This window comes from Calliphora vicina, chromosome 4 (genome assembly GCF_958450345.1).
Source record: "Calliphora vicina chromosome 4, idCalVici1.1, whole genome shotgun sequence".
NCBI lineage: Eukaryota > Metazoa > Arthropoda > Insecta > Diptera > Calliphoridae > Calliphora > Calliphora vicina.
Window position 1 is genome coordinate 27,764,181 of NC_088783.1, and position 72,089 is coordinate 27,836,269.

Here is a 72,089-nt window from a genome sequence, read left to right on the forward strand (position 1 = left end):
CAAGTTCCAACTTTGGATGCGTATAACTTTTTATAGGAAAGACATGACTGTCAACAAGTTTTTTTCATTTTATTTAGAATTTTATCGCCAATATAGCTGATATTTTAAAAATAAATTTCGACCCTCCGTAGGCCAGCCATATCTACAAAACCAATACAGATAACCTACACTTGTAGGCGTATTTTTTGTAGATTTTCTCATGGACTATTTATTTTTAATTTCAGCTCATTCGGATCATAAATGAATTTTTGGCGATTTTTTTTTATAAATTTTAGACCTTTTGGGGCCTACACACTGGCTCCCATTGGCGTAAGGAAGCTGAACAAACGAAAATCAAATCGAAAAGACCTCATCTCAAACCATGTGAAATTTCGTAACAATACCTCCAATATTTCCCAAGATACCGAATTATATCCAAAAAAAAGTTTCTAAACCACTGTGTGATGGAACACATTCACAATAAACTTTGGTTAATAATCAGTGGGCTTCAGCGGCACTTTTTTTCAAATTAAAGAATTAAGGCAAAACTTCACGCTTATGACGATCCGTTGGTACAAAATTCGACCGTGAATACCGCATTTTTAAGTACACCCAATAAGCTTCTTAATAATGAGTACTTAGCAATTATTTTTTCCCATCTGCACTGTGGTTCCAAATCAAAATCTAGGTGGATAAAATTATTTGGCGCTCATTTTATGTAGAATTGGTATCTCCGATTCAAAAAAAAATGTTTAAAAGATCAATATAAATTTTTTTTCAAGTTACAGTAGGTACATATAAGTTACAGTAGTACATATAAAACTCATTAATAAAAAATTAAAAAAAATACTTTTTCATGTGTTTCTGAAACTAAATTTTTAAAAAGATCTGTATTTAGTATATTTCAAGTTACAGTAGGGTCTAGATACATAAAATTCAATAATAAATAAAGAAATATTTCTAAAAATTCCATTCCGTAAAAATTTAAAAAAGTATTCCCCAGAAGTTTATTTAAATGATGTATATAGGCATTGGACGGGCTTCGGCGGTCTTTTTTTTTGGCAAGCAATATAATATTCTTAGAAAAAAAATATCAGTATATTTGAGAACCAAGTTAAAGGACTATAACAGGAAAACGTAGAGGCCCATAAATATAAGATATACACTTAATAAAAGCTTATATCAATGTTTATCTATGTTTTGAAGTATGAATTTCTATATGGTAAAACAATTGAGATATATATAATTTAGTAAAGCAGTAAAATATTAAAAAAAATTAACGAAAATATGATTCAAAATTTGTTGAACTTCTGGCGCCTCTGTCGAGAAAACGAAATGTCCAATTGAAAACCCCATTTGTATTGGAGGAGAACAGATTGTCAGCTTCCGAAAAAACTTAGTTTTTCCAAATTCTGAAGATACCGATTTTCATAATTTTGTCCACCTAGATTTTGATTTGGAACCACAGTGTTCTGGTCTGATTTCAGCAGCTCGTAATAGACCATATTGCTTGCACAAAATACAGAATTGTCGATTCGGCTAGTTGGCCGGGCTTCACATACGATCACTTACGCTTCAGTTTATTCGGTGCAAAAATGTTTTTCCAATTCCTGTTCAAGCAGCTACAATTCGTATTGTACCCAATTTCCCTGCTTTTGGATGAATCCTGCTGCTCGCAAACGTCTTGAAATAGCTGATTGAGTAGCTCCTAATGTTTTTGCAAGCTCTTGTTGAGTTCAACAACAAACAATCTTCAGGGATTAATGCCTCCAATTCTTGGTCTTCATACTTTTTTTTGGGTGATCTTTGATTTCAAAATAAAGAAGTAAAGCAAAACTTCCAGCATACAAAATTCAACATTTTCGAAGTAAAACCAATTTGTTGCTTCTACTAATGTTCAATAACTAATTGAGAATAAATGACAGATATGTTACCTTCAAAATGACATATCAGTTATTAAATACAAAAACCGCGTTCAAAAGATACGCCCTCGATTGTAAATCCCGCAATTTTAAGTCTGCAACGATGTTTAAAATTGTATTGTTTATAATTTTTTTCGAAGTTACATTTTAGTTAATAACTTTTTTTCTAGTGAACGGATTTTGTTGATTTACAATACCGTAATGTTTAGGACTGAATTAAACGTTCCAGGTTGATCTCATTGATATATAATATATATTTGAGACACGAGAGTGTTTTACACACACATAAAGTTAGACTAGCGATATAAGTATACTAAGACCCATTATTACAACTTGCCCATATAGTTAAAGTTACCTTTAAGGGTACCTTTTTCTATTGCTTAAAGTTACCTTTAACTATAACGGAAAGCTGTAATAATGGCCCTAAGATTTTCAATAATGCTTGTAAATACTTTACAGAGTCTTAGATGGATCTTTACAAGTATTACATGAAATTAAAGACTTTAAAGTTAAAATTTTTGTAATTTTTCATTCAATTGGTCTCTAAGGAATCTTTGAGTTTAAAGCGATTATATATTTTGTCGCATAATTTGTTTAATGTTTTAAAGATTTTTCTTAAAAACAAATATTTGATACATCGAATTCACGTACAAACAACACAAACATGAGTGACATTAATTGCTCCATTCATGCCATTAAAATCTGTTGAGGTCGTAAACAATTGATTCGCCAAATGATAATAAAATTCAAAGTTGCAACAACAAAAACCCGCAGAACTTTAGACAATATTTTTTATAAATTTTTATAATGTCTGTGAACTTGTAAGAGCGTGTTTTTTTGCTTTTGCAAACAAAACATTAACGTAAAATTGACATAGACTATCAGAACAATTATGTTCTAAATGGAGATTTATTAAGTGCTTTCAACATTTTTTCTCCAGTAGTTGTTAAGAATTTTAAAATTGTAATTAAGTTAAATGTATTTTAATTGTTACAAATCATAAAACTGAAACAGACATTAAAAATTGCGAACGAACTGATTTTAAAGTCCAATGTTTGTTTTCGAAATCAGAAGTGAGTGAGAAACCTTAAGGTTAATAATTCTGTAGATAAATATACATTTATGGAGTTTTTTTTTTTTAAGACACAGGAGCGTGTGAAGTGAATACTTTATGAGCTTTAGAAGTTTAAAAGCATAATAATTTTTTTTTTGAACATTATTATTAACTAGGCGTGTTTTTTAATTGAAAATTTTTAATGAAAATCTATTAAAAGAACAACAAGTTTGTTTCACATTTTCAAAATTTGTAATGGTTAAGACTTGTCTAAAACAATTTTTGTTTCATAAATGTTAAATGTTAAATAAATAAAAAAATAAAATAATTGAGGTTATTTAAACATTTTAAATATAAATTGATTTATGAAATGTTTAAGTAACTATTTTTTCTATATATAACAAAATTACATGTCATTTCACTTATTATTTCCAGTGTACCACAACAATGTTGCAAATTTTCAATAAAAACTTCTTATAATTCAATGTTAAATTACATTAAATTATAATGATTTAAACAATTTATCTATCAATTCGTTTACAAACAAGTTTTTTCTATTTTTTTATTGTTGGTGTTGTATTTAAATGATCTTAGAACAAATTTTCTGAAATCAAAAGACATAAGCAACGTACTTGGCTTTTAACCTGTTGGCAAAAGGTGCATGAACGCACATGCACGCATCCAAAGTGTTGTCCATAAATTAGAATAAATGGCTATTTGTTCAATAACATTTAAAGCCTAAAGGCCATTTAGTCATTAAAAGATGCTTTAAAATGTAATACTTAACTAAATAATCTTTAATGTTAATTATGAATGTTAATGTCGATGTTGCTGCTTAAAATGTTGTCTTATTGATTAATAGGATTTAAATTATATATAAAATTTAGTTTGATTTTCAAAACAATGGTGAGGCTAAGTAAAAAGTTTAGTGAAACATTTATTTAACCCTCCGTTACTCGCAACTGATCTGGTTGATACAGGCAAAAAAATGTTATTGTAAATTTTTTTAATAACCCAAAATTTTAAGCAATTTTTTTATAAAATAATATTTTCATTGCAATTTTTTTTGTATTATTCTTTTAAATACATTGCATTTAATATTGTTTTTAAGTTTTCGAAATAAAAATTGAAGACATTGTTTTTAAAAGCTCCTTTTTTATTGCTATCAATTTGATACATTGCGACTAGTCGAGTGAAAATGATTGCGACTAGCGGAGGGTTAAAACCTATGATGACGTTGTCGTGGTGCTTTACACTTTCACATTTTCTTTTCAATCCTACAAATTTTTCACTTTCAATTCCATTTCTTTTCGATTACTATGTTGGGGTTGACCTTTATTTTATGCATTTTGGATTTTCGATGATTCCAAAGTCAAAAATTTTTCTCTGTCATTTAAAAATTAAAGGCTGAACAATTGGAGCAAATTTTATTTAAAGTTTCGAGTTATGGGCCTTTTATTTTTATTTATATAGATTTTTAAAAAAGGCCTTTTTGGAAAACTTTTGTTATTTTAAATTTTTAATATTTTTTTTTTTTTTAAATTAAAATTTTTTTTTTTTAAATTCTAAAATTTTTTTTTTATTAAATTTTAAAAATTTTTTTGTTATTTCAATTTTTTTTGGTGAAAAAAAAATTCGGGTTAAAAAATTCCGATTTTGACCCATTGTAGGTCCAACATACTATGGTCTTATATACGTCGTTGCAAATGTCTTTGAAATATCTATCATTAGATATCCATATTGTCTATATTAATGTCTTAGTAATCCAGATATAGGTCAAAAATCGAGGTTGTCTTGGTTTTTTCCTCATATCTCAGCCATTTGTGGACCGATTTTGCTGATTTAGCAAAAAAAAAAATAGCAAAATTCTCGAAAGCATGTCTGACAGAATTATTGAAGATTTGGATCCCGAAGATATCTGGGGTCTTCAGAAAATTGATTTCAACAGACAGACGGACAGACAGATGGACATGGCTTAATCGACACCGCTATCTATAAGGATCCAGAAAATATATGCTTTATAGGGTCGGAAATGAAAAATGTAGAAATTACAAACGGAATGACAAACTTATATATACCCTTCTCACGAAGGTGAAGGGTATAATATATAGTTAAGAGCAAAGTATGCTTTAAAATATGTAAGAAAATATTGTCATATGGACAATTCCACGAGAATGACTAACACGACTGAAAACCCAAAAACCCTGGAAACTTTTTTTATATAGTATGAAATGAATTTGATTCTGATTGTTATTTTTTGAAACCGAATGTATATTTTCTATTAATTTTTTTAGTTTTTGTATACATATATTTACAGAATATATATTGTTTTATTATAAGAGAAAAATCTGTCACGTACGGTATTTTACGTACGATATTAAATTTTATTTATTATAAAATCACCCAAAGATTGTTTTTATTTGAATATGACGGATTGTAAAAGAAAAATATTTCGTTTGGTGTAAGAAATTAAAAGAAAACTTCTCACGACTCGAAAATTTTCGCATATTTCTATGTGCCTCAAAATGAGTTCCGTTTTATATCACATACGATATACCCTTAATTCGCTCGATATTTTGGACAGCAATGTTTCGAATGAACTTTTTATTATTTTTAAATATATTACACTCTGAATGGAACATAAGGACCAAATTATTTTTCAGATACTTTTATTTTTGCAAAATCTATTCCACTCTATAAGCGTATAAATGTCACGTACGATGATATGGAATTGCCCATATGTTTATAAGATACACAGCAAAACAAATAATATTGGATATTTTTGGTTGCCCTCAACAATTATCCTATCTGGACCATAAGACAGTATTTATGAATATTATTTAAATTAAAGTGTGTTTTTAATAAATTACTTGTGTTAAAATATTAACCCACATATGTAAAAAATCTGACAAAAAATAATTAATAAATAAAACCAATTTTGCCAACAACTCATCAGTCTCAAACAGCAATTAGTTACTAGACAATAAATATTCAGCTGAATCTTTAAAATTCCCCAAAATGCTTAAAACATGCACATAAATTCGATTTCATACATAAATTCCTCTAATAATGAATGACCCATCTTTAAGAAAACAAAACCACAAAATGACCTTATGAATGAGTTGAGATAAATAAATATCAATTACAAAATATTCATATTATTCAAAACAGTTTGATTCGATCAATAAAAAAACATAAACTTATAAAAATTTATTAGAATGGATAAAATTTCCAAATGTTTTTTTTTATATTCAAAGTAAATATGTATGGAGTTTTTGGCAAAGTTTTGTAACAAAACCTAACATCACATCCCAACATTTTTTTTATTAATAAAATTTGAATGTCTTTTGAAATGGACTTTTGAACTATTCAGTTGGCATCTTTTTTGAGAGTGAATCTCTAATAAATTTAACTAATCGGTCACTCAACCTGTACTGAGATACTAAATTTGGTTTTATGATTTATTTACGCCTTCGCCTCATAAAATGTTTTGTTGTGGAATGGTAAATGGTTTGCAATAATTTGTTGGCCATTTTCAGTTGTTGTTTGTAAATGTTACTTATTTATGATCTTAATGATAATGATGTGGAATGAAGAAGGGTGTGTAGGTTTGGAAGTTTTGTTTTCTGTCGTTTAATTTAATAGTAAATTTAAAACTTTATTGCTAGTTTTTTTTTTGTACGGTTGTTTAGACCAGACCCATTAACAACTTTCAATTTATATAGCAAGATCAATAAAATTTTGTGTTATCTATGAAATGTTTTTGTAATTATCATGTTGTTATTGATTTTGTTGTTTTTTTTGGGTCTTAGGTTATTTTCCATGAGCATTTTTGAGTTTATCAGGATTAACAGTGGGACTGATTGGCAACAAATTGCTAATAAATATAGAATTATGAAGTATTCCGGCGATTTGGAAGATACATAAAAACTAAATGCTGTTATAAGCCAGTCCATGCAAGACAGACCATTGTCGTGATTAAAATTTAATTATATATCTTGGTCTCACGTAGAAATGACATAAATCGATTTTTTTCAAAATTGAGTTTTTCAAAATTGAGATTTTATATATATAGTGGAATAGATTTTGCAAAAATAGGAGTATCTGAAAAATAACACGGTGCTACGATGGAAAAAAACTTGGAAAACGGCCTAGCGTTGGTTATAGGTATTGCTGAGTACACTACAAATTGTCTCTAAAAATTTCAGAAACACCCTCAAATTCAGAAGTTATTCTGAAAAACCCGTTTTCAGTGATGTTCGTCGACTTATCGACTTTGTCAGTTTTTGTCCGACTTTAAATTTTTTACCGGGTTTGGAAAGAAAACTGATTACGCTTTAAAATGACGTACATTTTTTGATACATTTTTAAGTTATAAGTATTGTTTTTGTTAAGAATATCTAAAATAAAAACAAAATCTATCAACATTTTTGATTTTATTCGCTTTTCATTGCTTATTTTGATATGAAAGTTTATAAAAAATTATACCAACATATATAGGAAATTTAGTTCTTAACAAAACATGGTTTTAATTATTCAAATCGGATGAAAATTCTAAAAGTTATTCAACTTTTAATTAACACCATTTTTAGTATTTTCTCCCCCAGCGTATATAAATAAAAATAAACAAAAAACTGTAGAAAAAAAAATATTTTTAAAATGTTTAATTTACAAGGTAAATTTTTTCGATCTTTTTTCAAAAAAGTTTAATAACTTTTGCAAATATAAACCGATTTTAACAAGTAATATCTCATTTTTTCCCATATAAAGTTGTCTTTAAAACACTATGCAAAAAAGAATAGGTTTTCATAGAAAAAAATTAAATTAACTATTGTTGAATATTAAAATTACGAAAAAAATAAAAAATAAAGCTAAACTTTTTATAAAACTTACGAAACATTTTTTATATACATTTTATGCATACATTTTATGAAAGCTTTATTCTTTGTCTATCCATAATTGTTTAAAATTTTGAAATCGGTCTAAAAATGTGTGAGTTAGAGGTACTAAAGTACTACGACCTACCCTAAAACAGTTTTTTCAAAATAACTCAAAATTTTGAGGGTGTTTCAAAATCTTTGAAAACGGTTTTAGTATGTCCTCACCTAGGCCTAGAACCCCCATTAGGTCGCTTTTCAAGTTCTGACAAAAAGTGTCATTTTGTAGCAGAGTGTAATTTGGTATTTATGTTCCATTTTAAAAAAATAATAAGGTCTTTCGAAACATTGTTGTCCAAAATGTAGAAATATGCGAAAATTTTCGAATCGTGAGAGGCACAATCTTTGGATGATTTTATAATAAATAAAATATAATATCGAACGTGACATACCGTACGTGACAGATTTTTCGCTTATAATAAAACAATATATTTTCTGTAAATATATGTATACAAAAACTAAAAAATTAATAGAAAATATACATTCGGTTTCAATAAACAATTTTATAATAGCAAATAGATATTCAGAGTCAAATTTATTTCATACTATATTCTAATTCTAAACTTAGTCTGAACCGCAATTTTAGCCTAAAACATGCCAATTAAATTAAAAAATTAAATATAGTCAGTTTAAACTATTATTTTTGCCAATAAAATGTTGTAATAAGCTCTTAATACTTACACATTATAATATTTTCGTGTTTTCTCCTCTTGAAAAAAAGTTTCAATGGTGTTTGGGTTTTCGGTCGTGGTAGTCATTCTCGTGGAATTGCCCATATATATGTATATATAAATGTTTTTGTCTTCTACTGTAAATTTCAAATTATTAGAGTTAGGTCCTTTCTACTTGAGACCAACGACATGTACATTAGACCTGCTCTTAAGAAATTGATTTGCTTTGGATGGTCTTATTTTATTCTTTAATTAACTAACTGATGAAAAATTTGAAACCAGTCGGAGAACCCGTATCGGAAATCGATTGAATGTTGTGAAACCGGGTAAACAGAGGTACTTGTTTTAATTTCTTAAAAAATTCCTGAGAAAACTATCTTTCCAACAAGGTATTCAACAGTAAAATCAAGTGGATGAGTGGTGTTATTGACAGTGTTGTAGGCCTTTGCCAGGTTAAATTTCACTAGTATGCTCCGTTCACAGGGTCTCTGCTGGTTTAAGCCCTAGAAGATCCGAGTGACTATGACGCATAATGTTGTGGTTCTGACAAAGTGCTGGTAGTTGATGTATAATCTAGGGGAAGAGAAGAGTTTCGAGTATTTTTTCCATGATGGCCCAACCTGCTATTACCACCGGGTAGTGCTCTTAACACTGGATAGAATCAATGAGTCTATCACTGCAAGAACCACACAATTGGCAACTCCTGCCTTTGGGTTTTGACCACAGCAAAGCGTGTTCACAAAAGTGACCTCATCAGTGATCCAGACAGGACAGAGTAAGACAGGATCGAGTCAGAGACAGGCTCACTGTATTCCCGCTACACTAGATAACGGCTCTAGTCATCAGCGAATTAAAAATATATTCTTTCAGAAACACAAGCTCGTAGAAAATTGTTTCTATAAGGAATAATATGAAGAACTTTTTGAGAAAATAAGTTAAAAAAATGTCCTATTTTAGACGTTCCGAATTTGGATGCTTGTAATTTTATATAGGGACGAGATAAATGTATGAATCTTTTTTCTATTTCATTTGAAATTTAAAAAAAATAATCCAGCTACCGAATTATTTCCAAAATAAAAAGTTTCCTCAATGGTGATTAAAAACCGTTATCAGGTATTCGACTCCCTACCTGCACGCCTTTATGTTTAAACAACAGCATGACCCTTTCGTCGAGTCATACTGTCGTAGAAGGTTTGGCTGCGTATATGACAACCGTTCGTGAGCTATGAGTTTAAGAAAGTTTAATTATACCCTACACCACCATAGTGAGGAGGGTATAATGCATTTGTGCAGATGTTTGTAACGCCCAAAAATAGTAGTCTAACACCCACCCTAGAATCACCTTCACAGTCGACTAAACGATGTCCGTCCGTCTGGCTGGCTGTCCATCTAAACCTTGTGCGCAGAGTACAGGTCGCAATTTTGAAGATATTTTTATCAAATTTGGTACATTTCGGTCCAACGACTAAGCCTATTGAAACTGGCTGAAATCGGTCCATTATTTCACCTAGCCCCCATACAAATGTTCTTCCGAAATTGGACTTTATCGGTCATAAATGTTTAATTTATATATGTATCTCCACAAATTCCGCTCCAAATAAGTTTTATATATACAATATTCATGTCACCAAATTTTCTTACGATCGGTCCATAATTAGTCATAGCTCCCATATAGACCCGCTTCCGAAAATCACTTTTTAACGTGCATAAATCGCTTAAAGATTTTGGTATATACACAAAATTCAACATAGTTAACTTTCATATAGACATAAATCACACGACCCAATTTCATGGTTATCGGTCCATAATTGGTCATAGCCCCCATATAAGGCCCACTTCCGAAAATCACTCAAGTATATAAATTATTGAAATTTTAAAAGAAAAATGTTTTTGCTCTTTTACTTAGTGTAGGGTATTATATGGTCGGGCTTGACCGACCATACTTTCTTACTTGTTTTTAGTTGTTTATAAATAAAAATTTTAAATAAATTTTTGTCAAGCTGCATGTGGAAATAAAAAGAAAATCTTAATTATAGACATACTTTTTTTAACTTTCTTATTGTACTAGAGTACACATACATATATTTTGTATTTTAATGCCACTGTGCGACATTTACTTTATTCGATCTGAATTAAGCACATCAATTAATTCATGTAATGTTGTGTCGTTGGCTGTGTATTTTTGTTGTTATAATTTAGTTTGATCCATAAACATTTATCATCAACGTCTTCATTATCATCATTGTCGTCATCATGATCGTCATCATTATCGTTATGTTTGTTACAATTTCATTGCCGCGCTCTGTCGAATTAACTCATTTGCTTAACGAACGACCTTGAGACTGTTACCGGTTTATTAATAAAGTAAAACAAACATAAACTCACTCACTCACAGGTACACGTCTGTCTAAAGACTTTTATTTTCGAATGTTTGTAGTTTTGCTTCATTTTTTCTGTTGTCTTCGCATCTTTTTCTTTCGAATTCGATTTAGTTTCTTAAGCTTGTTGTGGTATTGTAAATAAAAAGGGGTTTTTTGGTTCACACTAATACTAAAAAAAACACCTGCATATGTAGGTACATATCTGTGTATCTGAGAGTGTGTATTGAAGTTTTCAGTTCATTATTAATGCCATGTTAATCAATTTGGTATCCATAACCTAAATTTTGTTTTTGTCTTTTGGCCATTTAATACTTTTTTATAATTTTCTTGGTCTTTATATTCATAATAATAATAATAATGATCATCATGCTGATGATGTTGTAAGAGTTTTATTGTATATTTTTATATGGGTGTTATTTTGCTAAAATAAAAAAAAACTTTATATGGATTATAAAAATATAGTTTATGAATATAAGCAGCCATAAATGCTTAACATATTTGTAATCGTCTTTATAATAATTAAAGAAATAATGCAATAATTGGAAAGTATTAAAGATTTTAATTTTAGCTCGTTTTATTATTTGTAACATTATCTTTATTACTGAAAAAAAATTAAGAAACTATTTTCAAAATTATTGTAAAGTTTTTAAATTTTTCGATAATCTAAATCCTTTTGATTTCATACAATGATTTTTTTCCACTTGCAGGCAAACTATTTTTAATGTAAAGCAATTGTTGTTTTGCTCTGTTTTAAATAACTATATTCCTAAGGCCTTTTAATGCTTTGTTGATATGAATTTGAAATATTAATTTGAGTATTATGCAAATCGTTGTGTTTCAATTTAAAATTTGATTTTTTTTGTTACTTAAATGGAAAAATTTGTTATAATGGGTGTTTTACAGAATATAAAACAAAAATTAAATATTTTGTTAATCTAAATTGAACTGTAAATAAATGTCGGAGAACTTTGAAATAAAACAATAAAATAAATTCCTAAATGTAGTGCATAAATAAGCATAAATTAGGCCTAACTATTTAGTAGATAAATTACACAGGTCAACAGCAAAAAAGGCCAGACTAACCATTATATAGATTTGATGCACCTAAGTACAAAAATGGTAAAATTTTTCAATTCTATGAATAGATTTTTACAATAAAATCTTAAGTAAAATTATAAATTTTGTTAGATATTTCTCCACATAATCTATATATATAAAAGAGTAACGTTACTGACTGACTGACTGACTGACTGATTCATCATCGCACAGCCCAAACGGCTGAAGCTAGAATCTTGTGGGTTCCTCGCTCCCCAAAACGATCCGATAAGAAGGGATTTTTGGAAATTCGAACGTTTAGGGGGTAAAAACGGGTAAATTCGGTAACCTTATAAAGATACAAAAAAACTTAAAACCGAATGTTACTCCATTTAAAAAATAAGCTGACAGGTGTTTCGTGCTTTTTCGAAATTCGAACCTTTTAGGGGAAAAAACGGGTAAAAACTGTATTTTGGTACTTTTTTGGCACCCTATGTATCTTTTAAACCAATAAACATAGAAACAAATTTTAAATCGTATTCTTTACCTATCAAAAAATAAAAAATAGGAATTTGGTACTTTTTGGAAATTAGAACCCTTAAGGGATAAAAATTGTGTTTATTTTTGGTACTTTTTCATAAAATATGTTTTTCTATAATTTGACATAGACATACGAATATTTCATTATGAGCTCCTACCACGATACAGAAATTTATTTGAGTAAAATTTTACCACCGCAATGGGGATAAAAAATGTACCAAAAAGGGGATAAAATTGGGAAAATACATTTTATTTGAAATTAATAAGCCAATTTTGATAATTTTTTTACATTGGTTCCTGGATTTATACAAAAATTAACTAACAGGGTGTTATTTGGAACTCGAGTGCCAATGATTTTAATAGTTTGAGACATGTCTGTAGCATAAACAATTTTGCCAAAATGGAATATTTTTAAATTTCAAACTTGAGGGGTGTTCAAGGAGGAAAAGGGAAATTGGTTCTTAACTCCTAATGATACTTTTTTAACATTTTAAATTATTTCACTTATCGACATTAAAGTTAGCTGATATGTATCTGAGTGAAGTTAGTATTAGGACTATTAAGGTACCAAAATGTGAGAACTGAACTATAGGTACCTTTTCTTTATTCGAATGGTACTTTTTGTAATTTCTCCAATAATGAACATAGAAACATGAAATAAAGGTTATATGGACCCGAGTGAGTGGGAATCCACAAGCGCCAGATTTTTGGTACTTTTTATATATTGTAGCGGTAGTTTTTGAATTTTCTGTAATGATGGACATAAAAATATGAAATTAATCGTATATGTTCTAAAGTGAGTGAGAATTCTAGGGATAGACTTTTTGGTACTTTTTATATATTCGAATGGTACTTTTTGTAATTTCTTCACCAATTAACCTAAAACCATGAAATTAAGCTTATATTGGATTGATTGGGAAACCCCACGTGGGGGCTTTTTGGTACTTTTTATATATTCTAATGGTATTTTGAATGTTCTGTAATAATGGGCATAGATATATGAAATTTGGCGTCTATGGTCCCAAGTGAGAGAAAATTCAAGGTCATACTTTTTCTTTGTTGTTATAGGTACTTTTTTGAATTTACTATAATAATGGACCTAGAGAATGGACCTGATCACCATAAAATTAGGTCGTGTGATTTATGTCTATATGAAAGGTAACTATATTGAATTTTGTGAGTATACCGACATTTTTAAGCGATTTATGCACGTTAAAGTGATTTTCGGAAGCGGGTCTATATGGGAGCTATGACTAATTATGGACCGATCGTAACAAAATTTGGTGACATGAATTTTTTATATATAAAACTCATTTGGAGCGCAATTTGTGGAGATACATTTATAAATTAAACATTTATGACCGATAAAGTCCAATTTCGGAAGGACATTTGTATGGGGGCTAGGTGAAATAATGGACCGATTTCAGCCAGTTTCAATAGGCTTGGTCCTTGGGCCAAAAAAATAATATGTACTAAATTTAATCGAAATATCTTCAAAATTGCGACCTGTACTCTGCGCACAAGTTTTACATGGATAGCCAGCTAGCCAACCAGACGGACGGACTGACATCGTTTAATCGACTCAGAAAGTGATTCTAAGTCGATCGGTATACTTTAAGGTGGGTGTTAGACTAATATTTTTGGGCGTTACAAACTTTTGCACAAACGCATAATACCCTACCCACTATGGTGGTGTAGGGTATAAACATGTTATATATCAATGGATAGGGGATTTTGTTTATTTTTAAAAAAACATATATAGCTTTTGACAATTAAAAATTTCATGGAATACTTTTTTGAAAAATATGACAAAAAATACTTTTTTATTGAGTTTTTGCAAAGATACAAATTTTTCAAATTGAAATTAAATTTTTAGTTATGTATGAATAGTTGTTAATAAAATTTTACAGTTTATTTATTTATTTAAATCGCCAATGAAATTACAATTTCTTACAGGCTAGCATAATTCTTAAATCTTAATTAAAATGTATTTACTATAGTATAATTTAAAAAATACAAAGTTTAAATGTTCAATAAATGAATACTCCGTTTGATGACGTTAGGATCAGTCGAATAGTCAATAAGATGATAGAAGTTATTGAATTGAGCACTAACTCTACGCATTGGATCAAAGTTTGCATAATTTGAACGGAAATATTGGATCTTAAGTGGGATATAATTCCTTGTTGGTCGATTTGGAACTATGAATTCGATTTTACGAAGTAGGAATTCCGAATTAGTTGTTCCATTCAGTAAATTAACCATGAATGAGATATTCATATATATTCTTCTACTTTTTAGAGTAGGGAGTTTTATGAGTTCTAATCGACTTTCATATGATGGTAAGTTAATGTTTGAATTCCATGGGAGTTTGCGAAGGCAAAATAAAAACAAATTTAGAAATAAGTAATCAGGAATCCCGTAATTCCCAACAAAGGCTATAATATCCATACCTGGGGCGGGGTTATCGGAATCCTTTACAAAGTAATTGAGAATATATTTGGCCATCTATAATTGGTTACTTTGTTTTGATATCGACTATGCGATTTCAGATTTTTTGACCTAAAGTGAAATTTTACATACAAAAATAGACGTTTTTGGATGGACCTGGTCCCTTCGGTATCAACAATTTTCAAATTAGTTTAAATTTTAAATATTTGATGTAAAGTTAGCTTTTCAAAGAATATTAATTCCTAATAAATCTTCTTAGAAACTTTTTAGATGACATAAAAATAATAAAAGTACTTTTTTTCCCACAAACTAGCGAAAAATCGCATTTCAATTCTTTTTATGTTTGACATAAACATTGTTGTTAGAAGTTACAGATTTATTTCAATTTTGGAATTGACCAAATGAAGTCCCCTTTACCAAATATAACAGGAGACACAAAAAAGAAAAATTGTGTACTGAGTATTACAATGTATTGTCTCTACTTTTAAGTATTTACCGATTTTTTCATGTGTATTTTATTAAGATCATGATAAGGTATGATCTACTGATTCAAAAATATATTATGGCACACCTTATTTAATATATTCATTTGATTTTAATGGCAATTATATGAATTTTATTTATTTATGACTGAAGGCCTACTAACAAACATTTAAAGTAATTTAATAAATAGTGCGTGTACATAAAATTTCAAAAATAAAAACTTCAAATTAAAATTAGCACACATTAAAAAGTCGGTAAATATAAACTTATCATGTTTCTCAATTCCTTAACATAGAAAAAATCAAACATGTGTCCCTATTTTTAATACTTACCAGCGATTTAATAGGTTCATTCATTTATAAAATTCAAAATGTATCTATGTGGATCAATTGACTTATTCATTTAGAATGAAACAGTACCACTGATTTAAATTTTGTTGGTCCTTTTATTACTTTTTGTTTAAGTTCATTGTGTTAAAAAAATGATAAGAAACAAAGAATAAAAACTACCATAAAGTTCCCCTCTTCGTGGGTTCATTCTACATTTCATAAGTACTTATTATCATATTTCTATATTTATTAACAGGGCAATCAAAAATGTGTTAGATACCTTTTTCTGTCCATTTTTCATGTAAATGTTTTTCATAATCCTCGCATCGTTCAAATCACGTCGATAGCATTACAAAAATTGTATCGGATATATGAAGGAATTAATAAAAAAGCAATATATAAGGATAGACGAAACAATCTATGGTATTTTAAGTCACAATAAAGAAACCGCACGCGTGAATGGAACAAATCATTCAAATATTACAAGACATTTCTATTGAAATTTTAAATAAATACTTGGTTATACTTTTTGTAAAAGATGCAGCTCCATACAAGATAGAATTATGAGTTTATTTAAACTAAATTCAAAAGTTACAAACTTATATTCTTACCTTAACCCTTTGTCGACCGACGGTACTTATAAGTACCATAACAATAATAAGCTTACAAAATGAAAACAAAACATATCTTGACCCTTTTTGCCCAAAAGTACTTTGAAGTACACTATAATCTTTGGAATAATATAATTATTTTGCCTATTGGCAAACTCGCTTACCCAGAATAACGGTGAATAATTTCATGTTCTCATTGTGGTGTTTATTTATGTTGTAATGACAAAAAATACTGTTTCGTAAAATACCATAAAATAGACATATAATAGAAAAATTTAATCAATATATAAATAAAATGTAAACAAAAATCTGTGAGTTTTTTATCTTTTGGCTGCTGCTGACCCCATGGTACCAGGTCCCTTTCGGATCATTGCAGGTCCCTTTCTGTACCTTGCAGGTCCTCCACAAAGTTAAAATTTTGTAAATAACTTCCTGGAGTCCGTATTTTCAATATTTCATAAAAAAATAAAACTTTTTCAACGATTTAAGGTCTTGGTCCACAAGGGGTTTTTTCCGGCTATTAACTGAATGAGCAATACTGCTCTTGTTAATAGGCATCTGTCAGTTGACTCCTGTCAAAATATGATGTCTGCACCATCAATTTCAATCGTAAACAAGTAAGAGAGATGAAAAAAAAATTCGGGTTAAACATTTTTTTTGACCCATTTTATGTCCAACTTACTATGGTCTTATATACATCGTTGCAAAGGTCTTTGAAATATCTATCATTAGATATCCATATTGTCTATATTAATGACTAAGTAATCCAGATACTAGGTTGTCCTAGTTTTTTCCTTATATCTCAGCCATTTGTGGACCGATTTTCTCGATTTTAAATAGCGACCGAGTCGGAAGAACTTCGGAGATATTGATGTATGAATCGTATATGTAAGTTATTTGGGGGCTTCGGAAAGTTGATTTCAACACACAGACGGACATGGCTATATCGATCCAGAATATATATACTTTATGGGGTCGCAAATGAAAAATGTGGAAATTACAAACGGAATGACAAACTTATATATACCCTTGCCACTCATGGTGAAGGGTATAAAAAGTGGTTTACTTAATTTTCTTGCGGCCGTGCAAGTACAGTTGAGGTCTAAACACCCGAAACAACCGAAAAAAAATCACGATATGGTGTTGGCCAATAATTCTGTCAGGCATGCTTTCGAGAAGTTTGCTATTTAAAATCAGCAAAATCCGTCCATAAATAACGGAGATATGAGCAAAAATCTGATTTATTGCATGCTTTGACAAAAAAGCAACAAAACGTATGTTTGGATGTGTGTTGGTTTCATTGCTTTGCGTATTTTGTGTTTTCTTTTTTTGGTGTTTTGTTTCGTTTGGTATACATATATAAGGAGCCGCAGTAGAAAAGGTACTTTTTCGCACATTTCAAATTTTTGGGAAAATGATTTTTATTTATTTCGCCCCCTTAAAAAACTGTATGAACCTGGAAATGGTAACAAGTTTCTTACTTTCAATATATACATATAATTGCCATAAGTCACCACAATAAATGTTAAGGATGTTTGATATAAAACCATTTTAATATCGTAAAAAGAACCTTTTGTTAAAACATAAAGAAAAAAGAGTACGTTTTGTTATAAAAAAAATTAAAAAGTATGTTTTTTACATATTTAAATAATATATTTTTTTTTGTTTTATAATAGTGCACTATAGGTTAAACGGCTACCAAAACTGTGCTAAAGTCCAATTTTTCAAATGTAAATATTGCACTTTTTTTAATGCCATTTTATAACCAATACTCCAAATTATCTAAGTCAGCTTTTTGTTTTTGGTAAATATTAAATTCCATTTGACAACACGCAGTCAAAGACATTGCATTGTAATTACTTAATAAATTTTGTTGAAAAGTCTGTATTGCTTTCAAATTTTCAATTTCATGTTTAAATAATTTCGCGAGTTATAAACAAGAAAGTGAAAATGGAGAACAATAAACTAAGTAAGTAATGTTTTTTGTTAAAAAATGTGATAACATTGTTTAACTTGCTTGAAATAAATCCACTTTTTTTTACATAACCTTAAAAGTTATTGTTTTCGAAGCATATAACGAAAACAATAAGTTTGTTATAGCCTACACCACCATAGTGGGGAGAGTATAATGCGTTTGTGCAGATGTTTCTAATGTCCAAGAATATTAGTCTAAGAACCACCTTAATATGGTACATATAATTTTTTCAGCCCAAGCCTAGGACGAAGCCTATTTAAATTGGCTGAAATCGGTCCATTATATAACCTAGCCCCCGTACAAATGCCATCCCGCAATTGCACTTTATCGGTCATAAATGTTTAATTTATATAGGTATCTAAACAAATTTTGCTCCAAATCAATTTTATATATACGGAATTCATGTCCGCTAATTTTATGATGATCGGTCCTATATAATACCCGCTTCCGGAAATAACTTTAACGTGCATAAATCTCTTAAAAATTTTGGTATACACATAAAATTCAACAGAAAATTAAACTCTCATAATGAAAATAATCACACGACCTAATTTCATGACGATCGGTCCCATATAACCGACTTCCGAAAATCACTCACTAATATAAATTATTGAAATTTTAAAAGCAAATGAGACTCTTGTCAAAGTTTCTTTGCAATCTATTTTACATCATATTGCTGAAAAATTTTTGAGATGCAAAAAGACGCTGTAATGGAAGCGGAGAAGACATATTTTTAAAGCTCCGAATTAATATTAATATTAAGCTGTACCTCAGATCCATTAATTTCCACATCATTGGAATAATTTCACTTTAGTTACCAAGACAATGAAATTAAAGAAAGCGAAGAGGACCTTTTTGATTTAAATTTAAAAAATTAATTAGGTTTAAGCAATTACTAAAAGTTTTAGTATAATTAAAATAAATTGGTGTATTAAGTTTGCATTAATGATTGTAAATGGGTTAATTTTTGTTCGTTAGTGGGTTAAATTCCATTTTTTTTATAGAATTATTCTTACTTTCTAAATTCTTTAAGGTTTTGGTTTGAATACCATGATTTTGTAGTCGTTATTAATTTAGCACAGAAAAAGTAGTCATTTAACCTATAGTGTAGTGTTGTACGTTTTGTTAAGCAAACATTTTTTTAAAAACCATTTACTTATTAATAAAATTAAACAAAATTTTGCTGAGTTGATTGTTTCTAGAAGATTTCAACCCAAATATTATAAAACTACCAAAAAACCAATTTTATTTTGGATCCATATCTTGATTTTTAAATAGTTAACATTGACAATATGGCTATCTAAAGATAGATATTTGAAATACATTTCCCAAGACCTTTGCCAATTGTCTAAATAATTTTACAATGGTATTCTTTGAATTATTACAGAGTTGAGCCAAACTAAATTTACTTTCAAATGACACCAATAATCAGCAAAGCCCCAAAACTACAAGGACTTGAATATTTTGTTGGAATTTGACATGAATGCAAATATAATTATATTTTAAACTTGAAAAATATTGGAATGATTTAAATATTTTTCAAACAAAAAGCATATGGCTTGAATTTATGTTTCCTTTTTACTGGAGAATACTATTGATATAAAGTGTAAGTGTAAAACAACTATAATTTAAAGCTTTAATTCCAGTAAAAAATGCTTATTAGGATAAATCAATCCTAATTTAAAAAATTTTAACCAAAATATCCAATTTTTTTTTTCAACAAAGTTTGGGTCTAAACTCTTTTGTTTTTTTTCATACTTTAAGCTGTTTCGCTATAAACATAAATTTATTTAAATATTTATAAACATTAATCCTTGATCTTTAAATAGTTAAAACATATTTTTAAATATATGCTGAAATATTTTGAGAAAAAAAAAAATACAAATTAATTAACATTTCTTATGTCTAAAGTGCAATCCATAATTAATTGGTAGTGGTTTTTATTTTTACAAAACACAATTCAAAACTGGTTTAAAATGAAATTACAAAATACAAAGTCGATTTTTAAAAAAAAAAAACAATGAATGAGAACACAATTATTTAATATAAATTACACTTAAACGGCTATAAGAATATTTTTTTTTAAAAACATTCATTTCATTTTGTGGGTAATTAAGTAATTTCCAGTGAAATAAAAATAGATTAAGAGATTTTTAAATATGGTGTTTTTAATTTAATTAAAAATGTGAAAAGGCTAAAAAACTATGACTAAGAGGTTATAAAGGTCTGAAATTTATGCAAATTAATTTTGTTTTTTTTTGTTGAGATTTTTGTTGTTAACACAACAAAATCAGGTCTTTTAAATTTTTACAAAGAGTTTATACATAAATATTTGCACATTCACATTGCAATTTTTGTTAAGCTTTTGTTTGTTATTTTTATTTTTTTTGGTTTTAAGTTTATGGGTTTTTGTTGAAATTATTGAGTGTTTTTAATGGTTAAGAAAAACCACTCACAGCTTAAGTTGAGTGTAATTTTTAGCTGTCTTGGTATTGTGTGTTGTTAATGTTTAAGAGAGTGGTGTTAATACCAACACTATTGTACTGTGGTTAGTTTTTTAGTTTAACAATCGATCTTTCAATGACAATAGTTTGTTGGTGTGAGAGCTTTTCGTGCGCTTTATTATTATAGTCTAGCTCTTTACTCAAGAACTGAGTTGGATCTAAAGCTGTGTTGTGTGTCTTTTGCACCAATGAGCAAAATATAATTTAACACTCTTGCGAGCAATGGTGGTGTAAAAGCGCAAGCGCATATGACCAGTATACATATTGTTGTTGTAGTTGTTGTTGTTGTCATTGATGTCTATCAAATAAGGGGAGCTTCTGGAAGTTTAACAAACTCTTGGCTGTATAAAGTCCCCCTCCCCTAACGGTTGAGCTTTGTGCAAGATCATGATGGTTTGCTGGCTAGTGTAATGGTAGAGGTGTGTGATTTGTAATGGTAGTGGTAGTGCGCCTGGCAGTGGGTTGTTGTAAGCGCAATTTTTGGCCACTGCTAAATCACAGACAAAACTTATGTCTGCAGTCATTTGCTTAAAGTTACTGAACGTAGTAATAACGTAAATTTTTTGCTACCACCGCTCATCATAGTTGCTCCTGCCAAATTTTAGCGTGTCGTGTTTGTAAATTTGGTAAATTACATTTTCAACCAAAAAATATTAAAGTCTTTTGTTTTTAATCTTTAAAAAACTTTAACTTCTATAAACAAATTTTTAATTATTAACCAAAAAAAAAACTTTTCTTGTTTCTTTGCAGTTTTCCTTAAGTAAGAAAAAAAGAAGTTTTACCTCAAGTGAAATTGAAGGCAATTGCAAAATACATATTTTTTATTGTTTGTGTTCGTGTGTAAAATAAACTTTTACAAACCGACAATTTAAGAGCCAACCAAAGAGCCATCTATCTATCCATTATTTGTGTATTAAACACAAACCACATTTGTTCCGAGAAAATCAAACAAACCAGAAAATCGTAACAAATACCAGAAGAAAATTTTTAAATAAAACTAAACAAAAATATATATAACAAAAATCAACAGCCATCAACATGCAATCACTCAAGTGCAGTTTAAGTTTAGTTGTAGCATTGGGCTTATGTCACATGTGCATGGCCATGCCAGGACGTTATATACGTGCCGCCGATGATGAATCTTTACTCACACTACAATTCGATGACAACGAAAGAGATTTGAATCCCATCAATGAGGTATGTTTTTTTTTCAATGTTTCTTAAAATTTGAAAATTTCTTTTGTGTTTTATGTCTAGTTGGGGCTTAATTTTATATTAATTTTGTGTTTCATTTCCATTTGTTGTTGTTGTTTTAACTTCATGTTTGCCAATTTTTTGCCAGTGACTTTTTATGTTTGTAATTTTTTCCCCCATTTTTTTCTTTCTGCAAATTTCATTTCATTTTTGCCTTTAAGTTTATGTTTTTAATGCCGAGAAAATGTTGTAAAAAACATCAGAAAAAAAGTGAATGTTTTGTGGCCAACAATTTAGATTAATGGATTAATTTTTATTTGTTTGTTTTTGCATTCACTTTGTTAATTTAAATATAAAAATTAATTAGCAGCCATGTATGTCTTTTGGTCTGCAATTTGTGGGTACATTTTATGTAAAGTTAACTGCTTAATGTGACTAATTTTAAATTACTTAGCTTAATTAAAATAAATTATTTGTGAAAACTTGGGAATAAAAAGAATTTATTGAAAATTCCCAAAATTTCATATTTGAAACATCTTTCATTAGCTGTATCATTCTACATATCGTCAAATTATTAGAGATGTATAAAATAGAGACATTAAATATGAAGAAATTTTATGTGATATGTGACTAAACTTGATAATTGTATATGGAAATAGAATAGTTTAAATGTTAGAACCATAGAAAAGGGACTTCGATGTCAAATACCTAAATGGTAAGAATTTGTGAAACCAAATTTGTGTTTTATATATGGGGAACTTCATGTCAAGTTAACCAACTTTTGAAATCGATGTCTTTGAATGGGATATCTATCAAAAAAAAGTCAAAAAAGTTTTTGATTTCGGAAAAAAAAGTCAATTTTTTTTTATTTTTTAATATTTTTTTCCGAAAGATTGAAGAAATAGCTATCTAAACTATTTGCGACACATTTTGCTAAGAACATTAGAGAACTCTAACTCAGAGTTCTGGACCGATCTTGTTGATTGTGTCTGAATTACTATTCAATAGGTCTAACCTGGTGCAAATTTCATCCTGATCGGTAGACATCGATTTCAAAAGTTGCTTCACTTGGCATTTAATGCCCCATATAATAATCTAAATGTAAAATATTGGAATTTTTTTTTAAATTTAACTAAAATGGGAATTGAAAAATGTAAAGATAAATGGTTTGTCTTTATCTGAAAAGCGGTGATTGCAAGAACAACCATTGTTGGGAAATAATTCTGTAATTAATACTTAACAGAATTTAATTTGTAACAATCCTTTAGCATTTTCTTTTCTGGCAAAAAATGTCGCCTTTTCTCCCGTTTTTATGGCCTTTTCTGAAAAATAACATTGTTTTGTAAAGGTGCAAAGAGTAGAAAAGGACCATTATTTGTCATAGGAAAGCTTTGGATAGGAAAACAACTTTTTCATTACGAAATAAAAATGGCAAACAACTTAAAATTTGAAGAATTTCTTTGGTTACTTCTTTAAAATGAAAAATGTTTGCACAAAAACAAAAAAATGCTAATTTCTCCCCTTTTTGCGATATTTTCTGAAAAAATGCAAAACTGTCAGTTCATTATTTTCTCGTTTTTTTGTGAATATAACAAAAAGGGCAAAATACAAAGGGCAGAAAAATGGCAAATCTTTTAAAGAAATTTGGGGGATTCAAACGGTCTGCTATTAGGTCGTATTGTCATAATGTCGTAAAATATTTTTTTAGTTTAAATAAATTCTTGTTGTGCTGCAAACAAAAAAAGTGTTATTTTATGACAAACCAATAAACATAGTTCTAAAAGTCTTATTAGTTTATAACTTATTTGTTTGAAACCCAACAAAAATTTATTTAAACTAAAAAAATATTTTATGACATTATGACAATACGACCTAATAGGAGACCGTTTGAATCCCTCTATTGCTTTCCTTTATTAGAAAAACATTATATATGAAATCAATTTATTAATTGTGATAAAAATAATGCCAAAATATTCAACATTGTTTGGATTTTTTGTGTGAAATTTTTTTTTAATGAATATTTCTGCCAAGGAGTTGCAATTTTCTCTCATGTCTGAAAAAAAAATTATCAGTTCATTGTTTTGTTTTTTATTGGGAAAGGGAAACCAAAAGGTCAACATTTTAGCAGAAATTATTTTCCTTTTTAAAAATTATGGCAAAAAACTAATTTTTTTAGTGCATTTTTAGAAAAATTAAAAAAAATATCTACCTGTTTTCATTCTAAAAATTCAATAAGTGTTAAATTTTTTGTCCCCATTTTGAAGGCGTTGTCTTTTTAAAGTAGTGAAAAGTTTTAAAACTAGAGGTTAATGGATTACACATTTATAGATATAAAGTACAAAGAGCCCTTCGATTGTATTATATTGTTTAAGAAAAAATATAATATAATCAAATACATTCTCTGTTTATTTTTAAAAAAATAACCCTAAAAATGCAATAAATTTAACTTTTTGCCTTCATTTTTACTACATAGTAAAAAAAAGTTGCCTTTTTCTGCAATTTATTGGCAAAAAGTTAAAATAATGTAATTTAGTGTATATTTAATCAATTTGATCCTCAAACTGCAGTACATTTGTGATTTGTTGCTATATTTTTAACAAGTAGTAAACAAAATTTTCTTTTAATGCAACTGTTTTGCAAAAAGTGAAAAAAATTGCAATAAATGCTTTGCGGAGATTTAATTTTGTGCATTTTTTTTTACCATTTTGTGAGGCTATTGGCAACATTTTAAACATTTTGCCATGAGACAGGTCAAAGTTTTTCAAATGAAAATGCCAATAGATTCGCAAAATTTCTATGGCAAGTTCTCTGTTCAAATAGACATTATTTATGCAAATTGTAAAACATGAAATGCATACCTGTTCAAGTAAGAATACTGATTTCATATAGAAATTAATTTGTCGTATTTCTAACGCCAAAATGTTTTGAATTCATATTTGTATGTGTTAAAAATCTAAATACAACCCAAGGATGTTTGAAAAGCACAACATTACAGTGTTTGTTGCGACATACTACTTTCTAAAGTTCATTCAAAATACTACACACTATAGGTTACTTAGAGACAGTATACATAAGCAAAAAGAAAATAAACTGTATTAGAATTATATCAACACAATTTGTATAAATCCAGTTTGCACGAATTACCCACAAAAAAGTGATGTACGAAATAAACGTATAAACTGACTACACTCTAAATTACTTAGGGACACTTAAGTGAAAATTAACTTACTCAAAATATATAAAAAAAAAATTACTCGAATAATCGAGAAAATATTGTTTTATTCGAATAATCGAATAAATTTATTTTCAAGCTATAATTTGTAAAAAAATTTTATATAATAAAAATATTGAAAAAAAAAATCGCTAAGAAACAAAATCATTAATTCGTAATAATAAACAAAGATGTTCATCATTTGAAAATTTTGTTTTCAATATATTATCTGCAATATAATTATACAGCCCAATTATGAATAAAGATTAACCGGGAGTGTTTTCCCTTTTGACATTTTTCCTATTCAAATTCAATGGGAAAAAACTCCCTGGGAACAAACTCCTGGGGTATTTTTTATTCATAATTGGGCTGATAATGAATACTAAATGATAAATAACAATTAGTATCAATTACTAAAATATAAAAAGCCAGAATAACAAATTTTTCCACATATTTTTAAAAAAACCGGTTTTTTGTAATTAGGTTTGCCATTCGAATAATCGAGAAAAAATTGTTTTAACGAATAATCGAATAAATTTATTTTCAAGCTAAAATTTGATAAAATTGTTTATATAAATAAAAATATTGAAAAAAATCATTAATTCGTAATGATAAACAAAAATGTCCATCATTGGAAAATTTAGTTAGGAACGAATTTCAACATCAATTTTCAATATATTATCTGCAATATAATTATAATGGATTTGCGCTTAATGATGATCAATAACAAATAGCATCAATTACTAAAACATAAAAAGCCAGAATAATGCAGTGAAAGAGCATTTATTGAAGTTCATTTAACAAATCAATTTTTCTACATATTTTTTAAAAACCGTTATTTTGTAATTAGGTTTGCCATTCAAAAAAAATTATTCGATTAATCGAGTAAATATTATTTTATTCGAATAATCGAAATAATTTATTTTCAAGCTAAAATTTAAAAAAAAAATTTTATATAAATAAAAAAATCGCAAAGAAACAAAATTATTAATTCGTAATAATAAACAAACATCATTGGAATAAATTTGTCCACATAATTTTTAAAAACCGGTTTTCCAATCGAAAAAGTTATTCGATTAATCGAGTAAATATTGTTTTATTCGAATAATCGAATAAATTTATTTTCATGCTAAAATTTGACAAATTGTTTATATAAATAAAAATATTGAAAAAAAATCGCAAAAAAACAAAATCATTAACTCGTAATGATAAACAAAGATTTTCATCATTGGAAAATTTTGTTAGGAACGAATTTCTACATTAATTTTCAATATATTTTGGATTTTGTCCCAATATTATCAAACATAACTAAAATATGAACATTTTATCACTACACAGAGAAAACAGATTGGTAATGGCAACCGAATTTGTGGCCAATCGAATGATTTGGTTGCAAACACAGAATTTTTCGGTTTTAGCAACTGAAAATCAATTGATAAAGAAGAATTTCAGTTGAAGCAACCAAATTTTTGTTACAAGTTCTAAAATTTTGTATCCACAACTGTACAATTCGGTAACCAAGGCAGAATCATTCGATTGGCAACAAATTCGGTTGCCATTACGAATCTGTTTTCTCTGTATACTAAATACCTAGGAAATAATAATAGAGTATCTGCAATAGAATTCACATGAATTTACATTTAATTTGAATTATTATAAACATATTTGCCTTAACTTAGAGCCTTCTAAAAACTTTCTTTAAAGATTCATTTTATTAAAAGTTTAACAAAAATTTTATTAATTTTTATTTATGTTACATGTTACAATTTATTTTGTATTATATTAATTTTGTTAAGAATTTATTGTAAATTTTCTGTTTTTAAATACATTGCATTAAACGATAAAGTTTTATTCGATCAAAATTTAACTCGAATAATTTACAACCCTAACTGCAATTGTGTTAACTTACATTTATGCTATTCATAAAACAATTTTGGTTTTGGTCTTTTAAATAACAGTCTTAGAAAATTTCCTTTATATTTATTTATAAAAATAATTAAATCTGAGTTTTCAAATCATTTATCTATACATAAATATATTTATCATAAATTAGTTTATACAAAACAATTTAACAAAATTCTTTATATCTATTTGAAATATCACTGACCCTACTGATTTACTAATGCAATCAATTCTTTCAACTAATGGCTTTAGTAATTTTCTAAATCTTAGATTTTTAAACTAAAAAAAAACACCAAATATTTGATTTTGTTTAAATTTATTGCTAAATCAAACACGTTTTATTTCAAACCAACATTAGAAACCCAGACCAGACTAGCAAGAAACTTAACTTAAAAACCAAACTTCAAGAGAACAAGTTAATTCCAAATAATAAATAATAAAAACAAAACCTAAATGCTTCCAAAATTTATTGAATTGCCTTCAATATCAATGTTATTTGGTATTAAATATAATAAAAACCAGAATACTAATTAAAAAAAATAGATTTTTATTATTTTAACTAGTTATAGTGTCTAACAGAACAGCCATTAAACAATTTTGAAAATGTGACATGAATTTCAAATTATTGTTTAAAAAACCAAATTCACACACAATTACTCATCAGTCAGTTAAATTAACTGTCTAAAATTATTTACTTGCTTTCATTCAAAATGTTGGTGATGAGTAGTTTTTTTTTTTCATTAAAGGTGTTATAAAAAACGTTTGTAAATTGCATAATATCTCTATCCGCCTCTCCACACTATGTAAACTACATTGAGCGTAAAATATTTATTAAGTTTGTGTTAATAATTTATTTAAATATTAATTGGTGAAGGGAGAAAGAGTAAAGAAGATTCATTTGAGATGAGGTAAAATTGCCATATTGAGGGAGATTTAGGAATTTTATTGATTTAGGAATTAAAAAAATATATATATTTTTAAAAATTGTTTTAATATTGAAATGGATCTTGAAATATTGTTTCATTAAGTCATAATAGTTTAAGTCAATTAAAAAATATTTGAAATATTTTGATTTGATTATTAGTAATGTAAGATAAGCTCATTTTGAACGCATAATATTATAGTCTATTGATGTCTACTTAATGACAACTTGTAATTAATAATTTATATAAAATTTGAGATAATTGTTAGATAAATAGTGTAAACTTGTTAACATCATTCACATTATTCAGTAGTTTATAAATATTTCATCAAACATTTTTGTACAGACACCATGTACCAATACAAAAGATGGGGGTATATTCATTTTTCCATTCCGTTTGTAACACATTAAAATATTTGTCGCGGACTTATATTGGTATGTATATATGTATATTCTGGGCCCTCATAGGATTCTAAGACGATCTGTCCGTCTGTCTGTCTTTTTAAAATACGATAGGGCGCAATGGAAATGAGCTAGCTGAACTTTTTCAAAATACAAAATCACATTTATCCCTAGACCCCAAACAAGGTCCCCCTCAGAAAATGACTTACACATTCCTAATTGTCTTATAATAATTAATTGATGAAAGTTTTGTGAGGATCGGTGAGCTTCGGCATAGTCCAATTAAACACTTTTGCATGTTATACCCTACACCACCATAGAGGAGAGAGTATATTGGGTTAGTGCTGATGTTTGTAACGTGTGATATTGTCACAACACCCTACTTAAAGAGTACCAATATGCTCAAGACCACTTTCGGAGTCGATTGAGCGATGTCCATCCGTCCGTCCGTCCGTCCATGTAAACTTTGTAATCAAACTACAGATAATTCGACATAATTAAGGTGAATATTTTCTATTAATGCATTGGTTAGAATCGGTCTATTATTTATCCTGGCTCCCATACAACTGCCCTATTTAAAAATAGTTAAGCTCTCATAAATATCTTAATTACAAAGATATCCAAATCAAATTCAATACAAATTCATGTCACCAAATTATATAACGATCGGTCCATAATTATTCATAGCTCCCATATAAATTTTAAAAGGGTTTATAATGATGTACTCAGTGTAGGATATGATATGGTCGGGTTAGGCCCACTATACTTTACTACTTATTTTTATTTGTAATTGTTATGCTATACCAAGGGCCTGATCGCTTTATGTAATTAGCTTTTCATGTATTTATAACATTCATTGTTTATATTTCATTTAACATTGTAAATAATTCATCATTGTAAGATATTCTCATCAAAATCATATAAATATTCAATTGCTAACAACATACACTGGGAGCGATCGCAACAAAGATAGTGAACAGTTATCTTCATTGAAAAATAGTGTATATAAATTATGTTTGTTGCCACCTTGTTCAAACACAGGGTTAGTTATAGTTATTGTCCGTCATCTACATACGAAATTCTAAAATTTTTTATATAATTGTATAACGTTTAGAGGTTGAACATTTTATTTGGTTCAAAATTCAAAAAAATTCAAAAACTTAAATATTGAATGAAAACAATATTAATAAAAAACAAGTAAGAGTGCTATATTCGGCTGTGCCGAATCTTATATACCCTTCACCAAATTATACTTCAAAATTTTAAATATTTTTAGGTGAACAAAATTTAATTTTTTTTTAGTTGTTTTTTTCATTTTTTGGTAAAAATTTATTTAAAATTTTTTTTTTTTAAATTTTAAAAATTTTTTTTTGGTTTTTTAAATTTTTTTTTTTTTGAAAAAAAAAAATTCGGGTTAAAAATTTTTGTTCCCGATTTTGACCCATTGTAGGTCCAACTTAATATGGTCTTATATACGTCGTTGCAAATGTCTTTGAAATATCTATCATTAGATATCCATATTGTCTATATTAATGTCTTAGTAATCCAGATATAGGTCAAAAATTGGTCAAAAATCGAGGTTGTCTTGGTTTTTTCCTCATATCTCAGCCATTTGTGGACCGATTTTGCTGATTTTAAATAGCAAAATTCTCGAAAGCATGTCTGACAGAATTATTGAAGATTTGGATCCCGAAGATATCTGGGGTCTTCAGAAAACTGATTTCAACAGACAGACAGACGGACAGACAGACAGACAGACAGACAGACAGACAGACAGACAGACGGACATGGCTTAATCGACTCCGCTATCTATAAGGATCCAGAATATATATACTTTATAGGGTCGGAAATGAAAAATGTAGAAATTACAAACGGAATGACAAACTTATATATACCCTTCTCACGAAGCTGAAGGGTATAAATAGTGGTTGTATTTTATTTATCCATGTTTGTTTAAATATACAAAGTTTCAGACACCGATACGCTATTTTAGTTTGATGTCAAAAAATCTTAAATTTAATTTTTATATCAAACACACAAATTTTACAAATTTCTTTTAACTTTTTTAAAAGAAATTTCCAAAACTTACAAAAATTATTTTCAATTAAAAATAAGATTCCTAATGGTTGTTCCTATTATGGTTTAGCCTGTGGGATCGATTTGATTTTGACGAATTTCGATTAAATTTATTTTTTGGTAAAAAAATTAAATTGAATATATCAAATATTAGAATTCTTATATTTAATTTCAGATTGTTTCTTTATGTTTCTATTTACCCTTTTATATTTGTGGCCAAAATTGTCAGAAAGATGAAATTAATTTGTTATGATCCAGTGCAAAAATGTATCTTAACCAACTAATTTCATGTATTTTAACTTTGCTGTCTTGAACAATTGTGACCCCCGATATAGAAGGGTTAATATTGTTTTCGAAAAAATTGTTCAACAAAACCAGATTTCCTCGAAATCTTCATATTTCTATTAAATTTCCACGTTTACCCATACTACCATTACAATTTGCATTATAAATCCTCATTTAGTGTTTATTAGAATCCAGAACAATATTTTTAATTTTTTGAAATTTCGTTAAATTTCGATGTCTGAAACAACTATGGGCAAATAAATATAAAACCCATCAGCCTAACTATAAACGAAATTTTAAAGTTATATTTTGTTAAAGTCTACTTTATTATGAAATAGAACATTTTAAAAAAGCTTTCAAAACTTTTTCCAACTCATACATAATCAAATAAATGAAAATATTTTTCAATGCATGTTAATAAAAAAATAAATTTCAAAAAATTTTAAAACAAAATGTACGCAAAAGTACAAATATTAAACAATATTTTAAATTATATTTAAAATTTGATTTATGGTATGATATTTCAAATAATAGTCAACTTTGTGGAATTAAAATCAACCTTAGGCCTTTGTGGTAAAGCTGTATTTTTAATTGGATTTTTTCCACATTTATTTATTTTTTATTTTTTTGAAAATATGCCTTTACCTAAAACTCAAAACTTTAAAGAAAATGTTGGACTTCTATTCATTATCCGGTTTTCCAAAAATTTTCTACATTTTTCTATGACAGATAACAATTTTAGATTTAGGGAGCATGTAAAATCCAAAAAGTGCAAAATAAGTGACACCCTAATAATTATATATTGAGTTTGCGATGCTTTATTATTTTAAGAGACAAATTTAAAAATAAAATAAATATATAACATTTATACATCATTATTAGATTAGAATTGAAAAAAAAAAACTCAGTCATTATTAACTGAGTTGTTATTAATAAGCCAATTAAAACGTTTCAAAGAACATTTTAAATATATTTTTTAAAGAAATAATTTATTACTTGAGTAATAAATTTTAATTCTTTAAAAATTCAATTTCTTTCAACAAATAATTATAACAAATTGCTTAAATTATAGAAATAAGTAAATAAATCAAATCACCTGTTTTTTTATTAATAATTTAATTAAAACAACTTCAATATACATAAATATTAATACTCAATGTATGACATGACATTCAAATCGTAAAATGTTGTCGTAGGTCGTTGTCGTCAAAGTGCGTGCGTGCATGTTTGGCTGGCTACTCGTATCGTCAGTTTCGTGAACATAGTGTATTTGTTTTTGTTGTCACATTTAACATGATTTGTTATTGTTTTGCTTTATATTAAACAGCAACAAACAACACATAACGATTATAAGGCATATTGTTGTTGTTGTGTTTTTTCCAAATATTTTATTGGCCGATGATGATGTTGTTTCTTTTGCTACCACTTCGTCTTTCTCTCGAAGTAGTAAACAATACTAAGAAATTATTGTTGTTTTGGGTTGTTTTTGTTGTTGTTGTTGTGGGTAATTAAACTCATTTCTTAGTTGTTTCTCTTGGCATATAAAAACATTTGCGGACATTTTGTTTTTGTGTGTAAAAGTGTGAGTGTGTTTTTACCTCAAGGTCGTTGATGTAAAAGTGAATGATGTCAACTTCTTTTTTTTCTGAGGGAATTATGCATATTTATTTATGTAGTAATATTTTTCTTGCCTTTTTAATTATTTTAATTAATTTATGAAATATTTATACTTAATTTAAGTGTTTTAATTGCTGTTTGTTCTATATTGCTTATAATCGTTTAGCAGCCTTGATTTGTTTGTGTTTAAATCTAATCTGAAACATTTGTGTTTTTGTATGATTTAAGTTTTAATACTGGTTTTACTCAGATTACATTCTTGCAGCGATATTAGGTCAAGTTTAACTGCCATCGATTAATACAATTTAATATTTAGTATGTATGAAAATCAGTTTAAATCATACATAAACACATAAACATTTGAGGTTGGTCTAGTTTTTTTTAACATTAAAATGTTAATTAAATGTATAATAAGCGTGACTATATTTTCGAAGTACAAGTATAAATACAACATGGTTTTTTAATATTTGTAACAACAATAATTGATATTTAGGGGTATAAATAAATTAGATAAATTATTTATGTATAAAGAAAATAATTGCTTGGTTTTGGAACAAAATTATTCAAAATATGAATGGGATGTTGTTGTGACAGAAAAAGTGTCATGCTTTTGATATAAGTAGGATCTCTATAGTGGAATATAAGAACTTTAATTAACATTCTTATATTTTGTTGACCTTACCAAAAAGTAACTAATTTTCTAATTTATGTGAAAGCAAGAAATACTTAAAGTTTTCTAAACAATAGAAAAACTGTTCGAAAATTTAACGAAATCTTGATCGTGGGCACCGTAAAGTCTCAAAATCTTCTAAATATTAGAAAAAGGAAAGCATTCTCATTCTGAATAAAAGCTTTCTCCATATTATCTTAAATAGTACAATATTATTATTGCTATTGGTACTGGCATACACATTTATTTAAAAGTTTTCTTAGGCTTTTGTTATGTTAATTAAATAATTTAGCTCTCTATCTCTCTGCCTTATCATTGAAATGATAAAACAAAAATAAATCTTATCTGTATGTATTTATTTATTAAATAAACCACTTTCTTTTATCCCTTAAAAACAAATAAATTGAATATTTTCTAGGCTGTAGCTAGTGATGAGTTAGAACGTAACAAAAGAAAACTTCCCGATGCCACATTTGAGGCTAAAAATGCTGTCTTGGGTTTCGTCTTTGGCGTGAGTATAGTTCCTTTGTATTTTAAACACTCTCTCTCTCTCTCTCTCTCTCCTTCAATTCAATTATTGAATTTACAATACTAATGTGTATGTTTCTCTCTTTTTCTTCTTATTTCTCTGTGTCTTATAGAAAATCGACAATTTCTTAGATACTAAGACTAGAGTGATCGAGCAATTGGATCGTGCTAATGTAGAGAAAAACAAGCAATATGACATTCCAAAACCCGTGCCAATCAATGATTTCCAATCTCTAATCACTGCCATTGTTTCGCCCAAAATCCGTTCAATTGGCAATATTGCCAATGACTTGACCACAGGTGTTTTGACTACCATCACTGCCTTCAGTGGTGGTTCCTCGGGTGGCAATAGCAATAATCCCAATGCTGGTTTGGGTAATGTAGTGTCGAAATTCTTGGGCTTCTCTGGACCCATTCTACAAGGTTCCTCGGCTGGTGGCAGTACTACAGCTGCTCCCGATTCTGATGAGGCTGGCTATTAGATGAGTGCTTATTAAAAGCATTATTAATAAAAAATTAATAAAGAAAAAAAAAAATAAAAACACAGGTGTATACAGGTGTTAGATACCTATAGAAATCCTTAGAAGCCTACAAAATTCATTGTAAATTTTTTGTTGAATTTCATAGTTTTAGTTTAGAAATTTTTCATACCCAAATTCATTATTATTTTATATTATACAGTCTATAAAAATATTGTTTAAATACTCTAACTACCTAAAGAAAACAAATATTGGCATTAATCATCAAACTATTTTGAAATATTTTCTTCTTACTTCCTATAAACAATTCTATTTATCCGCATTATTACAATGTTTGGTTATATGTTAACTTAAAGTTATACTGCCTATTAAAATAATTTTTGTATGAAAACTGTCAGTATAACTTAAGGTTAAAACATAACTAAACATTGTGATAATGGGGGGTAAGCCTTAACTATATTTTAAGTTATGCCTTAAATATAGTTTATATTGCCGCCTTAAAGTATGCTAACTATTTTTTTTAAGTTAAATAGAATTGTTTATATTTCTTTATTAGGTATAGTTAAATTGTTAACTTTCATTGAGTTGTTTTGGTTAAATTTTCTTCTTTTATATATAATCGTACATTTTTCTATTTTATTATTATAAATAATTTTAATACTCGTTCGCATACAATTGTAAATATTTGCATTATTATAAAAAAAAACCCAACACGAAACTCTTTGTCTATTCCTTTTTACTTTGTAATATTTACCTATTATAATTTAATTATTTTTTGTTCTTTCTACATTTATTTTTGTTTGTAATTTGATAATAAAGAAAAATATAGAGATAACAATTTTTGGAAAGAAATTGTTTAATAAAAAAACATACTATAAGTGTTTTTATAATATTAGATGAGAATTTAGTTTTCATTACATTTAATTCTATAAAAATTCCTTTCCATTATTTTAGTAAAAGCCAGTAAAGATTTTTATTTACGAATTTATGATCTTAATTTTAATTCTAATTAACCTTTTCAAAAGTAGTTTTATATTTTTTAATTATATGTAGACATTTTTCTAAAATTGTGCTTTTTTAATGTTTCTCCACAATTTATGATAACTCAAAAAGCGCTAGTCCGATATTATTGATGTAAACCTAGAAAAGTTTAAATGTACATAGCCTTTAATCTGTTTATATATTACGTTTTAATCGGCTCAGTATTTTTGGAGTTATAATAACAAATGGAAGAAAAAAATATATTTTTTACATGAAAATATCAAATTTTTTTGTTTTAAAAAAATCATGAAAAATCTAAAACGGCAGAAATTGTTCAGATGCATTACTTTATCGCAAAGCCACATGTAATAAGAATAAAATGAGATACCGATCATAAACATCCATGGATTATTTTCGAATTTATTCACAATTAAGTGAATTGGCTAATTTTCACAAAATTTTACTCTTTTGTTTGATATACATACATAAAAATTAGTAGTTAATGTTCTTCTTTCGATTGATTGAATTGTGAAAACATTTTCCCCATGTAATGTACAAATTTTCACATACATATATATTGCGTTTCAATCGGCTCAGTAGTTTCGGAGTTATAATAACAAATTGAAGTAAAAAAAATATGTTTTACGTGAAAATATCAAATTTTTTTGTTTTAAAAAAATCATGAAAAATCGAAAACGTCCGAAATTGTTCAGATTTATTATTTCATTGAAAAGCCAAATGTAATCGGAATAAAATGAGATATCGATCATAAAAACCTATGGATTCTTTTTGAAATTATGCAGAATTAAGTGAATTTGCTCATTTTCACAAAAAAAAAAATCTACAATTTTACAAAAAAAAAAATTTAAAAAAAACTTCTCCATATAATTTAAAGTTTGGACCATATTTGTACTACTGGAACCACAATATCAAAATTGTGTAATGGTTTAAAAAGCCTCTAAAATGTTTTTGGTTTTGTTTGTATATTTAAGATTTCGTAGTTCTCCGAAACTGTGTACTATTTGACGCCGACGTTATTGGGTATATGACTTAAAAAATTTGAAATTTTTTAAAATTGTTAGCTTTTATTTTGAAAAATTTATACAATATAAATTAATTCAATGTATTGGTCATTGTTAGCTATGATCTTTTCCCATCTTTCTGGCAACATATGGATTCCGAACCAAAAGAACAAGCCAATTTCGGATAATCTGTTCCAATGTGAAACGTATCCCATTGAGAGCGGGTGAGGCAAAATTTCCCAATCACTTCTTTCTAAATAGTTTTTAAAAGGTATTGTTACATGTGGCCGAATATTGTCATGATGGAATATTACAGTTTCATGTCTGGCTGCATATTCTGGCACGTTTTAAAACGAATCAGTTGGCTTCAGTATAAGTTCTATGTGATGGTTTGGCCAGATTTCAGCAGCAATAGCTTCATGGATATTTGGCTTTGGTGTCGATTCGACTGGTTGGCCGGGCTTCACGTCCGATCTCTTCCGCTTCGGCTTCACGAATCTATGATTGAATGATTCGGTGCAAAAATTATTTTGTTTTATAGCGTTCATTTCAGACATACCAAATCGTCTTTCAAGGTCTCTCAGCTTCAATTTTGTATAGTACCAACATTCCCTGCTTTCAGATGAATCCTGATGCTTACAAACGTTGCTGCTTGAGTAGCTCCCAATGAGTTTACAAGCTCTTGTTGAGTTAGACAACAATTTTTATGAAGTAGTGCCTCCAATTCTTGGTATTCAAAATTTTTTGGTTGGCCTGGGCGATATCTGTTTTTCGTATCAAAATCACCACTTATGAACCGCACAAACCATATCTCGCACATAGCAACCGATGTGACAGTTATTGAAAACAAAAACCCCGTTCAGAAGATATTGTAAATCTCGAATTTTTAACACATACACCCAATATAATACTTGATTATGTGCAATTTCATCACAATATTAATTATTACACCGTCCGACAAATAGAGAAACAATTTGTTAGACACGAACCGGATGATATATGTCTGAAACTATAAATTTAATGGAGAGAAACTGTGTTTTCAGTTTTTCATTTCGCGATCCTGTGTCCTTTTTTAAGAACTTCAAAGTTTCAATGAAGCACATTTTTCAAAAAATATTTAAAAATACTCCTACTATTCCGACAATGACAAGTTGTATGTCAAAAGAACAAGAAGTGTTGTAAAATATATAAAGGTCAAATTAAAATATAAAAACAAATTTATTAGTATACAAAAAAGTTTTATTAAGAAAAGTGCATGTTTATAAACTACACCACCATAGTGGGGGACGTATAATGGGTTAGGGCTGTTGTTTGCAACATACAAAAATATTGTCCCAACACCCACCTTAAAGTATACCAACTTGCTCATGATCACTTTCTGAGTCGACTAAGCGATTTCCGTCCGTCTGTCCGTCCATCCATGTAAACCTTGCGACTACAGGTCGCAGGTTTAAAGATAATTCGACAAAATTTGGCACAATATTGCCCCAAGGACAAAGGCTATTGAATTTGGTTTGAATCAGCCCATTATTTATCCTAGCCCCCATACAATTGGCCTATTTGAAAATAGTTAAGCTCTCATAAATATCTTAATTATAAACATATTCAAACCAAATTCAGCACAATTAAGTTTTATGTAAGTCGAACTCTCATGACCATCGTCACTCTCGTGACGATCGGTCAACAATATTCCATAGCTCCCATATAAGCAACATTCTCGAAAATGTCATTAATATACATAAATCTCTGAAATATATCAGTATCCAAACAAAATTCAACACAAATATGTTTCATATATTCGCAATTCATCCCACCAAATTTTGTGACGATTGATCCATAATTAGTCATAGCTCCCATATAAGGCCCACTACCGAAAATTTGTGTATTCAAATAAGATTCAACACAAATGAGTTTCATATCAAAAGAAAACTCTTTATAATCATATACCCGGTGTAGGGTATCATAAGGTCGGGCTTGCCCGACTATACCATTTTACTTGTTTATTAAAAAGTCTTCTTCTTTGCTTTTCACAGCGGATTTTGTTATATTTTTTTCGAATGAAATATTAAAATAAAATATAAAAAATCAAATAATTCAAATTTAAAATTTTTTTAACACTTAAGTAGTTAAGATAAATTAAATTTTTGCTCTTTAACTCACTGTTTTTTTAAAAAAAATTATTGAAAATCTAAAAGGATATTCAAGGATAAAAATTTCAAAAATTTCATTTTTGACTTCTTTTGATCCTTACAGGATAAAATAAAAATAATACGAAATATTTTACAACTCTTCTTGATCATTTGACACCAAATCTGACATAGTAAGATGATCAGAAGTATTTTAAAAAATTTTTTAAAAATGTACTCCTTTGAAAATTTAAAAGGAAACGGGATCACGAAATGAAAAACTGAAAACGCAGTTTTTCTCCATTTAATTTATTGTTTTAGACAATTATGAATGTTCAAGTCATTTTATGAGGGGATATTTTTATGGGGGCTAGGTATAATCATGGACCTATATTGCCCATTTTCAATACCAAACAAACCTTATCCCATATATTATTTGTGGACATTTTCAGCCAGCTAGCTAATTTCATTTGGGCCCTTTCGTATTTTCAACAGACAGACGAACGGAAATAGCTATTGTAACGAAAATGTAACAAAAACAAAACACATGTAAAATTTACCCTCAAAGCACATGCTTATAAGCACATACAATTTTGTGAAAATGAGCGAATTCACTTAATTGTGAATAAATTCGAAAATAATCCATCGATATTTATGATCAATATCTCATTTTGTTCCTATTACATGTGGCTTTGCGATAATGTAATAAATCTGAAGAATATCTGCCGTTTTTGATTTTTCATGATTTTTTTAAAACACAAAAAATTTCTATTTTGACATAAAAAATCTATTTTTTGCTTCTATTTGTTATTATAACTCCGAAACTGCTGAGCCGATTAAAAAGCAATATATATGTGAAAATTTGTACATAGAATGGGGAAAATGTTTTCAATCAATCGAAAGAAGAACATTAACTACTCAATTTTATGTATATCAAACAAAAAACTAAAATTTTGTGAAAATGAGCCAATTCACTTAATTGTGAATAAATTCGAAAAGAATCCATCGATTTTATTGGCCGATATCTCATTTTGTTGCTATTATATGTGGTTTTGCAATAAAGCAAAATATCTGAACAAGTTCTGTCGTTTTTGATTTTTCATGAGTTTTTCGAAACACAAAAATTTTATATATTCACGTAAAAAATATATTTTTTCCTAGAATCTTTTATTATAACTCCGAAACTACTGATTCGATTAAAACGCAATATATGAACAGATTAAAGGTTATATAAATTTCCTTTAATTTTTAAGTTTACATCAATAATATCGGACTAACCCTTTTTGAGTTATCATAAATTATGTGGAGATACATCTAAAAATATTACAATTTGGAAAAAAATCTATCCATAGAACTCCAAAATTTTATTATTTTGTATTTAGATAACCATGATGCATCAAATCTATAGTGGTTAGTGAAGCCTTTTTTGGCTGTTGTTTTTACATATCTTTAATAGGAAAACGCTTCAGACATTATGAAACATTCTATGTAAAATTCATTTGTTATTTAGTTTAGTTTTAGTTTAGGTTTAGTTTTAAAATCGGTTATATAGTTAGTTATATTTTTTGTTAATATTTTCAAAATTATGAGCTATATTTTAAAATAATATATTTGCTAAAATGTATTAATATTTGAGAATAAAATTATAAACTTAATTAAAACAAGTAAGAGTGCTATATTCGGCTGTGCCGAATCTTATACACCCTTCACCAAATTGTACTTCAAAATTTGAAATATTTTTAGGTAAACAAAATTTAATTTTTTTCCAGTTGTTTTTTTAATTTTTTGGAAAAAAAATTCTTTCGATTGTTATTTTAAATTTAATTTTTTTTTTAAATTTTAAAATTTTTTTTTTTAAATTTGAAAAAAAAAATTTTTGTGAAAAAAAAAAATTCGGGTTAAAATTTTTTTTCCGATTTTGACCCATTGTAGGTCCAACTTACTATGGTCTTATATACGTCGTTGCAAATGTCTTTGAAATATCTATCATTAGATATCCATATTATCTATATTAATGTCTTAGTAATCCAGCTATAGGTCAAAAATAAGTAAAAAATCGAGGTTGTCTTGATTTTTTCCTCATATCTCAGCCATTTGTGGACCGATTTTGCTGATTTTAAATAGCAAAATTCTCGAAAGCATGTCTGACAGAATTATTGAAGATTTGGATCCCGAAGATATCTGGGGTCTTCAGAAAATTGATTTCAACAGACAGACAGACAGACAGACAGACGGACATGGCTTAATCGATTCCGCTATCTATAAGGATCCAGAATATATATACTTTATAGGGTCGGAAATGAAAAATGTAGAAATTACAAACGGAATGACAAACTTATATATACCCTTCTCACGAAGGTGAAGGGTATAATAATAAGTAAATTTAATTAAATTTATATCAACTATTTCTAAAAGTAAAATCATATGCATGAGCTTAAAATATAAGGCTTTTTTTAAATTCATTAAGATTATGCTATTTCGCTTTATTTGTTATGTGTTTTTAAACTATTTTTGTGCAAAATATTGTAGAAAATATAAAAATAGTAGTGAATAGTGCTTAAAACTAAAATGGCTAAATTAAATGTTGGTAATATAATATCAAATATAAAAATTATGAAAGAAATTTTAACAAATTTTTCTTAAAGATTGCAGTGAAAAGTTTAAAGCCGGCTAACAGCACCTTAAAAATGTATCCCGAGGATACACCCATATTTGATCGCGCCAGTGTATCGCTGGAATTACCCGACAGACTTTTCACCAGTACAGTTACTACGGCCGTTAATGCTTCGAAAATTGTGGGAAATTTGATAATGGTAGGTTCTTTTAATTTTTCGATAAATTCATGAGTTTGAATAAAAGTTGCTATATTTTATTTAGAATACATCCAGACGCTTTTCTTACTTTGCTTGGTTTTTAAAACCAATTTTTGGCGATGCCTTGGTTATAATGGATACAGCTGAACAGGCTACTACTAGTACTACTACGATGATGCCGGAAACTTCTAGTGAGATTGATGGAGCAGCTATGGTTACCACAGAAACATCTACGATGCTGCCGTTAACTTCTAGTGAGATTGATGGAGCAGCTATGGTTACCACAGAGACATCTACGATGCTACCGTTAACTTCTAGTGAGAATGACAGTGCAGCTATGGTTACCACAGAAATCTCTAATGGGGATGTTAGTTTGGTGGAAACAACCATGAATCCTTTAGCTAATAATTTAAATGTTGATGACTCTAATGTTGTTTAGAAAAATACCACATTTTTTAAGTTCATTTTATTGTTAAGTTTTTGTTGATATTGTTAATAAATTTTTTCTTAAATAAATAGTTTAAAATTAATAAAAATTGTAATTTTTGTACCAATATTTTGTGGCAGGTCTGACGGTTAAAAGTTCTTGGTGCTGTTTCCTATAAATAAGTCAAGTGGTTTAAAAAAATAAACTGGCAAACAATATAGCAACAAAACAAATATAAACTAGAAATATTAAAAACATAAAATCAAAAATAAATATACAATTTAATTTAATTATAAAGTGAAAAGAAAAACAATTACTAACTTTGGTAGCTGGGTATTTTTGTAAAATATTTCATGATATTTATCTGTTTTATCATATTACAATAAAATTTCTTTTATCATTTTAGATTGAACACAAGCGCGTTAAACGTGCTGGTGTCAAGGGGGGCAAACCCTATCCCGAAGACACACCCGAGTTTGACCGCGCCAATGTTTCATTAGATTTTCCCGATGAACTCTTCAATAAATCATTTGCCACTTTGACAAATGTTTCCAAATCTATATCACGTCTCATTATGGCAAGTTGAATAGTAAAACAGCAAAAGCTTTTGTTTTAGTGCTATAATAAAAGCTTTTGCTATAAACTAACAGAAAACTTTTGAAAAAGCTTTTCCATTACTGTTAGTTGAAAAGCTTAAACCTACATATTTTTAACATTTTAATTTTCTTTATATATATTTAACAGGGTTCCGCCAGACGTTATGCCCGTTTTGTTTTATTCTTTAAGCCCATCTTTGGTGATGCCTTGGTGGTGCAAGGTTTTGAAAATCCCACCACCACCACAACCACCACAGCCAGTCCTAATGATAGTTTAAATGAAATTTAAAATTACTTTACAAAAAACAGAGATTATTTTTATTATTTATTTACTATTTCATTCGGCATATTTATCACATGAATTTATTTAGGCATTTAAGCAGTTAAATGCAGTAAAATATCATTTTTTTCATTTTTATATATTTTTATTATAACATTTTATTATATTTATTGGGATTTTTGTTACATATGTACATAAAAATAAAAAACACATTAATTGTACAACGTGTTCCTAATTATTATTACAATTATGATGTTATATAGCTGTAATTTAGTTTCATAACGTTTTAATCAGCTTAAACCTCATTAAATGGTTTGTATTATATATAATAACGTGTCTTGTGTAACTAATAAGCGTTGCATTACAAAATTCCTTTGTGAGATTTAAAATCCTTTTGGTGTACTGGTATTTTAGTTTACATTTGCAGCCTAAGAGTATGCTGTATAATCGTATTAGTAAATGGAATGGTAAATATGCTGTATGTTTTATGCAATAATTTCAATTTGGTGGTCGCTATGAAACCGATAACATTATTAGTAATAATAATTTGCAACTGAAGTAATGAAATTTTTAAAAAAAAAAGTATTTCAATAGGTTGAGAACTGATATTGGAAGCGAGGAGGATATTGGATATGAGGAGCCGCAGAACAAAAGGTAATTTTTCGATTTTTTTTACAAATTGATTTTTTGGTATTTTTATAATATTTGGGTTGAAATCTTCTAGAAAAAATCAATTTCACAAAATTTTTAAATTTTCAAAAAAGTACCTTTTGTTCGCGGCTCCTCATATATGGAAATTAACACTTATGTCAATAATTTACAATTTCGTCCAAAATTTATATTACATGCAACTTAATTAGACTAAGGTTTTTAGATGTTTCAAAATTTTGGATTATTTTTACACCATTATTTTGCAATTTTGGGATTTTCGATGCTCCCAAGGTTTGTGAAGCTTCAGAAGAGTAAATATAAGCTCTTTATATAATTTTAAAGTAAATTTTTAATTAGGCTTAAGTTCATTTTCATTATAATTTATTTGTAATAATTCAAAGAATATCACTGAATACTAAAATTTTAGACAATTGTCAAATTGGAATGCATTTTCTACCCTGCCAATTGTCTAAAATTTTAGTATTCAGTGATATTCTTTGAATTATTACAAATAAATTATAATGAAAATGAACTTAAGCCTAATTAAAAATTTACTTTAAAATTATATATATAAAAAAAGTTCGAATAATTACCAAAAATCTATAAATAATATAAGCTCTTTATATAAGTGTTTGGTATTGGTGAAAACTTTATTACTTAACGATTTATATTTTAGTAAAATCATAAATTTTTCGGGCGTCATTTGCCTTAAAAACCAACAAAAATGTACAATAATATGGTGGTTTTCCATTCACAAAAGAAACTATTTCTTAAACTGTTTCAATTCATATATATCACATATTGAACTGGTTTCAATTATTTTATAATTGAATCAAGTATTCATATGCTCAAAAACAAAATTTTCTGGTATTTTCTATTGAATTTTGAGTTTTGAATTTGATAATTTTGACAATTGAATATACAATTTTCGTTATTGGTTGAACTTTAAATACAAAAATTATTGAATAGATAATTTCTGTAATTGAAAACACATTTTTGTTATTTTTTGTGTTTTCAATTACGAAAATTATCTATTCAATAATTTTTGTATTTAAAGTTCAACCAATAAGGAAAATTTTATATTCAATTGTATACTTGATTCAATTATGAAATAATTGAAACCAGTTCAATATGTGATAAATGTTTGAATTGAAATATAATTTTTTCTGTGTTAAGAAAAATTATAAATATGAATTAATGTAAAAATTTAACGTAATATAACATAATAAAATATGGAACTAAAATCAATGCCATTTTAATTTTTTTAAATTTTTTTAGTTTCAAATACCAAAATTCCTAAAAAGGCGAAAATGTGTTCCAAAACGGATTTTTTAAAGTGTCCGTTAATTATTGTGTGATAGTAAAAATACATTGTATTTATTTAAGTAACGCATAGGTCTGTATAAATATGCTGCTTTTTCCAAGAATTGGTCAAGTTTGGGTGGAACTGGGGAGGCTATGTCGGCTTAAATAAACCAAATTTTATTTTACATGCTGCATATTTCTGAAATATTTAAAAAAAATTAAAAAAACCTAAATATTTCTTGAACTAAATGAGATAACCTACAAATGTAAGCTTATCTTTTGTAGACCATCACAAGGACTATTAATATTATTTCAGCTCATTTGGATCGTAAAGGGATTTCTGGGGATCTTTTTAAAAAATGTAAATCAACTTTAAAACGATATCTCCAATAGTTCTCGAGATACCGTATTATTTCCAAAAAATCCAATTCAAATTATAAAATTTAAAAATCTATTATTCAAGTATGTATGTATATCTGAAATCTAAAATTATACAGCCTAATTTTTTCGGCCCAAGGACGAAGACTATTGAAACTGGATGAAATCGGTCTATTATTTCACCTAGTCCCCATACAAATGTCCTCCCGAAATTGGACTTTATCGGTCATAAATGTTTAATTTATACATGTATCTTCACAAAATTCTCTCCAAATAAGTTTTATATATACAAAATTCACGTCACCAAATTTTGTTATGATCGGTCCATAATTAGTCATACCTCCCATATAGACCCGCTTCCGAAAATCACTTTTACGTGCATAAGTAGCTTAAACTTTCATATAGACATAAATCACACGACCTAATTTCATGGGGATCGGTCCATAATTGGTCATAAGGCCCACTTCCGAAAAAAATATAAATTATTGAAATTTTAAAAGAAAACTGTTTTTGCTCTTTTACTTAGTGTTGGGTATTATATGGTCGGGCTTGACGACAATACTTTCTTATTTGTTTTTATAAATATTCATTGAAAAATATTTTCATTTATTTGAATGTATCAGCCTAACTAAAAACGCCTTAAAGTCGATTTTAAGCCTATAAAGTTGACTATTATTTTAAATTGAGACTATACTGGATAATTTTTTATCATGACAACGATTTTGACGTTTATCATGATAAAAATTTATCAGGTATAGACAGGGGGTTATATGTGGCGTCAAAATTGTCTAAGATGTTTGTCTACATTGTCTACATGTTTACAAACCATTGGACTATATATGTATATTAAGAAACTAATAAATTATTTTTTATGGACTTCATTAATCCATATCGAACTAAATTCAAAATACTATTCAATTAGGGTTAGGCAAATTATTCGAGTTTTATTTTAACCGAATAAAAGTTTATAATGTTTGTATTATTCGAGTGATCGAATCATTTTTAAAATTTCCTCGATTATTTGAATGAATATTGAGGATAAATATTATTCGAATAATAAGATTTATTTAAAATCATAAACTTTTTAATAATTCATTTGATAACAATGAATAACAAGTAAGAGTGGGGGGATTTGTAGGGTGAATTATGAAATGATCCGCACACAAATTACCAGCAAGATATAGGTTCATTTATTTATGTTCAATTTCATCACGAAATTAATTTTGTTATATGACAACAACTATGTGTTCTTCTCATCTATTATGTGGTAAATTCCCTTTTACAATTTAAGTAAATCCCCTAAATTTAATATAAATCACCAACCAAATGTACAAGGTCTTTTATGAACAACTCATTTGAATCTTTTTTGGTCAAATTATGACTGTACAAAGCATGTAATTTTGATATAATATAGAATGGAAAATGTTTGTAAAAAAAATCTATACGAATTTTAAAACAAAATACTTTCAAAATACAAAAAACTGAATACTTTCGCAATGATCTTAAATACTACCAAAATTTGTTTTATCTTGTTCTAAGAAGGGCAACCCGTGTCGCTCAAAGTTTGTTGGTGCATTTTCAGGGGGAAATATGTAATTTTTTTCAGTTTTTGTAAGAATTTTGCCATTAAAAAATTACTTTTGCAATTTAATTTAAAAGAATCAAAATGTGTACGTAATTGTCGTTCTTATGAGATATAAAACACAAAAATTGGTTAAAAAATGTTAAAGTTATTAAAAATTCACCAGGCCATTAATGTGTCTCAGGCCACTAGAACAAGAAATGTAGGAACAAAATTAACATATTTTGAAAAAATATTAAAATAAAAGCTAATTTTTACTTAAAATATATCCATATTTACTTGTATATTTGTTTTTGTCTTAGTAGGAAACCGTTAGCCCATTCGCAGGTATAACCAAAAAAAAATAATCTTTTAACGGCAGTTTCAAAACTCAAATTTTTAAAAATTTTGTTAAACAAATTTTAGAATTTTTTGATCATCACATAGGGATTTATTGACAACATAATTGGGAATAAAAATCTGAAAAAAGTATGCCAATACCTCCTTAGTTTTTCCGTACCTGCGATATAAATTTTTCAATTTTCGAGAAAAACTAATTTTTTGGCCATATTTTGGCGAATAAGCTCAATTTCCTTACTGTTATTAATTTTAAGTAAAATCTGTTCTGAATATTATAGTCCAGGTAATTTTAAATATATTCTGAAAGTTTGACTAAAATTGGAAAACGTTAACCCTTAAATCGTGAAGGTAAAATTTTTCAATATGGAATTTCTAATTAATTTGCCACGCAAAAAACATAAGGTAGAATTTTGTCTACTTTTCAATAATGTATATAACTTTTGACAATTAAAAAATTCATGAAATATTTTTTTGAAAAATATGACAAAAAAAGCTTTTTATTAAGTTTTTGCATAGATACACATTTTTCAAATTGTAATACAATTTTTATTTATGAATATTTTTTAATGAAATTTTAAACTGATATTTTTTTTTTGTTGAATGTGGGAAAAATAAAAACAAATTTTGAAATTTCTAATCACGAATCCCGCAATTCCCAAAAAAAGTATTAAAAAATTCCAAAAATGGGATATTTTCGTTTTTTGGCTATAATATCCATACCAGGGACGGGGTTACCGGAACCCGTTACAAAATATTGGGCCATCTAAAATGGGTTACCATATTTCGACTATGCGATTTGAGAATTTTTGCCCTAAAGTTGAATTTTACAAAAAAAATAGGCGTTTTTTTGAATGGACCTGGTCCCCGCGGTATCAAAAATTATAATTTTTTTTCATTTAAAACATTTGGTGTAAAGTTAGCTTTTAAAAAAGTATAAACGCATTATACATCCTTTTAGAAATTTTTTAGATAACTTAAAAAGAAAAAAAGTACATTTTTCCCCAAAAAAATAGCGAAAAATCGCCTTATTTTTTTAAAATCAAATGCATGTAACTTTGGACACAGTCATGATTTTGAAGCAATTCTTTCTTTGTTTGATATATACATATGTTGTTAATCCTATGAAAGAAAAATCGGGAAATATTTGGTACCGCGGTCATCAAAAAACTGGAGTAGGGTGGGTAAAAATGTTGAAAATTTAATTTTCAAATGCGAATATCTCCTAAGCTATAAGAGATAATTGATATTTATATAGTGCTCGATGAGAAGATTCTATATATGTAATTTTTTTGAAATCGGAACACAAACGAAGAAATAGGATCATTTTAAATATTGACCATACCCGAGGTGTCCTATTATGGGGACCCCTGGCCCAGCTCCTGACGGGCTCATGATATCGAGATTCAAAACTTAATTTCAACAACACTTTCCCTTTGCGCATGTGCAATTTCATTCAATTCGGACTAGAAGTTACAGATTTATTTCCCTCTTTTTTTTTCTCATACCACTGTGCATCATGTATTTGGGGAATTCAAACGGTCTGCTATTAGGTTATATTATCATAATGTCCTAATATATTATGATAGTTTAAAACAATTTCTGTTGTATATATGCATATTCTTTTGTGGACCTTCAATATGTTACAAACGGAATGACAAAATCAATATACACTCTAATTTAGTTTTATGTTGGGTATAATAATGGAAGGATGCATTACAAAATCATCTTTAAATTCCATCATTAAGCCACGATCAACTTTCAATGTCACAAATTCGTAGTAAAAAGCATTACTTTTACTCAGGAGGTATTAAAAAAATGAAAATGCTAAATAGCCTAATATAAAAGTCTAAAAAAGTACCAATATTAATTTCTTATTTTAATTAAAATTAATTTATGCATTAAATATACTACGATCGTACTTATACGTACATAGTGTTAGGAATTTGTATGACTCATTATTTGTTTCACTCTAAAAACAATTTATACTGTAGTGAAATTATTAATGATGTATGTTGTCTGACGTGATCGCATAAATTATAGCAGAAAAATGGAAATTTAATTGCTTTTAAAGAATTTGTAATGAATAAACAATGAAAAATTTAGAAAATGAGTTAAATGTTTAAATTTTGATATAAGGCAATCTTAAATATTGAAATGAATTTTCAGAAATTTATCTTGCCCAAGATTAAACACCATTTATATAACTCATCATTGGGAAAACTGCAATTTTTGGTAATAATTTCGTGCATATGCCATAATGAAATTTATCAAAATATTTGGGGTATTCAAACGGTCTACTATTAGGTCGTATTGTCATAATGTCGTAAAATATTATTTTAGTTTAAACAAATTGTTGTTGAGCTGCAAACAAAAAAGTGTTATTTGAAGACAAAACAATAAACATATTTCTTAAAGTCTTATTAGTTTATAACTTTTTTGTTTGAAACACAACAAAAATTTGTTTAAACTAAATTAATATTTTACGACATTATGACAATACGACCTAATAGAAGACCGTTTGAAACCCCCAATTATTGTTAGAGAATTGGTAAAAAGTCAGGTTTTAAAATTTTTGTTATTTTTTATATGAATTATTTTGCAGTTATTAATTGTTTGATGAAACATTTAAAGAACAATTTTTATGAGGTATAATGAGACAATTATTATTAAAATTAACCCTTTGTTGTATTTGAAAATTATCTTTAGCACATTTTATTATTGATTTTTAAAAAGAAAATATTAAATTAACCCTCTTATGCACTTGGTGTCAAAATTGGCAAACAATTTTTTCAGGTTAGTTTGGTTCCATGTTTATAAACGTGTTAATTTCAATATTTTTCCCCATAATTTGAATTAAATGTTTTATCTTTATAAATATTTTTCTAAAGTTTCATCAAAATCCTCTAACATAAATCCTCTAGTGCATAACATTTCACAGCATTTTATTGAAAAATGCAAAATATTTGCCATAAGTCTATTTGGCTTTTATTCTCATATTTTTAAATGTTGTAAGCATTTCTGTTTACATATGGCCTGGAACAAAAAAAATTTTGGTTGAATTATTAATAACTCGAACATTTTCCAATCTATTTCAGACTTAAATGCTAATGACGTGACATAATTTAGGATTTAACTCATGAAAATAAATGTACATACTTAAGAGTCGTGGGTCTCGGTTTAGTATTTACCGATTTATAATCCTATACGCACTTCTCAAAATTCCCCCAATAAAATCATATACAAATAGCATTATTTTCAAATGAAAATATTATTAGCCAGCAAAAAATTATTATTGAATGCAAATATTTTCAGAAATTGTGAAAATGCATTCACGTGTATATATAATTAAATATTTCTCAGAAATTTTCCGATTTTCCACACATATAAAATAAATAAACAATAAAGCAGTGTGAATCAAAAATTAGTTCAGTTGTATAATAGACTTTACAAGAAAAACATCTAAATTTGACTGTGAAAAGTGTAATTTTTTAATTTTTATGAAAATTGATACCGTTTTGTAATTTTTGTGAATTAAATTGAGAATTTGCAAAAAAAAATTCGAATACTTAGATTGCTTAAATGAGATAAAAACTATTTACGCATAGAATTTAGTTTGCTCTTTATTTATGCTCCCAAAGTCCAAATATTGTTCTTCGTCATCTAACAACCAAATGCAGAAAATTTGTGTAACTAATAAGCGTTGTATTACAAAATTCCTTTGTGAGATTTAAAATTCTTTTGGTGTGCTTGTATTTTAGTTAACATTTGCAGCCTAAGAGTATGCTGTATAATCGTATTAGTTAATGTAATGGTGAATATGCTGTACGTTTTATGTTATGAAACCGATAACAACTAAACTAATGAAATATTAAAAGATGTATTTAATTTATTTTACGTTTTTAGTATAGGGTCAAAGTAGCAAAGTTAAAAAAAAAAAATATTGAAAAAAGGCCAATTGAAAAAAAATAGTTTTTGTATTTCATTTACCCATAGACGTTTAAATATAAACATTTTATGATATCGTTAACCCTTTATAATTTGATAACAAAGAAATTTCATGCATGTTTCAAATCCGAAATCGCAAATTTGATATTTAAAATTGTTTTTAAGCGAACCGATATACCACGTAACCAATCTTTTAAAGCACGAAAATGGGAAAACATTTGTATTATAATAATTAATATCGTAATGAAGTTGGGCATAAACAAGTTTTATATGAACCTGTATCTTTCTACCTTTCTACTTTTATAAGGATTGGTCCTTATAAAAGTATAGGTATAGGGGTATAGGTATAGGGCTTGTCAATAAAATAAATACCCACATATTGATGGTGGGTATACAATATTCAGCACAGACGAATATAACAACCCAGGAATTTAACGATTAGATTCTGAAATTATTATCTACTACGATTATTCTACTGAAAAAAGTACTTATTTTTGTTTGCGATGTGTCCGGAAATAAGTTGTTTTGTTCGAATTATAGAATTATGTATTTACAAAAAAAATAACAAAAAGAACAAGTAAGAGAAATATTTTCGGCTGTACCTAATCTTATATACCCTTCACCAAATTATATTTTCAAATATTTTTAAGTAAACAAAATTTAATTTTGATACCCTTCACCTTCGTGAAAAGGGTATATAGATAGCGGAGTCGATTAAACCATGTCTGTCTGTTGAAATCAATTTTCTGAAGACCCCAGATATCTTCGGGATCCAAATCTTCAATAATTCTGTCAGACATGCTTTCGAGAATTTTGCTATTTAAAATCAGCAAATTCCGTCCACAAATGGCTGAGATATGAGGAAAAAACCAAGACAACCTCGATTTTTGACCTATATCTGGATTACTAAGACATTAATATAGACAATATGGATATCTAATGATAGATATTTCAAAGACATTTGCAACGACGTATATAAGACATTAGTAAGTTGGACCTACAATGGGTCAAAATCGGAAAAAAAATTTTAAACCGAATTTTTTTTTTCACAATAAATTGAAAAAACAAAAAATAATTTTTTAAAATTTAAAAAAAAAAAAAAAATTTAAAAATTTAAAATAGCAATCGAAAATTTTTTTTTTCCAAAACATTAAAAAAAATGGAAAAAATAATAAAATTTTGTTTACCTAACAATATTTAAAATTTTGAAGTATAATTAGGTGAAGGGTATATAAGATTCGGATATAGAAATCTTACTTGTTTTTTTTTAATTTTGTTCCAATTTTTTTTTGTAATCATGATAAACAATTTTTTTGTGAAAAAAAATAGTTTCCCGATTTTGCCCCATTTTAGGTCCAACTTACTATAGCCTTAAATACATCGTTGCAATGGACTTTTAAATATATTTCATTAGATATCCATATTGAACAAAATAAATACTTAGTAATCCAGATATAGATCAAAAATAGGCCAAAAACCAAGGTTGTCCCGGTAATATCTTCAGCCATTTGTGGGCCGATTTTCTCGATTTTAAATAGCAACCGAACCGGGAGAATTCCCGATATATTGATGTATCAATTAAGTTTTTAAGTTATTTGGGGGCTACGGAAATTTGATTTCAACTTACAGACGGACATAGCTATATCGACTCCGCTATCATTTCAAAAGTGACACAACTCAAAATTTTAATTTTTCAGAAATCGCAAAAAATTATATACCAACTGAAACATAATGAAAGACATAACCGTTTTTTTTAGCAACGGTTGACAATAACAAAATACAGCGATATTTTTTTATAGATAAAAAAGTGTATTGTTTATGGGCCCCCAAAGATTTGGGGCCTCGTTGTAATTTTTGCAAAATAGTGACAATTTTCTCAGGATCATATCTTGTAAACAGTTGTTGTAGCAAAGTTGTAGCCCTTGTCATAAAAAACAAAAATTGTGAACATATAAAATCAAAAAAACTTCATCTTCAAGATCAAAATCGCAAAATACTAAAAAAATAAAAATTGATTTTTTTTACCTTTTCCCCCCTGTTCAGGTCCATTGGAAACAAACCGTTCAAAGTTCAAGGAAACAATCAACTCAAAAATGTACCTCAGATCTCAATAAACAACTTACTAGAACATATGAACTTCCTAGGAATGATTATTAACACCGTTTAGGTAGGTCAATATAAGTAAGTAAGAAAAAACTAAAGTAGTTAAGTGTTTTGGTCCATAAACTATTACATTATTATAAACTAAAGCATACTTTTAGGCAGCTTAAAATATTTATTTCTACTTGACGCATAAATGATTTATAAACTATAAATTGTGAAACCGTACTTTTTTTTGATTTTCAAAAGTACAACCATGACTAATTCGATGTTCATAAACAATTTTAAATATTTCAAATACCCAAATACCACTTTTGGTTGGATTTTGCAAAATTTTTTATAAAAATATAATTTTTAACCCATATTTGTGACCACTAATTTTCAAAATTAAAAAAAAAAATAAAAATTGGTTTAAAATTTAATTAAAATTATTATAAAATATTATTTTTAATCCACTAGGGACCACTTAAAATGGGAAGGTTTTTTTATTGTCTTTTAAATTTTGTGCAAAAAATTAAAATCAATGATTTTAAGATTACAAGGTCAATTCATTCTAACTTGAAGCCTAAATAAATAAAAACTATAAATTGTAGAATTAAATTTAAAATCCATTTATTCTTAAATATAAAATATTCATCATGAGTGCATATTACACTTCTTCTTATACTACGCTTAAATTTAAAACTTTTCAAAATAGGTCTGCATTCTTTGATATAAGATTCTTCCTTCTGTTGCTTGGGTATTCTCATTAATTGCAGACATCTTCTCCTGGGGATGCAGGTCCGGAATATACTTGGACTGCTATTCATAATAATTGCTTTAATATTTTTATTTATATATCTGAATATAGTGTCTTTATTTACAATATTTTACTAGCATTAGTCATTTATTTCTTGCAGTTTTTAAACACAAAGTGTATATAATAGGTTCACTTGAATTAAGTTGAAACCTATAAATATTCATAGGATTAAATAATAATATTTAATGTTGAGTTTCACAAGAATTTTTTGAACATTTTCCACGAAAAATGCAGCGGCAATTTTTCTTTGGTCTTCCTAAGTATCTTACTCTAGAAAAAAAGTAAATTTAAAAAAAAATATTGATAAGAAACACAAATATTTTGTAACAAAAATTTAAATATAAAACACAATTTTGTAAAATAAAATAATGAAATCAATGCCAGAATTATTTTGAAAATAATATTTCATGTGAAGGGAAAACAAAACAAAAAAATTGTTGATATTTTGATTTTGTTTTCCATACAAAAACTATCACTTGGCGCCCTATATTTTAAATTTGAATTTACGTTTAAATCTCATACCTTCTTGAGAGCTTTCTGTTTGCATTTATTGGCAAATTCTTTGACACTTCAGACATTACTGGATTCTCATCTGTACATTTCGTTTGAATCATACAATTTAAGAAAAGCAAAACAAAAATATAATACATCTTCATGTTGGTCAATTGAAGCGGATACCAACATTAATTGTTTACACTTTTATGAATAGAAAACACTGTTTTTCAAATTGTTTAATATGGGTTTTACATTTACACAATTTTGTTTGTTTATTTAATATGATAAACTTTTAATTTATGTTTACTAATCGAATTGTATTTATATCAGCATCTGATAGCGCTAGATATTGTTTCAATAACACGTAAATATTGAATGATATTTTGTTTGGAAATAAACGTTTCTTGAACATGTTGAATTTGTTGATAAAAACAAGTTATTATTATACATACTATAGACACAATACACAGTAGAAATTGCTTTAAACGAACTCTCTTATAACGAATTCTGGGTAATTTTAAGTCTAGATGTTTTTGTAGAGATTTTCATATAAAAATCATGTTCAACTATGACAAACTCGGTTACAGAGAATCAACTGCTAAATGCTTACAGCTATCTTTTAAAACGGATGATGATATCAAAATGTCTTGAAAACATAAATGAAAACCCGAAATCAAATGTAGATATTCGACATTAATATTCATTGTGGAATATGTTAGTTCTATCAATCGTTCAATAATAATTAGTATGGACTTTGCCAACAAACACTATTCCCAGTACCACGTAGTTTGTTGTAACCAAGTTCTAGTGTAACTATTAAATTATAGTCAAAGTAATTAAAAATATGTAAGATCGTAAGATTCGACTAAGTCCGGCCATAAAACATACTACACTAGTTGATAGTAACAGTTTATTGTTGTGGCATATCGGAAAATATTTCTAAGTCGGTTTAACGATATCTATAAGGCTGCCCTTGTAAACCTTGTAATCAAATTACAAGTTGTAAATTAAAAAAATAATTCGATGATAATTGCTACAAAGAAGAACCCTATTTTCGACATGGTAGAAATCGCTTCACCTGGAACCCATAAAAATGTTCCTCCAGAATTGCAATTGAGCGCTTATAAATATGTAAAATATGATGCCACCATCATGATTTTGAAATGTCGATATGATCGTACTTTTTTATATTTATATATCCACCATCAGAAAGTAAAATATCGAAATATTGGTCGTAGAATTAAAAAGTTTATATATTCTGGGTCCCCATAAGATTCTAAGGCGATCTAGTTATGTCCGTCTGTCTGTCTGACTGTCAAAAAACGACATGTTGTCGTGTAGCGACAGGACCCAAACGAAAAGAGCTAGCTGGCCATGATTTCACTTAGCTAGTTCTAAGTACTCTGAAAACTGTAAAGTATGGCGAATTAGGCTACATTTGCACTTGGTCCCCTCAGAAAATGACTTAAACATTCATAATTGTCTTATAATAATTAATATCGTGATGAAATTGGACATGAACAAGTTTTCTATGAACCTAAATCTTTCTACCAACTTTTGTGAGGTTCGATCCATAGTTGACCGTTCGGCCTCTTATATATGTATACACCTATATCAGTAAGATAAGATTCGGTATATACAGAAGTCATGCCACCTAATTTTAAGGCGATTGGTCCATAATTAGATTGCTGTAGGGTATCATATGGTCGGGCTTGACCGACTATACTTGCTTACTTGTTTTCATTCTATTTAATTTTCCAAAGTACCGTGGTAATACCGTGACTAATTTGCTATTCTCTAACAGTATTTCAATGTTGGAAAAAATAATAGGGAAGATATTTAGTTTTCAGTTTTTCTTAAATTTTTATTTACAGACCTATAAGTAAAAACAAGTAAGAAAGTATGGTCGGTCAAGCCCGATCATATAATACCCTACACTAAGTAAAAGACCAAAAACATTTTTCTTTTAAAATTTTAATAATTTATATATTTGAGTGATTTTCGAAATAATATGTACCAAATTTGATCCAAATATCTTCTCTGCGCACAAGGTTTACATGGACAGCCAGCCAGACGGACGGACATCGTTTAATCGACTCAGAAAGTGATTCTAAGTCGATCGGTATAATTTAAGGTGGACTAATATTTTTGGGCGTTACAAACATCTGTACAAACGCATTATACCCTCCACACTATGGTGGTGTAGGGTATAAAAAATTTATCCATAAACAAATGTATTCCAACAAAATATTTAAATTCGTCATAGGGGCACATCTGCCTACACCGAATTACTTACAAACCGAGTAACCGATTTTGTTACATTATCATGTTATGTTTTCGGTTATCAATTATTTACCATCCCTGAAAGTTGGAAAGATTAATTTTACATATGATGTTTTGCGATTAATTGATGCGATTGATATGATGTTCGCGATTAATTGTTTTTCAAAAAACTGTGAAAATATTTCAGCGTGTGAATTTTTTGTGCTAACTTCTTTAGTTTTTGTGATAAAAACAAGATATTGGTTGGTGAGAATGTCAAAAATAGTGAACAATAAGTGACAAAAGTTTTTTAGATCATTTAATTTGAAGTACGATAAAAACTCTCCCTGGGGCACATGCGCCAGATACAAGAAATTCCTCTGATGTAGAGCAAAATGTTAAAATATAAAAAAAATCAGTCACAATTTGTTTAAATTTGTTTTGTTAAATTATGTGAAATAAACAATAAATATCTAGTTTATTATACTTTGTTTTCTGAATTAAGGTATAAAACAAAAAAATACGTTTATAATTTTAGAATTTTTTATATTATTTTACAAATGACAAATCTGCCCTATATCTTTGGCGTATTTACCCCATGGGTGGGGTGGTTTCGCCGTTTTTGGTCAGTCTATAAATGTTAAAAAATATGTATATTAAGATGAGATAGGCAAGATTGAAATGAATAAAACTAAAGTCAATATATCTAAGTATCCGAAACAAGAAGAAATTTAAGAATATATATTGTGGTTTTGATTTGAGATAGTCTCAAAAAAAAGTGGCGTATGGTCTCCCTTCTACCCTACATTGTATTTGATTTCACTCGAAAACTTAAAAGGATATTTTTTTGGAAGTTCTTACTATTAGTTGGTACAATCGTACTACGGTTGTATTCTTTCTTCCTCGAGTTTCATGTCTTTATTTAGAGTGAAGTGCATTGAAAACTTTACTTTTGGAACACTTTAATATTTCAGCAATTTCACGAATAGATTTTCTGTCTTTTTTTAAGCTCCGAATAAAATCTTTCTGAGCTTGAGTAGTGTGAACACCTCGACCCATTTTTTTAACAATAATTTGATTTCAAAAGTAAGAACAAAAATAGTACTACGTCCCTATTATTTTTTCAGCCTTTTGCTTACTTTTTTATAATCTTTTGTAGATCTAGTTTAATTTGTGAGGACAAACATCAAAAGATGAAATTATAACACAAAACTTTAGGCACTCTATCATTTTACAGTGCCCATTAATCATATTATTCATTTATGTTCAACATAAAACGCAAAAAATAATATTTAGATATGCATGCCCATTATTTTACTTAAAATTTATAACAGTAAGGAAATAGAGCTCATTCTCCAAAAAATGGCCAAATAATTGGTTTTTCTCGAAAATTTCAAAATTTAAATCGCAGGTACGGAAAAACTATAAGAGATATTCTCATAATTTTTTCATATTTTTATTTCCTATTATATTCTCAATAAATCCCAATGAGATGATCAAAAAATTCTGAAATTTGTTTAACAAAATTTTTAAAAATTTGAAATTTGAGTTTTGAAACTGCCGTTAAAAAAAATATTTTTATTATTTTACGAAGACAAAAACTCATATACAATAAATATATTTTAAGTAAAAGTGAGCTTTTATTTTAATATTTATCAAAATATGTTAATTTTGTTCCTACATTTCTTGTTCTAGTTGCCTGAGACACGTTAATGGCCTGGCGAATTTTTAATAACTTTAACATTTTTTGAACAATTTCTGTTTTGTATGTCTCATTAGAACGACAATTACTTACAGAATTCTATTCTTTTAAATTAAATTGCAAAAGTAATTTTTTAATGGCAAAATTTTTACAAAAACTGAAAAAATGCATTTTTTCCCCTTGTAAATGCATCTCAAAATTTCAGGATGATTTTTTTTACTAATGTTTACCAAACTGGGGGGTGAGAATGGCCAAAATCCAACTTTCGTTTATTAAGGGCCACCCTATTGCCCATAGATGTTTAAATATAACAATTTCAGACATAGCTAGATTACCTTAGAATTTTATAAAAACCCTGAATATAAGTAATTGCCAATTTTGCGAAGTGTTACATTAAAATCACAATTTTCATAAAAAGTTGACTTAGCACATTTGCTTACTAAGCTTATGTTTCAACATTTTTTTCCACTTGCTTTGTTTAAGGAAGTTAATATATATTTATCAAGTTTGTATTTGTTTAATATATATAAAATATGTTGATAAAGAATGGTTCTTTCTTAAATTTTTGTATTAATAAATTAATTTCCAATTAAAAACAAAAAATCATAAAAACTTATTTGAATGAAACAAACTCAATATTGAATTATTTTTTTTAATTGCCCATATAGATAAGATATTGATTTTGTATTAAGTTTTTATTTGCAATCGGTTGTTAAACAATAAATAATTTTATTAGTTACGATTTTAAATAGATAACAAACAAAAGACAAATTAATCATAATTTAATTTTTACAATTTAAAAAAATTCAAATTATTTTATATCTTGCCTTCTGGCAGCAGGTTATTAGTCTTAACGTCTTGTACTGATATTATAGGATACAAGTTAAATGTAGTGAACTAGAGGTACCCCATATTCAAATACCATATGTACAAATTGGTTGTTAACAAATCACAATTCATTTGAGATTTTGACATAAATACGCTGAGAGAAAAACGACGTTGTCAAATTAACCGCCTTCTCATCTCACTCTGAAGATCAATAATGGTATTTATCATTGAGTTGTTTTTATTTATAACGAAAAAGTACAAATTAAAACGAAAGAGTAAACAAATTTATCAAAGTGTATGAAATAAATGGGAACAGACAATTACAGCAATTCCTGGAAACAATAAACATTGAAAAAACATTATTACGTATTATAAAAAACACTATTTTGTTAAATAAATATAGAAAGTAATGAAAAGGAAGGTATGTTTTATGTTTTATTTAAATTAGATCGCCACAACTATTATGGTGCACAGAGGGATTTTGGTGTCAAAAAGTCAATTTTTCAAACACTCAATTTCAAAAATCAAATGATGCAGTTTTGTAGAGAAATGTTTGAAGATGAAATGTGCATTTATAGTTTTAAGAAAAATTTTATTTTATTTTTAAAAAATTGAAGTAAAGTCCATGCAAGGGTGTTAAGCTAAAATTTACTTATATTTTTATGCAATTCAGTGGTTTATATATCTATAATTTTCCTAATAATACCATTTACTTTTAACATGTTTGAAAAATATAACATTTCTCCATAAATTAAAAAATATGTTATGGGGATATCATAAACCGTTAACAATATATGCCCAAATCTATAAGTCTCTAAAAATTATTTTATTTTTGATTTTCCATGGAGAAAAAAAATTGTAGCCCCACTTTCCCCCAACGTGTTCTTTTAATAAAATGAAAGTTGGCAGTGTCTTGTTTCGATTAAAAAAAATAGTTTTCGCAAGTTTTCGGAACAGGATGAAAACTTAAAATTTTTTGCCGAATAATAAACGAAATATCAAAAAAATTCGTATCTATGTATGGGTTTCGTGAGCGTGACCGATTTTATTGAAACTCGGCATGCGTTCCTTCTTTGTTTCAATAAATGTATGTACCAAATTTCTAGACTTTTGCTTGGATAGAAACAATTTTATGCGAAAAAATCAATTTCGATTGTATGGGCAGTGGGCGTGGCCGATATTAATAAAATTAAATTTTTTTCTTAATTTAGTCCATATAATTCTCGGTGCCAAATTTCAATGCTCTACGACCACTCCTTATAATTTTTGCTCAAAAATGTATTGCATTTGGATTGCATGGGCGGTATGCGGTGGGCATGGCCGATTTTAATAAAACTTAGCATACGTTATTCTTTTGTTTCAGAGAATATATGTACCAAATTTCTAGACTTTTACTTGGATAGGAAATATTTTATGCGAAAAAATCTATTTAGATTGTATGGGCAGTGGGCGTTGGACGTGATCGATTTTGATAAAATTTTATTTTTTTCTTAGTTTGGTCCATATAATTCTCGGTGACAAATTTCAGCGCTCTTCGACCACTCCTTATAGTTTTTGCAAAAAAATGTATGAAGCCATCCCTCTGTATGGTGGTTTCAGATAGGGAGGGAATAACACATTTCCAAAACGGGCGGTGTTGTTTAAAATGGTGTAATTTTAAACAAATGCATTCATAATGTAAATGCAATTCTCAGATACAATATTTGAAGTTTCTCCTCGTAAAATTTAAATTTTTTTAAAATAATCTAACACTTTTTAAGATTATTTGAATTTTTCAGGAATAACATTTAAAAAGGGCATCTGAAAACTGCATTTGCGTCATGAATGCAGTTTTTATATCTGGAATAAAATCGCAAGTTTTTCGAAATTAGAATAAATTAAATTGGACTGTAAAAAGTATGTGTGACTGTAAAAAGTATATGTGACTGTAAAAAGTATGTGTTTACCGAATATGATCAAAATCGGAAGGCCCAATTTGTTTATGATATCTGATGGAATTCATGTCATTCCGTTTGTAATTTCTACATTTTTCATTTGCGACCCAATAAAGCAGGGGTTCTCACAATATTTTGCTTCACGGCTCAGCTGACCCATTCATAAACAAAACACAAAAAACAACAATATAATTTAAAATTCTTTTAAACAAATTAAGAAGCCAAGATTCCTTTGTTATTACACCGTTTCTAATTGAAATTGAAATACAAATTGAAATTTAGAATAGAATTATTTATTATTTTCTCAATATCAACTTAATTTTCTTAAATTCAATTTGTATTTTCTCCATATTAATATTATATTCTGATTTTCAATTTGTATTTTCTCAATACGTATTACAATTTTTATACTCTTCATTCCATTTGTAATTTCTACAAATTTCTACTATCTACAAGGTTCCACAAGTATATATTTTTTGGAACGTTATAGATAGCAGAGTCGATATAGCCATGTTCGTCTGTCCGTCTGTGTATTGAAATCAACTATCTGTAGCCCCCAAATAACTTACATACATGATTCATACATCAATATATCGGAAATTCTCCCGGCTCGAGAAAATCGGTCCACATATGGCTGAGATATAAGGAAAAAACCAAGACAACCTCGATTTTTCACCTGTTTTTATCTATATCTGGATTACTAAGTCATTAATATAGACAATATGGATATCCAATAATATATATTTCAAAGACTTTTACAACGGCGTATATAAGGCCAAAGTAAGTCGGACCTACAATGGGTCAAAATCGGGAAAAATGTTTTTTACCCCGAATTTTTTTTCACCAAAAAGAATTTTTTGTTATGAAATTTTTTTCACTAATAAATTAAAAAACTATTTAAAAAATTTTTTTTTACTTAAAAGTGCAAGTTTTTTTTTTCGTAATATTAATTTTGATTTTCTCAATTTTAACTTTAAATGGTGTAGTTTTACATGGATATTAGTTTCAAATTCAAATTTTTACATTTTTTTTTGGAAATATTGCAACATTGACCCAAAACTTCAAATAAAATGTTATCTAATTTTGCTAAAATTTTTAGCATTTGATTTTTAGATGACGGAGAACTACACGTATGTTAGACATTGTGACATTTAAAAATCGAAGAAAAGTCGTTGATACACGACTTTTTTAATTTTCTCGCTAAGTGTAGCCAATACACTTTGTTTGTTTTAATTATACCCACCATACCCACCATATTTATCACAGACCCACATCATTATATAACCTGGGCCGTTGTCTAGCCCGAAATCTGTCTGTTAAAACACGAAAGAGACCAAACGAAAAGAGCTTGATGGAAATTTTCCACAAATACTATCTGTTGATAAGGATTGGTTAGTATTGAAAATGGGCAATATTGGTCCTTGATTTCACCTTGTCCGTCCGAATTACTGTTTTATCAGCCGTAAATATGTTGATTATGCGGTAATCCTGATCAAATTTGCACAAAGTATAGCGAAATTAGGGCAACATTTGTACCTAGTCCCCATACAAGGTCCCCTCAGAAAAACAAATAAAAAAAAATTTTGTCGGAAAATTCCATAGGGGGTCACCAAAGATACCAAAGTTGTAACTAAAGTTTTTTACGCCTAATTACCGAAATTACACGCCACCTTGGTCCTAACAATCTTTAAAAACCCTAAAAAATACGTCCATTTTTACATGTTCCAAATTTGGATGGATATAGAAAGTTATTTTTATAGTATTCGAAATTTTATCGCAAATATGGGTGATATTCAAAAAAAAAAATGTCGAACCACCGTAAGAAGGCGCGACATATGCATATATCGTCCCCTCAATAAAACAATAGTGTATAATAGAGTGTCCCTTAGAATTAAATTTATTTGAAATGTTGAAACGGTACCCGCTGAAAACTTTCGTAATGACCTAAAATACCAGCAAATAAATTTTTAGCTTGTTCTAAGAAGGACAACCCGGTGCCGACTTTCGATTTAGTTTTTAGGTGCATTTACAATGGAAAAATAAATTTTTTTTAGTTTTTTTTTTAATTTTTCCCATTAAAAATTTACTTTTCTAATTTATGTGTACGTAATTGTCGTTCTAATAAGATATGAAAGACAAAAATTGGTTAAAAAATTTTAAAGTTATTAAAAAATTGCCAGGCCATTAACGTGTCTCAGGCCACTAGAACAAAGAATGAAGAAATGTTTGAGAAATATTAAAACACAAGTTTATTCTTACTTAAAACATATCAATATTTACTTGTATATGAGTTTTTATCTTCATAGGATACAGTTAACCTATTCGCAGCTATAACCAAAAAAAAAATATTTTTTTTAACGGCAGTTTCAAAACTCCAATTTAAAATTTTTCGAAATTTTGTTAAACAAATTTCTGAATTTTTTTATCATCACATGGGGATTTATTGACAACATAATAGGGAATAAAACTGTGAAAAAAATATGTCAATATCTCCCATAGTTTTTCCCTACCTGCGATATAAATTTTGCGATTTTCAAGAAAAAATAATTTGTTGGCCATATTTTGGCGAATGATCTCAATTTCCTTGCTGTTAGTAATTTTAAGTAAAATCTGTTCAGAATATTAAAGTCCAGGTAATTTTAAATATAGTCTGAAAGTTTTCCTAAAATCGGAAAACGTTTAAGGGTTAAATCGTGAAGGTCAAATTTTTCCATATTTGGAATTTCTAATGGAAATATAGCGAAATATTATATATTTTATGGCCGATTTTGATGAAACTTAAGAAAAATATAAAATGAAGTCTAGTATTTACAATAACAGAACAAAAATGGAAATTAACCCTTAAGAGCCCTTGTATAATAACAATCTACATATCTGATTCTATATGTGGTCAAAATTTGGTGAAATTCTACTTCCACAAAGTGGTTCAAAAGATCAATTGAAATATTACTTTTGTTCTAGATGTCTACTAACCAGAGACCGAAAATAACGGGTTCACATTCATTTCAATGGTAAATTTTCATTCGCAGCCATTTAAAAGTAATTTTTTGTGATATATCACTGAGAGACTGATTTATTCGAGAACATTTTAGGTTTGGGGTTGAGAGAAACAGAAAAGAAACAAACATAAATAATCTGGATGAGTGATTTATAATATATTTTTTTCGTAAAGGTCAGCTTGTGACTTTTATTTGCGAACATAAAAAATAAAACGCAGAAATGCATTTGATGGAAATCAACGCTTAAATATATAAAATTTATCAAAAGATTAATAACAATTTAAAAAAAAAATCTTATTTCTGTTACTCAGACTTCATTACTTCATAAACGCAGAGAAAAAATATAATTGGGCATGGTTACTGTAACCATTTAAATAGTGTTACAAGATTTTTAACTATATTATAGTCACAGTAACTATTTACATGATTGTGGTAACCATAATATGGTTAATTTATGAACAACATGATTGTGTCAACCATATATATGGTTACAGTAAACAAGCATATGTTTGTGACAACCATTTATATGATGAATAATTTTATCTCAGATTATGATAAGCCTTAAGCCGAGAGCAACATAATATGATAAGTCCTTCATTATATGAATGGTTGTCACAAACATATTTTTGTTTACTGTAACCATATATATGGTTGATACAATCATGTGAATTCGAAATTAACCATATTATGGTTACCACAATCATGTAAATAGTTACTGTGACTATAATATAGTTAAAAAACTTGTAACAATATTGAAATGGTTACAGAACCATGCCCAACTATATTTTTTCTCGGCGTGTATTTATCATATTATTTCCATAATTCGTTAAAAATTACTAATAATATGTTATTGTATGTGAATAAAAGAGAAAGTAACAGTTATTAAGAACATGAACAAATGAATTGTTTATCTCATACCAAACCATTAAAAAACAACGAAAACAAACCATTTAAATAAAAATCATTTTATAACTGTTATTTTCAGTGATTTATTTTTATCACAAAAATATAAATCACAATTTGGGTTTTTTGGTATATGGACGAGTTATTTTCGATCTCTGCTACTAACACAAAAATTTTAAACTCAATTATTTCGAAATGGCAAAAAAATTATACACTAGTGTTTCATTAAGGGGACGAGATAAGACCCACTTACGAAAATCACTCACAAAAAATAAATTATTGAAATTTTAAACTAATTTTTTTTTGCTCACTTATACTTACGGTAGGGTATTATATGGTCGGGCTTACTCTACTTTTTTTATTTGTTTTTAATTGTTGTTGTTTTGCTTTTATATGTGATTTTCACTTGAGTTGTCTATCTAGAGTCATTCAAAAATAAGATATGTTCTGAAAATATATAGTAATACAAATATGTAAGTATATGTACTTACATATATTTATGTATTTAAGTTAATATTTGTTTTAGAGCACCACATTTAAGAGTAATTCACCTCAAAGTGCACCTATGTATACTATCAGCCATCAGTGTCATTTTAGCAACCACAGTTAAGTGGTTGTCGTAAATTTATTTTTTATTCATTCATAAAAAAGCGGTGATTTTTTTTGTTTGTTTTATTTTGCTTTCTAATAAATTGTAATTAACAAAATATTTGCAATTAACAACACAGTATAACTCCCACTAAAGGTGTGTTTATTTTCATATGTATATCTGGAGAAAATTACTTAATAAAGTTGGTAGTTTAAATGTATTTCATCATTTAACTTGTGCTCTTTATTACTCAATAATTGTGTCTAGATGAGATACTAAGATATAGAAATCAATAAATACAAATAAATAATTTAACCGCAAGAACTAAGAAATGAAAGTAAGAAAAAACGCCACAATGTGAATAAAATCTGTAATTTTTCTAAGCACTTTCACACAGTATCTTTAACCATCTACAGTAGTGAACATCAATAAAAAAAAAATACAGAAAAATATTAAATAATCAAAAATGTGGAAGTATTATCTCATTTTTACTGCCATGTTATTGTTTGGCGAAATTCATCAATTTACGGCTCGTCATATTGGTAACTCATGGGAATTGGAATTTGAAGAAACAGTGGAAAAAACTTCCGAAGAAAAGCATAATGTAGATTTGTTAATGGTGCAATCAGTGCAGGAGCATTTGAGAATGTAAGTGTGCTCTTACGCTTATATTTAATATAGAAATTATAAAAATATATACAAGAATGACGTGAAATTAATTTATGTGTTGAACTTCCTAAATAATTTGTTTGTAATTGATGTGTCAATTATGATGACTTTGTTTACCCATCTAAAAGTTAAATCTTAAATGAACATTTTAGGAAAAAATTCGGATTTCAAGTAAAATGATTTTTATTTTAGAATATTTTAACCAAATCATGTTGTTTTACTATAAGAAATCATCAAATTGTTTTATTTTCTAATATTTCACAATAACAACTTTTACGCATAATAATAAAAAAAATATTCAAGGGAATTCCCAACAATTAGAAAATTACACTGTAAATACACAACAGCACAACACATAAAATATGATCAGTTCAGTGAGTTGATCAAACAAATTGTTCAATTAATAACACACAATACAGTCAGACAGACAGACAGACATACGTTACAATATTGTTTTGTATATAAAAAAAATCCCACCTCTTGTGCGGTAAACACAATTTATTTGTTTTAATTTGAATTACAATTAAGCATTCAAATATTGTTAATATAAATATACAATTTTAAATAAACTAATGTTTTTGATTTTAGTTCCCGATCTCCACTAATTGTTCTACCAAACTGTCCCTGTATTATTCTAGGAAGATGTTCAAAGAGAACAACCTGTGAGCCCGCATGATTAAAACTGGAGTAAGATTTCTACATAATGGCAGGATATCTTAATTGTAACTTAATAGATTAAGTCCTTTAAATATTGTTAAAAAGAAAACGTGAAACGAAATCTATAGTTTCTCTCACATAAATACTAGACATTTGTATATTAATTTAGAGTATAAGTTCCTATTTATTTTTCTTATTAAGAGTTGTAAAACTCTTTAGCATTTGAGTACTGTGTACTTGTTAATTATATAATTTGGTATTAATGTATTCAATTAATTTTAAGTATTACTTTTATATTTATTATAAATTTTAAATAAACTGACTGAAAAAAAAGTAAAAGAATTTTGTGTTTCCTTTGGGTCAATAACTGTTTAAAATGTTACTTAAATCCAATACTTTTTTCCGTTTTGAGACAATATTTGAAAAACAAAATCCATAAAAACAAGGAAGAATGTATAGTCAGTCAACCGCCACCATATATTGCCCTACACTGAGTAAATGAGTAAAAATATCTGTCTAATTAAAATTTCAATAATTTATTTTCGTGGATGATTTTCAAGTGGGCTTTATATGAGAGTTATGAGCAATTATGAAGCGATCGCCATGAGATTGGGTCGTGTGATTTATTTCTATTATTTCTATTTTTGTTAAATTTTATTTGGTTATACCATTTTTAAGAGATTTAAGCAAGTTAAAGTGATTCTCGGAATTGGGCATTATATGGAAGCTATGACGGTTATATCTAGGAAACCAATTGAAATTTAGTTTTTCTGTCTTCGGCACAATTGTAGCTATGGACTAGGAGAAAAATACTGTAAGACAAACTAACATTTCTTTTTCCAAATAATGCCAATAAGACAGAAATTGTTTTTTAGTTTTTATTATACACTTCATCATGAATGGCAAGGGAATGGCCATCGATATAGGCTTAATATAAAAAAGGCGTTACTTATATTTTTTTTGTTTTCAAAAATTTTTCAAAAGACTTTTGCAAAGATGTAGTAAGTTGGACCTGCAAAGAGCAAAAATCGTTAAAATATTTTTTAAGCCGAATTTTTCCTCATAAAATTTTTTTCACTAATAAATTAAAAAAAAAATTTAAATTGTATTTACCTAATAACACTATACAACAAACTCAAATATTTTCCAAAATTACAAGGTCCGACCATAAATAATAAGGTCCGACCATAAAATAATTTTGATAGAGGAGACAAAAAAAAGGATACGTGTATCGGCGCTTTTAAAGTTTACATCTGAATTTCATTTGAGGGCGGGTTAAAGTTTCCCAACTCTGGCACATTCTTATTGTTAATCTTCATAAGAAACCATATGATCCTTACATTTTAGGTATAACATGTGTTCCGCAAAGTTATGTAAAATGTTACGGAGAACATTTTTGTAGAATATGTTAACCCTCTAAATCCTCAAGGCATGGGTTAAAAAAGTACAAAAACCACCATTAAAACAGGGATTTAAGGGGTTAAAATGTTCCGCAAAAATATTATCCGTAAAATTTTACTATAAGTCCCTAAATACACCAAAACGGAAAATTCAACCAGAAAGTCCGAAAAAAGACATAATAAAAGAGAGCATAGGGTTAATTTCGCATTTATTAAGAATTTTATTTTAAAGAACATTTTAGGTATAAAATGTATTCAGCAAATTTATGTAAAATGTTACGGAGAACATTTTTGTGCACTATGTTAACCCTATAAATCCTCAAGGCATGGGTCTTTTTTGTCCTTCTTTTAGAAAAGTGCAAAAAACACTATTAAAACAGGGATTTATGGGTTAAAATGTTCCGCAAAAATATTGTCCGGGAAATTTTACTATAAGTCATTAAATAAACCAAAACGGAAAATTCAACCAGAAAGTCAGAAATAAGACACAACAAAAGAGAGCTTACGGTTAATTTTGTATTTATTTTTTTTTTGTATGAATTTTAATAGGAAGTCTTCATTAATTACATATTTTTAGCTCAAGGCAATTCCACTTTATTACCATACGCATATTTCAGCTATAAGCGTTCTTCAATGGTTGCGCATATTAAATTTTTGGGGTACTTTAAAATAAAATTCGTAATAAATGCGAAATTAACCCTAAGCTCTCTTTTGTTGTGTCTTATTTCTGACTTTCTGGTTGAATTTTCCGTTTTGGTGTATTCCTGGACTTATAGTAAAATTTCAGGGACAATATTTTTGCGGAACATTTTAACCCCTTAAATCCCTGTTTTAATGGAGTTTGTTGCTCTTTTTTAAAAGAAGGACAAAAAAGACCCATGCCTTGAGGAGTTAGAGGGTTAACATATTCTACAAAAATGTTCTCCGTAACATTTTGCATAAATTTGCTGAATACATTTTATACCTAAAATGTTCTTTAAAATAAAATTCTTAATAAATGCGAAATTAACCCTATGCTCTCTTTTGTTATGTCTTTTTTCTGACTTTCTGGTTGAATTTTCCATTTTTGGTGTATTTAGGGACTTATAGTAAAATTTTACGGATAATATTTTTGCGGAACATTTTAACCCCTTAAATCCCTGTTTTAATGGTGATTTTTGCACCTTTTTAAAAGAAGAACAAAAAAGATCCATGCCTTGAGAATTTACAGGATTAACATAGTGCACAAAAATATTCTCCGTAACATTTTACATAACTTTGCTGAACACATTTTATACCTAAAATTTAAGGATCAGATGGTTTCTTATGACGATTAACAATAAGAATGTGCCAGAGTTGGGAAACTTTAACCCCCCCTCAAATGAAATTCTGATGTAAACTTTCAAAACCCCGATACACGTGTCTTTTTTTTGTCTCCTCTATCAAAATTTATTGGTCGGACCTCGTAATTTTTTTTTGTGTTGTATAGTGTAATATTTAAAATTTGTATATTAAAGTATAATTTGGTGAAGATCGACACAGATGAATATAGCTTTCTTACTTGTTTTTCTCTTATTTTACTACTAGAAATGTGTTCGAACAAAGCTAAAATTTCATGCAAATCCTAAAATATAACATTTTCAAAATTTTATTTATAGTAAATTTCAAAAAAAATAAAAAAAACTTGTTGGCGATTCTAATAAATGCTAAATGAATATTAAAAATTTCGAGGAAATTTTGGTTTTGGTCACACATTTTTTAAAAATATTTCTTAGATAATTATTTCCTAGCCTAGCTTCTATACACAGGGCAACAAAATTGAAAAAAATTTGGAGGCTTTTTAAACCACTACACAATTTTGATGTATTGTGGTTCCAGTAGAACAAAATGGTAATATTTTTAAATTCTATGGATAGATTTTTTTTTTTTAAATTGTGAATTTTTTTAAATGTTTCTCCACATAATTTGTGATAACTCAAAAACGGTTACTCCGATATTATTAGAGAATATTTAGAAAAGTTTAGATTTACATAATCTTTAATCCTGTTATATATTGCGTTTAAATCGGCTCAGTAGTTTGGGAGTTATAATAACACATTGAAGCAAAAAATATTTTTTTTATGTGAAAATATCTAATTTTTGTGTTTAAAAAAACCCATGAAAAATCAAAAATGGCAGAACTTGTTCAGGCTTATTACTTTGTAGCAAAGCCACATATAATACAAACAAAATGAGATATCGAAGATAAAAATCGATTGATTCTTTTCGAATTTATTCACAATTAAGTGAATTCGCTTATTTGCACAAAATTTAACTTTTTTGTTTGATATAGATAAAATTGATCTATTGAATGTTTGAATGTTGAATGTACAAATTTTTACATATACTATATTGCTTTTTAATCGGCTCAGTAGTTTCGGAATTATAATAACAAATTGAAGCCAAAAATATATTTTTTTATGTAAAAATATCCAATTTTTTGGTTTTAAAAAAATCATGAAAATTCGAAAACGTCAGATTTATTTTAGATTTATTACTTTATCGCAAAGCCACATGTAATAGGAACAAAATGAGATATCGATCATAAAAATCAATGGATCATTTTCGAATTTATTCACAATTAAGTGAATTCGCTTATTTTCAGAAAATTGTGTGTGCGTACAAGCATGTTGAGAGAGGAAAATCTTTCCAATCTCCTCTCCTCTCTCATCTACAAACTCATGACTTGCGCAAGTAAACTTAATGTGTGTAATTTATTTTAAAGAGCAATTTTACTATCAGTCCTTTTGTTTCTCATATCTATGTTAGCAATCATAGTAAATCGTTGCTAGTAAATCTTATTCATTCATAAACAAATTATGGAAATTTCCTTTTTCCAAGTAAATTGTATTTATCATGGATCTATAATTGACTATATAGTACAACTCAAAAGGTGTGATATATTCTAACAGTAGGTTGTCATCATGTAAAAATTGCATTACTATGATAAAATTAATTTTGATTGAATCATATAAAGTACGCACTGAGTTAGTCATGTCAAACTCTGATGATATCGCCGATTATTCAATAACAAAATATGTGTCTCGTAAAGGTACAAAAATATTGAAATCAATAAATATTATTTATAAACTGTCTGACCGCAAGAATGAAGAACTCAAAGAAGTTGATGCGGTAATGTTAATAAAATATAATTATTCTAATCACTTTCACTCATTATCTTAAACCATCTTCAGCAGTAAACACCTATCTATCGTTTGTGGCAGTCTTACAATAAGAAAATAATAAATAAATTAAATATGTTGAAGTGTTATTTGATATTTATCTCAATTTTATTGATTGGCGAAATTCAACAAATTTCCGCCCGTCATATTTTAAATGCATTCGAATTGGATACCGAAATAAATGTAACAATAACAGAAACGCAAAGTGTCGATTTGGTGCTGGACCAAGAAGTTCCGGATCAATTAAGAAGGTAAGTAAAATACGATATGAAAGCATACATATAGTATATTTGTCATAAATTATTTTAGATGTTGGACTTTAGAAACAATTTTGGTTTTAATTTTTCTGCTAATAATAATAAAATTGTTTACTTTATCCACCACCTAAACATTTATTTTAAAAATACTGTTGTCAGTGAAATAATTCAATTCATAACTCAAATACTGATGTTGTTATTTTAAATAATAAGTAATAATTTAATTATCATTATACAATCTTGTATTCTTTATTATAGTTACCGATCTGTAGTGGATACCAAGCGAAACTGTCCTTGTATATTTCTTGGACGATGTTCAAATAAGAAGATTTTTGTTAATCCTAGTGGATAAAGTGATTAAAACTGGATTAGGATTGTTACATGATGGCAGTATATGAATTAAGTTCCGGAAATAATGATTGAAATACGTGAATAATGGGGAACTAAATCTATAGTTTCTCTCATAACCTCAACATTTCCATTTATAAAATTATTTTTTGTAAAGAGTTGTAAAACTCATTTTAGATTTGAGTACTGTGTACTAGTTAATTATATTTGTTAAGGATTATTTGTATATTTATTTAAAAAAATTAATAAACTGACTAAAAATAAGAAGAAAGTAAAAGAATTATATCTTATCAATCAAAATAGGTGAAAACTATTGGTGTTTTTTCCATATTTCTGGCAACATA

General features: G+C 27.8%; 1 protein-coding gene across 1 annotated transcript; it reads left to right on the forward strand.

Moving 5' to 3' along the window:
* Nucleotides 1-21,796: 21,796 nt before the first annotated feature.
* On the forward strand, nucleotides 21,797-34,352 carry LOC135958248 (uncharacterized). Its single transcript, XM_065509142.1, has 3 exons — nucleotides 21,797-22,069; nucleotides 33,570-33,662; nucleotides 33,793-34,352. Exons 1-3 carry the CDS (start codon nucleotides 21,911-21,913, stop codon nucleotides 34,159-34,161), a joined length of 621 nt encoding a protein of 206 aa, XP_065365214.1. The 5' UTR covers nucleotides 21,797-21,910; the 3' UTR covers nucleotides 34,162-34,352.
* The last annotated feature ends 37,737 nt before the right edge of the window (nucleotides 34,353-72,089 follow it).

Coding starts and splice junctions, on each gene's coding strand:
- LOC135958248 (XM_065509142.1), top strand. CDS start 21,911: ATGCAATCACTCAAGTGCAGTTTAAGTTTAGTTGTAGCATTGGGCTTA. Junction 22,070..33,569: donor ATTTGAATCCCATCAATGAG/GTATGTTTTTTT, acceptor AATATTTTCTAG/GCTGTAGCTAGTGATGAGTT. Junction 33,663..33,792: donor TCTTGGGTTTCGTCTTTGGC/GTGAGTATAGTT, acceptor TGTGTCTTATAG/AAAATCGACAATTTCTTAGA.